Source organism: Somniosus microcephalus, chromosome 8 (assembly GCF_052327205.1).
Source record: "Somniosus microcephalus isolate GS21.2 chromosome 8, FLI_Smic_1.0, whole genome shotgun sequence".
Classification (NCBI taxonomy): domain Eukaryota; kingdom Metazoa; phylum Chordata; class Chondrichthyes; order Squaliformes; family Somniosidae; genus Somniosus; species Somniosus microcephalus.
In genome coordinates, this window is record NC_140994.1 from 236,763,490 (window position 1) to 236,835,578 (window position 72,089).

Sequence of the window (72,089 nt, forward strand, 5' to 3'; positions counted from 1 at the left end):
TGTGGTCCGTTGTCTGAACATATTTGTTCCGGCAACCCATTCCTTGCAAATATGGTTCTTAGAACTGCGATCGTCTTTTCAGAGGTAGTGGTCGACATCTTAATCACTTCTGGCCATTTAGAATGTGCGTCTACTGCTATCAAAAACATGGAATCCATGAATGGACCTGCAAAGTCGATATGCACACGTTGCCATGGGGTTGAAGGCCATTCCCACGGATGCAGCGGTGCAATTGGAGGTGCGTTTTGAACTTTTTGGCACCCTGAGCAGCTTTTAGTCAGATCCTCTATTTGTTTGTCGATACCTGGCCACCACACATAAGCCCTAGCAAGGCTTTTCATCTTGACTCCCCCCAGATGACCTTCATGCAATTCCTTCAGAACTCTCTCCCTTAATTTAGGAGGAATAATCACCCTTGTTCCATGCATCAATGTTCCTTGACAGACGGACAGCTGTTCTCGTCTGGCTGAGAATGCTGGTAACAGTGGGTCGCCATGTGCTGGCCATCCCTTCACTGTCAAATCGTAGACCCGAGACAGTGTCGGGTCGTTTCGGGTCTCTCTCTCAATACCCGCATTGGTGACTGGTAAGCATTCGATGATGGTCGAGTGAAATATCTCAACAGGGTCAACTGCCGGTGCCTCTCCCGCTGTAGGTAGTGGCAGGCGCGACAGCCCATCAGCATTACCGGTTTATATGCCGGTGTGGTCACCACCGGTACTACAATGTACAGGAGCCATCAAAAAGTAGTCCATCACCTTAAGGTATCCTCTTAAGGTTGTACAGGTTACATACACTACAGGTCCTGGTGATGTCATTGGGCCCCGACATGCATATGTCATATGACAGCCCTACAACCCTCCGAGATCTCTGGTCTTTTGTGCATCCCCGATTTTCATCGCTCCACGATTGGCAGCCGTGCCTTCAGCTACCTAAGCTCCCTAAACCTCTCCGCCTCTCCACCTTTCTCTCCTCCGTTAAGTCGCTCCTTAAAACCTACCTGTTTGACCAAGCTTTTGGTCACCTGTCCTAATATCTCGTTATGCGGCTCGGTGTCAAATTTTTTGTCTGTTACGCTCCTGTGAAGTGCCTTTGGGATATTTTACTACGTTGAAGGCGCTATATAAATGCAAGCTGTTATTGTAGAGAAGGACCCTGCCAGCTTTGGGTGGGTGTCCTTGCCGCCTGCTTAGGAGGGCAAGCTAAAATTGTGGATAGCAGGATCCTGGAGGCTCCAGGGCAGGTAAGGTTAACTGCCTGCTCAGCCAGTTTCCGCCAGGCTGGTAAGGTTAAAATCTCCCCCAGTGGGTGAAGTCAGGACGGACTCACACATGAACAATGGCCACTTGGGCTGAGGTACTGGTCAGAGGCCAGTACCTGTTGAACTGTACCCCACCAAGGACTCAATGCCTTCAGACCAGAGATAAAGACCAAACACAATACAGTACATGAGATAGCTGACATAACACAGACTCTGCACAGCTCCCTACACAGTTTATATCATGTCACGTGCTAACAAATTGCAGTGGTTTTAACACGTCAAAGTTGCAAAGGAAGTTGCCAGTGACAAGCTAGCGAGTGGAATTTTCCAGCTCTGGAAAAGTATCTATTCCAATAATGTGCTTCAGTTTTAGACAAACAGACACTGGTGAGTCACTCGCCTGAGGCTGCACAAAGAACACTAGCAATAGCTGCCCTGAATGACACTTCCAAGGGTACAAGCAAGCTGACGTTGTATGGTATATCAGCTGCTAGTGACAGTGCTGAGAGCACAGTGTGAGACTGCTTTACGTTATAAAGGAATAAATCACATGGCTGGTGAAAACACAGTTCAGAATTGCTCCTGCTGTATTGCTGTTAATTAATCTGCTGAAATTCACATTCCTTATCTTGCTCCAGAGGAATTAAAATGATTGCCTTGTGGCGGTGTTAATGAAACAATTGTAGGAGTTCATGTTTGCAGTGGATTTAATTTCATTATAGGTTGACTGAGGTTGTTCTTCAATAGGTGATCACTGCTGGCAACAAAGAAATCCTTGTGCCCTGTCCTAATAAATTTATTAGCTGAAAAATTGTTTCGTTGAAAGAGGTTTAATTACAGAAAAAGACAAACAGAATTGTCTTTGGAAATCTCTGTCCCTGTGGAGATACAAAAATATATCAAAGAGAATACAGAAGAGAAAAAGGGTTTGGGTCTTTTGTTAAAAAAATATAAAACCATTGGTTACGCATCCTGACAATTGTCAGTCAAAACTGTCTTAGCACAAGAAATTAATTATGAACCATTATTATTATACAAATTGCACTGAAGGTGATTTCTTTTGTGTTGTATATACTCCAGGATTCCACAGATAGCTACAGACAGCCATAGAATGGGTGAATTCCATCCAGCAGAACAATAATGGCCTACCTGGGCGGGTCCGGTGCGGGCGGTGTCACGGGGTCGCGACCCCTCTGCTGGCTCCATTCCGCTGTTGAAAATGAACTTACCTTAATGGGGCCTATTAAACCCGCCCAGCGCGTTACCTGGCCCAATGAGATGGAGCGGGTCTGGTGACGTCATTCATGACACATTTTTTAGCCGGGATCTTTAAAGGGACCATGGCCACATTAGATTTGACTTTTAATCTAACATAGTGCCGTCAGTGCACTACAGCATTGGAGTGCTGCAGACACTGATAATGACAGCACAGTGAATGAAAGAAAGAAATACTTACATTTATATAGCACCTTTCACGACCACCGGACGTCTCAATGCGCTTTACAGCCAATGAAGTACTTTTTGAAGTTGTAATGTGGGAAATGCAACAGCCACTTTGAGCACAGCAATCTCCCACAAACAGCAATGTGAAAATGACCAGATAATCTGTTTTTAATGATGTTGGTTGAGGGATAAATATTGGCCAGGACACAGGGATAACTCCCCTGCTCTTCTTTAGAGTCATAGGCCTAGAAATTCAGTTGTTTGCGCCAGCCGCTAGCGCCTTAGGAGGAGGAGATGTGGGGCGCTAGGTGGCTAGCGGCCGGGCGCAGCGCGATCTGCGCCTCTCCCCAACTTCAGTAAAGATTTAGCGGCGGCGCAAAGCCTTTGCGCGCGCTCAGCTGCGCGCGCAGATCCTGACGTCATTTCATCGTGCAACGCCCTTTGTGCGCCCCAAACCGGAAATTCAGTGGCGCCAGCCTATTGCGTGCCTGGCGCCCCTAGTGACTGGTAGAGGGGAACAGTTCCCAGTTGCTGCGGGGCGCGGGGGACGCGAATTAAAGGGCACTCCTCCTGCAGTAGAAATGGCAGTCATTTTGCAACACTCCTTCTTTGTGAGAGACGGATCTTTGCAGAGAGACAAAGGTAGAGAGCTTTCTGGTTTGGCTCAACACTCGCACAGGTACTTGTGGCTTCAGGCCACAGCTTTGCACTTGTCTTTAACTTCAGAGCCATAGCATTGATTGGAAACATATAATGGGGGCTGCAATGGGTGCAAACGTTGGCCTTCTCCATAGTCCTGGGCGTTGTACAGATCAAGCAGCAGTGGTCAGGCCTTGCTTCAGGGCTGCAGTGTGCAGGGCGTGGCAGGCAAACAAATCCACCCTCCCCCTTTAAGAGCTCACCGGCGCCAGAGTGTCAGCCGTCAATCAGCAACTCGCCGCACCTGCGCTGTGCCCGCCCTCGGGGTATCGCCCCGGGCCGCCAGCTTAGCGCCTAATGATAGTCGTGCATCGCCTGTTTTAGCGCAGCAGCAACCTCTTGGGGCGATGCGACTGAATATCGGCGAAGGTGGTGCGAAGTTGCGCCGGGCGCAAACTTTAGCGGCCGCCCGGCTGTAGCGCCCCAAACGTGGCTATACTGAATTTCTAGGCCATAGAGTTATACAGCACAGAAAGAGGCCCTTCGGCCCATCACGTCCGCGCTGACCATCAAGCCCTGTCTAATCTAATCCCATTTTCCAGCATTTGGTCCGTAGCCTTGTACGCTATGGCATTTCAAGTGCTCATCCAAATGCTTCTTGAATGTTGTGAGGGTTCCTGCCTCTACCACCCTTTCAGGCAGTGAGCTCCAGATTCCAACCACTCTCTGGGTGAAAAAGTTTTTCCTCAAATCCCCTCTAAACCTCCTGCCCCTTACCTTGAATCTATGCCCCCTTGTTATTGACCCGTCTACTAAGGGGAAAAGTTCCTTTCTATCCACCCTATCTATGCCCCTCATAATTTTGTACACCTCAGTCAGGTCCCCCCCCAGCCTTCTCTGCTCCAAGGAAAACAACCCCAGCCTGTCCAGTCTTTCTTCATAGCTGAAGCGCTCCAGCCCAGGTAACATCCTGGTAAATCTCCTCTGCACCCTCTCCAAAGCAATCACATCCTTCCTATAGTGTGGCGACCAGAACTGCACACAGTACTCCAGCTGTGGCCTTACCAGCGTTTTGTACAGCTCCATCATAGCCTCCCTGCTCTTATATTCTATGCCTCGGCTAATGAAAGCAAGTATCCCATATGCTTTTTTAACCACCTTAGGGGGGAGGGTTTTACTTTCCTGGATCACTGGGCCTGCTTCTGGGAAAGGTGGGACTTGTACAAGTCGGACAGGTTGCACCTGAACCAGAGCGGGACAAATATCCTTGCGGGGAGGTTTGCTAGCACTGTCGGGGGGGGTTTAAACTAACTTGGCAGGGGGATGGGATACAGAGGGAAGCTGAAATAGGGGGGGATGTGCTGCCAATTATGGAGGAAAAAACAAGTCAGCTTGGTAGACAGGGCAAATATATAAGGGCAAGGCTGGATGGCATCTATTTTAATGCAAGGAGTCTTGCAAATAAGGTGGATGAACTGAAGGTGTTGATAAACACATGGGAGTATGATATTGTTGCTATCACGGAGACATGGTTGAGGGAGGGGCAAGACTGGCAGCTCAATATTCCGGGGTACAGAATCTTCAGGCGAGACAGAGGGGGAGGTATAAGAGGAGGGGGTGTCGCAATATTAATTAAGGAGTCAATTACTGCAGTAAGGAGGGATGATATATTAGCAGGGTCCTCTAATGAGGCCATATGGGTGGAGCTTAAAAACAAAAAGGGGGCAAGCACTTTGCTGGGAGTGTACTATAGGCCTCCAAACAGTCAGGGGGAAATAGAGGAACAGATATGTAGGCAAATCTCAGAGAAATGTGCAAATAATAGGGTAATAATAATGGGGGATTTCAACTTCCCCAATATTAACTGGGATAGTCAAAGTGTGAAAGGCTCAGAGGGTGTAGAATTCTTAAAGTGCATCCAGGAGAGCTTTTTGAGCCAGCATGTAGAAAGTCCTACAAGAGAGGGGGCGGTACTGGACCTAATTCTAGGGAATGTGGCCGGCCAAGTGGAAAAAGTGCTAGTAGGTGAGCACTTTGGTGATAGTGACCATAATATGGTAAGATTTAAGGTGGTCATGGAAAAGGACAGGGATGGGCCGGAAATAAAGGTTCTAAATTGGGGGAAGGCCGATTTTAATAGGATAAGGCAGGATCTGGCCAAAATGGACTGGGATCAGCTACTTGTAGGAAAATCCGCATCGGAGCAATGGGAGGCTTTCAGAAGGGAGATTGAGATCATACAAGGGCAACATGTTCCCATAAATGTCAAGAGTGGTTCCAAAAACCACAGGGAACCGTGGATGTCAGAGGATATACGGGAATGGATTAGGAAAAAAAGGAGGGCTTTTGGTAGATACAAAAGGCTAAAGACGGAGGAAGCCCTAGAGGAGTACAAAAAGTGCAGGGGGATACTTAAAAAAGAAATTAGGAGATCAAGGAGGGGCCATGAAATAACACTGGCGAGCAAAATAAAGGAAAATCCGAAGATGTTTTATAAGTATATTAAGGGTAAAAGGATAACTAGGGAAAAAATAGGGCCCATTAGGGACAAAAGTGGCAATCTGTGTGTGGAGCCGGAAGATGTAGGAAGGGTTCTAAATGAATTTTTTGCATCTGTTTTCACTATGGAGAAGGACGATGTAGACATAGAAATAGGGCGGGGGGACTGTGATATGCTCGAACATATTAACATCGAGAGGGAGGAGGTATTGGTGGTTTTAGCTGGCCTAAAAATGGATAAATCCCCAGGCCCGGATGAAATGTACCCCAGGCTGATGTGTGAGGCAAAGGAGGAGATTGCGGGGGCTCTAACACATATATTCAGGACCTCTCTGGCCACAGGGGATGTGCCAGAGGACTGGAGAACCGCTAATGTAGTACCATTATTCAAGAAGGGTAGTAGGGAAAAACCGGGGAACTACAGGCCAGTGAGCCTAACATCAGTGGTAGGAAAATTACTGGAAAAAATCCTGAGGGACAAAATTTGTCTCCACTTGGAGAGGCAAGGATTAATCAGGGATAGTCAACATGGCTTTGTCAAGGGAAGATCATGTCTGACTAATTTGATTGAATTTTTTGAGGGGGTGACTAGGTGTGTGGATGAGGGTAACGCAGTGGATGTGGTATACATGGATTTCAGTAAGGCCTTCGATAAAGTCCCGCACAGGAGACTGGTCAAGAAGGTAAGAGCCCATGGAATCCAGGGTGCCTTGGCACATTGGATACAAAACTGGCTTAGTGGCAGAAGGCAGAGGGTGATGGTCGAAGGTTGTTTTTGTGACTGGAAACCTGTGGCCAGTGGGGTACCACAGGGATCGGTGCTGGGTCCCTTGCTGTTTGTGGTCTACATTAATGACTTGGATATGAATGTAAAGGGTATGATCAGTAAATTCGCGGATGATACTAAAATTGGTAGGGTGGTAAATAGCGAGGAGGGTAGCCTCAGTCTGCAGAACGATATAGATGGGTTGGTCAGATGGGCGGAACAGTGGCAAATGGAATTTAACCCGGAAAAGTGCGAGGTGATGCACTTTGGGGGGTCTAACAAGGCAAGGGAATACACAATGAAGGGAAAGACCCTAGGCAAGACGGAGGGTCAGAGGGATCTGGGTGTGCAGGTACACAGATCCCTGAAGGCGGCGGAACAGGTGGATAAGGTGGTAAAAAAGGCATATGGGATACTTGCCTTCATTAGCCGAGGCATTGAATATAAGAGCAAGGAGGTTATGATGGAGCTGTATAAAACACTGGTTAGGCCACAGCTGGAATACTGTGTGCAGTTCTGGTCGCCACACTACAGGAAGGATGTGATCGCGTTAGAGAGGGTGCAGAGGAGGTTCACCAGGATGTTACCAGGGCTGGAGCGCTTCAGCTATGAAGAGAGACTGGGCAGATTGGGTTTGTTTTCCTTGGAGCAGAGGAGGCTGAGGGGGGACATGATTGAGGTGTACAAAATTGTGAGGGGCATAGATAGGATGGATGCTGAGGAGCTTTTCCCCTTAGTAGAGGGGTCAATAACTAGGGGGCATAGATTCAAGGTAAAGGGCGGGAGGTTTAGAGGGGATTTGAGAAAGAACTTTTTCACCCAGAGGGTGGTTGGAGTCTGGAACTCACTGCCTGAAAGGGTTGTGGAGGCAGAAACCCTCACAACATTTAAGAAGCATTTGGATGAGCATTTGAAATGCCATAGCATACAAGGCTACGGGCCAAATGCTGGAATATGGGATTAGATTAGACAGGGCTTGATGGCCGGCATGGACACGATGGGCCGAAGGGCCTCTATCCGTGCTGTATTACTCTATGACTCTATGACCTGTTCTGCTGCCTTCAGGGATCTATGTACATGCACACCAAGGTCCCTCTGATCCTCTGTCTTTCCTAGGGTCTTACCATTCATTGTGTATTCCCTTGCCTTGTTAGTCCGTCCAAAATGCATCACCTCACACTTTTCAGGGTTAAATTCCATTTGCCACTGTTCCGCCCATCTGACCAACCCATCTATATCGTCCTGTAGCCTGAGGCTTCCCGCCTCGCTATTTACCACCCAACCAATTTTCGTGTCATCTGCGAACTTGCTGATCATACCTTTTACATTCACATCCAAATCATTAATATAGACCACAAACAGCAAGGGACCCAGCACCGATCCCTGCGGTACCCCACTGGGCACAGGCTTCCAGTCACAAAAACAACCTTCCACCATCACCCTCTGCCTCCTGCCACTAAGCCAGTTTTGGATCCAATGTACCAAGGCACCCTAGATCCCATGGGCTCTTACCTTCCTGACCAGTCTCCTATGCGGGACTTTATCAAAAGCCTTACTGAAATCCATGTAAACCACATCCACTGCACTACCCTCATCCACACACCTAGTCACCCCCTCGAAAAATTCAATCAAATTGGTCAGACATGATCTTCCCTTGACAAAGCCATGCTGGCTATCCCTAATTAATCCCTGCCTCTCCAAGTGGAGACCAATTCTGTCCCTCAGAATTTTTTCCAATAATTTCCCTACCACTGATGTTAGGCTCACTGGCCTGTAATTCCCTGGTTTATCCCTACTACCCTTCTTGAATAATGGTGCTATGTTAGCTGTTCTCCAATCCTCTGGCACATCCCCTGTGGCCAGAGAGGTTCTGAAAATCTGTGTCAGAGACCCTGCAATCTCCTTCTTTGCCTCACATAGTAGCCTGGGATACATCTCGTCCGGGCCTGGGGATTTATCCACTTTTAAGCCTGCTAAAACCGCTAGTACCTCCTCCCTCTCGATGCTAATATGTTCAAATATATCACAGTCCTCCTGCCCGATTTCTATGTCCACATCATCCTTCTCCATAGTGAACACAGATGCAAAAAATTCATTTAAAACCCCACCTACATCTTCTGGCTCTACACACAGTTTGCCACTTTGGTCCCTAATGGGCCCTACTCTTTCCCTAGTTATCCTCTTGCCCTTAATATACTTATAAAACACCTTAGGATTTTCCTTTATTTTGCTCGCCAGTGTTATTTTATGGCCCCTCCTTGCTCTCCTAATTTCTTTTTTAAATATCCCCCTGCACTTTTTATACTCCTCTAGGGCTTCCTCTGTCTTTAGTCCTTTGAATCTGCCAAAAGCCCCCCTTTTTTTCCTAATCCATTCTTGTATATCCCTTGACATCCAAGGTTCCCTGGGCTTGTTGGTCCCACCCTTGACCTTTACGGGAACATGTTGCCATTGTACTCTCTCAATTTCCTTTCTGAAAGACTCCCATTGCTCCGATGTGGATTTTCCTTCAAGTAGCTGATCCCAGTCCACATTGGCCAGATCCTGCCTTATCATATTAAAATCGGCCTTCCCCCAATTTAGAACCTTTATTTCCGGTCCATCCTTTTCCTTTTCCATGACTACCTTAAATCTCACCGAATTATGGTCACTGTCACCAAAGTGCTCACCAATAACATTTCTACCACTTGCCTGGTGACATTCCCTAGAATTAGGTCCAGTACCGCCCCCTCTCTTGTAGGACTTTCTACATGCTGGCTCAAAAAGCTCTCCTGGATGCACTTTAAGAATTCTGCACCCTCTAAGCCTTTCACACTCTGACTATCCCAGTTAATATTGGGGAAGTTGAAATCCCCCACTATTATTACCCTATTATTTGCACACTTCTCTGAGATTTGCCTACATATCTGTTCCTCTATCTCCCGCTGGCTGTTTGGGGGCCTATAGTACACTCCCAGCAAAGTGCTAGCCCCCTTTTTGTTTTTAAGTTCAACCCATATGGCCTCATTAGAGGAACCTGTTAATATATCATCCCTCCTTACAGCAGTAATTGTCTCCTTAATTAATATTGCGACACCCCCTCCTCTTTTACCACCCCCCCTCTGTCTTGCCTGAAGATTCTATACCCCGGAATATTGAGCTGCCAGTCTTGCCCCTCCCTCAACCATGTCTCCACGATAGCAACAATATCATACTCCCATGTGTTCATCAACAACATCAACAAGGATCTTTCTACATCCACCTGAGAGAGCAGATGGGGCCTCGGTTTAATATCTCATCCAAAAGACGGGCACCTCAGACAGTGCAGCACTCCCTCAGCACTGCAATGGAGTGTCAACCTAGCTTTATGTGCTCAAGTCCCTGAAGTGGGACTTGAACCCATAACCTTCTGACTCAGAGGCGAGTGTGCTACCCACTGAGCCACAGCGGCAGAAGGCTGCACCCAGGTTCTCCGATGACTCCCTCCAAATGCTTATGGAGGGAGTCAGAGCATGCAGGGAGGTCCTCTTCCCTTCCGATGGGCGGAAGAGACCTCCCCAGGAGACCAAAACCGCCTGGTTGCAGATTGCACAGGAGGTCACAAACAGGGATGTGGTTAGGAGGACCTGGATGCAGTGCCAGACACATTTCAATGATCTTATGAGATCAGGAAACATTAGTACAAAGCCACACTCAACTTCATCCTGCTGTGCCTCTCATCACGTCCCCATCACTCTGCCTTCCCTACCCTACTCCTGCACATCCTTACTCACACCAACTTACCTTGCACCTCCACCCATCCCTCTCTCTCTAGCAACATTATCAGATCCCCATCTCACTAGCCACCCCTCACACTCACCCTCATCCTAGTGTGATCATACCAACTAACAACAGACAAGGGTGTAGCCAGTTGGGTGTTTTAGCCAATGTTTATGTAAAGTTTCTGTTAATGCTCTGTCAAACATAAACATTTTTATTTTCAACACTTTCTGGTCTTGGACAGATTTGTGTGCACCTTTGGAAGTGGCTTAGTGAGTTGCAGTGAGACATAATGGTACCCTCTGCAATGGTGATGAGTGTGAAAGGAATGGCTCGGTCATTGTAGGGATGCTTTATGGTCCTGCTGTGGGGTGGTGCCAACCTGGCACATCATGTGGCAGCCATATGGGTGTACAGCATAAAGTTAACTAAATCTGGCCTTGATGAGGCCGTCCCTGGCCCCCTGGGCAGCAATGTGCTCGGGTGCTGATGCCCTCTGTCCTGTGCAGCATCAGGTGATTGCGGAGAAGGTTGGTGTTGTTGTTGATGCTGCTGGCGTGCCTGGTGCTGCTGGTGTTGGGGCTCATTGTGGCCCGATTCTGAAAAGACCAAAGTGAGACAGTATAAATGGCACCCATGTTGATGGTATAGATGGCAGGTGAAGTACAGATGACAGAAGCAATCTGTCAATGGTGAGAAAGTTCTTCCAATGAGGTGAGGCTGGATGGAGACTTTGCTGGAAACATTTGCATCCTGCAGAATCTGTGCTGGAAATGGACTGAGCAACAGCTTCTGCCTGGGGAAAGTGATCATCTGTCAGGTGGGAGCTTTTACTGTACATTTGATGCTGTCAAGTAATCAGCTGGAGCAATGGCCACGGAACTCCCGCCTCAGGTTGACAGATGTGGTTCTCGAGCTGTGTGAATCCTGTGGACATGCAGGGAAATTTAAAAAGTAAGTGGAAAAAGTCTCTTAAGTGCCTGTAAACTACCTGATAATCATTTCAAATGGGTTGCCCGCCACTGCCAGTCAGGTCGGCTTCGCGATAACACCCGCCTGGGGGCGAGGCGGGTGGGGGCGGGCTGACAGTGGATTCCCGACCCGCTGTCAAAAATAACAACTTTCCCACCCGACCCTCCACCGATTGCGCCCGTTACCACCCCGGCAAATTCCGGCCAATGTCTGGCTTTAGAAACAAAACAATAAGCTTGTCAGAAGGTTGCAAAGGGCTTTGCTGTCTTACCCACTAACATGGGTGTGACGGAGTGAGTGCAGAGCTTTGGTGTGCGAGAGCACAGAGCTTGAAGACAGAGCTGGGAGAACGCCATCGGAGTGGAAGAATTTGGTGAGAGCAGGAATTCAGTGGAGAGGAGGAAGGCGGTTGAGAGGTCTGACTGAAATAGAGGAGTGGAGCCACAGAACCCAAGGTCTCTAAGTTACCGAGAGCGGACCTGCGGGAGAGCGAGAGGAGCGGCCGCAGATAAAGGTAGGCCCATGAGCCCAGAGGGAGCGCGAGTATCAGGGAGCGAGGTAAATGATGTCGACACAAGGGAAGGAGCTGATTGGTGAGTAGCTGGTGATTGTTTATTTTCTGTTAAGTTAGTTAATAGTTTATTAAGTAGAGGCATGGCAGGGCACCTCAATTCTATGGAATGCACATCTTGTGCCATGTGGTGTAGGATTCGCAAAATTGAACATTGTCATATAAGGGTCTATTGGCAGAAAAGGCCTTAATTTAAAAGACTGTTTTAAAAGAAGCCCAGAAAAAGGGGCACACAAAATGGCCGCCAGACCCCGTGACCAGCTTTTTGGGACATAAGAAGAGACCTTATGAAAATGGTCAAACAGTTGGGCTCTCTCCACGCCGACATCCAGGCCTGCTAACATCTGTGTCCATTACCTCGAGGGAGAAAAGAGTGTGTCGCAGCCCGCTGCGTTTCGCTGACCACGTGGAGACAGGACGCCTGAGAGGACCAAAACGCAGATTTCAAAACCTCTATTTTCTAACTGGGACTGGTGAGCATGTTTCTGGCCCCTCATAATCTAATCTAGCTAGGTTTAGGGGGTGGGCATTTTAGGGGATAATTGACAATGAGTTGTTGTCCCTCGATGTTCCGTGTGTTTCCCTATTTCATGGTGAACCTTGTAAAGTATAATATGCCTGTAGATATATTGGTTAGTACTGTATTATGATTTGTTTTTCCCTCCCATGTACCTTATTTTGGCTTACATTCAATTTTTCCTTTATGCAATAAAATTTCACTTTGTTTCATTAAACTTGGTCTACAGAGTATTCTCTGCATTGTAGTTCCTGCCTCAAAGTCCAGTGTACAGAACCTAAGGGGTGAGTGGGTTGAACCACTCGGTAAATTACTGTGCAAAAGAGAGAGGTCTCACCAGAGAGAGAGACCTAGCAAGAGAAAACCCCTTACAGTGGGAACTCCAGGATGCTTCCCGCGTCCTGGAAAACCACATGTGCAGGAAGTATCGTCAGCTGGAGGAGCTCAAGCTCCAGGTTTCGGAGCTTGAGCAGCAGCTGGCGTCACTGCGGTGCATCCGTGAGGCTGAGAGCCACATGGATAGCACGTTTCAGGAGGTGTTCACCCCGCAGCATAAGAGTGTGCAGGCAGAGAGGGAATGGGTGAGTGTCAGACAGACAAGGAGGACCAGGCAGGTAGTGCTGGAGTCCCCAGAGTGCATCTTGTTCTCTAACCAGTATTCAGGAGGGGGAGGAGGAAGATTGGGAAGGCAATAGTGATAGGGGATTCGATAGATAGGGGAACAGACAGGTGTTTCTGCGGCTGCAGACGTGATTCCAGGATAGTATGTTGCCTCCCTGGTGCCAGGGTCAAGGATGTCACTGAGCAGCTGCAGAACATTCTGAGGGGGGAGGGTGAACACCTAGAGGTCGTGGCCCATATTGGTATCAACAACATAGGTAGAAAGAGGGATGAGTTCCTGCAAGCAGATTTTAGGGCGATAAGAAAGAGATTAAAAAGCAGGACCTCAAAGGTAGTTATCTCCGGATTACTCCTGGTGCCATGAGCTCGTGAGTATAGAAATAGAAGGATAGAGCAGGTGAATGCGTGGCTGGAGAGATGGTGTCGGAGGGAGGGCTTTAGATTCCTGGGACATTGGGACCGGTTCTGGGGGCGGTGGGATCTGTACAAGCTGGACGGGTTGCACCTCAACAGAGCCGTGACCAATATCCTCATGGAGGGGTTTACTAGTGCTGTTGGGAGGGGTTTAAATTAATTTGGCAGGAGGATGAGCACCAGGATGTAGCATTAGAAAGGAGAAACAAGGTGCACAATGGATTGGGAGAGTCAGATAGCACTAAAGTAAGAAATAGTACAGTATTAGGTGAGGTCAGACTAAGAGAGAATACAAGAAGGTCTAAGATAGGTTTACAGTTCATGTGTGTAAATGCATGAAGTGTGGTAAATAAGGTTGGTGAGCTGCAGGCACAAATAGTCACATGGGAATATGATGTTGTGGCGATAATGGAGACCTGGCTCTAAAAAGGGCAGGATTAGGTACTAAATATTCCTGGATATAAGGTGTTCAGGAAAGATAGGGAAGGAAAGAAAGGAGGTGGGGTGGCAGTATTGATTAAGGAGAATGTTACAGTGCTGGAGAGAGAGGCTGTCCTGGACGGGTCAAGGACAGAATTTATTTGGTTAGAGTTGAGAAACAATAGAGGTGCCATTACACTACTCGATGTATTCTATAGGCCACCAACCAGTGGGAAGAATATAGAGGAGCAAATTTGCAGGGAAATTAGAGAGAGGTGTAAGAACTATAGAGTAGTGATAGTGTGGCACTTCAACAATCCTAATATACACTGGGATAGTATTAGTGCAAAGGGCAGAGAAGGGGAAGAATTTCTGAAGTGTGTTCAGGAGAACTTTCTTGATCAGTACGTTTCTGGCTCAATGTGAAAGGAGGCATTGCTGGATCTGGTTCTGAGGAATGAGCTGGGTCAAGTGGAACAAGTGTCAGTAGGGGAACATTTAGGGAACAGTGATCATGGTACCATAAGGTTTAGATTAGCTATGGAAAAGGACAGGGAGCAATCTAGACTCAAATTACTTAATTGGAGGAAGGCCAATTTCAGTGGGTTGAGAATGGATCTGGCCCGGGTAAATTGGAATCAAATAGTGGCAGGCAAAACTGTAATTGAACAATGGGCTGCCTTTAAAGAGGAGATGGATCGGGTACAGTAGAGGTACATTCCCACGAAGGGGAAAGGTAGGGCAAGCAAAGTCAGAGCTCCCTGGATGACGAAAGAAATAGAGAGTAAGATAAAGAAGAAAAAGGGGGCGTATCACAGATGGCAGGTTGAGAATACAAGTGAGAAACAGGCTGAATATAGAAAGTTCAGAGGGGAAGTGAAAAAGAAAATAAGAGGGGCAAAGAGAGAATATGAGAATAGATTGGCAGCTAACATAGAAGGGAATCCAAAAGTCTTCTATAGGCATATAAATAGTAAACAGGTAGTAAGAAGTGTGGGGCCGATTAGGGACCAAAATTGAGACGAAAGCATGGCGGCAGAGGGCAGGGCTAAGGTACTAAATGAGTACTTTGCATATATCTTTACCAAAGAAGAAGATGCTGCCAAAGTCATAGGCACAGAAATTCCGGTCGGAGGCTTCCCACGGGTGCAAGCCCCCGACCTGCACTTAAGAAGCGCGCCTACCGTTATGCTCTGGGCCTGCGCTGAATTCCGTTGCTGTGCCTGCTCCAGCTGCCGTTGTGCAGGGTCCACGTATCCCAGTAGCGCAGTTAGTTCACAGCATCCCTGGGATCACGTGGGCCATGGGGAGCCAATCGGAGCAGGGAATCTCCATTCATAGATTTGACAGGAAGACCTGTCAAATCTATGAATAGAGATTAGCCCCTTAAAACCTAAGTAAAACTTCAAATAATTTTTTTTTTAATCACATTTTTAAAATAACTATAAATTACATAAATTAACTATTTTAAACAAAAATTTAAATTTTTGAAAAAAATAATTAAAGTTTTTAATGGGGCTAAAAATAAACTTACCTTTCTTTAAAGTATTTTAAAATGATGAACCTGTGGAAAAAATGTTTTAATTTTACTTACTTCACCTCTTACCTTTTTAAAAGCAGGCCTTGCGCCCGCTTTTCCACACGCAGCTGCTAGGAACTTACCCGCACTGAAAAAACGGAGAAAAAAGTGGAAGTTCAATGCGTACGCGCTCCCTCTCTGGCGCACGTGGCTGACCTTCCACTTTTTTCTCAGTTTTTTGAAGACAAGGGCCTAGAAATTCAGTATAGCCACTTTTGGGGCACTAAAGTCGGGCGGCCGCTAAAGTTTGCGCCTGGCGCAACGTCGCGCCCCCTTCGCCGATATTCAGTCGCATCGCCCCAAGAGGTTGCTGCTGCGCTAAAACAGGCGATGCACGACTATCTTTAGGCGCTAAGCCGGCAGTGCTGAGTGATACCCCCGAGGCCGGGCGCAGCGCCGGTGCGGCGAGTTCTTGATTGACGGCAGACACTCTGGCGCCGGTCAGCTCTTAAAGGGGGAGGGTGGATTTGTTTGCCTGCCACGCCCTGCACACTGCAGCCCTCAACCTAGGCCTGACCACTTCAGCTTCACCTGCACAACGCCCAGGGCTATGGAGAAGGCCAGGGAGAGAGCGCAGCGCTTCAGCGACGGTGACCTGAGGCTGCTGGTTGGCGGAGTGGAGCGCAGGCGCCATGTTCTGTTCCCAGAAGGTGGCAAGAGGCCGCTGCCCAGCGCCTACCAGAAAGCCTGGAGGGAGGTCTCAAACAGGGTGTCTTCCAACAGCGTGGTTGCCAGGACTCCTGTGCAATGCCGGAAGAAGTTCAACGACCTCACTCGGGTTGTCAGGGTGAGTACCCTTTCCAGTGTCCTCCTCATCCTTGCATGTGCACCTCACTTTATGGGCAAAGGGACCTGAAAGGCCTAATGGCCAGCCCTCATCCAGCAGCTATGGGACTGGCATGAAAATCACTTGCACATTCAGCACTTTACACACTGTACAAGCTATTCCACCATGGGAGGCATTGCAGACAAGATCAGGGCTACACACTGTACAAGCTATTCGACCATGGGAGGCAGTGCAGACAAGATCAGGGCTACACACTGTACAAGCTATTCGACCATGGGAGGCATTGCAGACAAGATCAGGGCTACACACTGTACAAGCTATTCGACCATGGGAGGCAGTGCAGACAAGATCAGGGCTTCACACTGTACTTAGAGGCCGTCCTTTCTCTTGCAGGCCAAGGTGGCGCACAACCGGCGCAACCGAACTGAGACCAGGGGAGGCCGTCCTGACCTCAAAGAGCTCTCCGACCTCGACCAGCGTGTGGAGCGCATTATGGCAGGCCGGCTGATTGGCCCCGTCGCCAGTGGAGATGCCGACCCTGTTCTGGGCACCAATGGTAAGGGCATCACCTTTTGGACCTCTCTCGTTCCACTTGCGCATGAGATCAGCATCCTTTGCCACTGTCCGACCAATGCGGTGAATGGCAGCACTCATGCCTCCCTCGCTGCTGCCCTGCCCTCACTCTGAAGCTACTCTTGTGCCTTCCTGCTTTCAGATGGTGAATCGCCAGGTGAGGAGGCGGGCCCTCAAGCTGCCACTGTCAGCGCTTCGGAATACGAGGAGGAGGAAGAGGAAGCCGGCACATCAGTGCCACCCTCAGCCGCGCCAGCCCATGGCGATGTAGGGGACACGTCTTCCCTGGAGGGGAGCCGGGGGGGAAGGGTCGGAGGAGAGTGAAGCTCCGGGGCCCAGCAGCCTGCAGCAACGCGGGAGGGGTGGGGCAGCTCGGCGGACTTCTCCCCAGAGGGTGAGTGCGGCCTCCAGTCCTGCCACGGTGAGCGCAGAGGAGGTGTGCCTCCTAGAGGAAATGGCCATCCAGGCTGAGCGCAGGCACACTGAGCTCATGGCTGCAGTGGCAAGGATGCCTGACTCCATAGAGTCTCTGTCAAGGAGTGTGCAGCAATTCGGAGCAGCACAGGCCAGGAGTCTGCAACAATTCAGTGCAGCACAGGCCAGGAGTCTGGAACAATTCAGTGCAGCACAGGCCAGGAGTCTGCAGGACTTCGCGGCAGCACAGTCGGCTTCTAGCCAAGTGCTCAGTCGTGCCGTCCATTCACTGGCTGGTGTCATGCGGACACAGACCAGGGCCACACGGGCACTAACTGCTGCCACCCTCGCTGGATCAGCCAGGCATCGCCAGGGCACCCGCCGCGCAGCAGCAGCCCAGCAGTCTGTCCTTCAGCTGTTTGCTGTGCATGCTGCAGTGCTGGCCCGTGCGAGTGCCACTGTATCAGGCGACGAGCGAGCACCTGCGATCTGCCAGGTTGGCACCATTCCTGCAGCCGACACTGCCACTCCGCCATTGCAGCTGCCACGAGCCGCTGGACAGACTGCTGCCGCCCAGCCAGAGTTGGAGCAGTCAGCAGCCGGCCACTCCAAGGCCAGAGCTGGTGCAGGCTGACCCCCAAGGGCATCTGCCGTCACGCCATCTGCCCCTCAGCAGCCTTCCCCCAGCCTTGCTGCAGCCACTGGGCTCCCATTGAGGAGGAGCTGCAGGGCGGGCCGGGGCCAGGCAAGGATGCGAAAGGCATCGCCCTTGCAGGGCAAAAAGTAGAAGGTATGCTCAAATGCCTGTTGTGTTTTTGTAAGGCCGAGACTGGTGTCTTTCTTTCTTTTTGTAAGGCCGAGACTGGTGCAGTTGTGTTTTTGTAAGGCCGAGACTGGTGTCTTTCTTTCTTTTTGTAAGGCCGAGACTGGTAGTTTTGTGTTTTTGGAGGGGGCTTCTCCACATGAGCATGTAATGTGGGAAGGGCAGAGGTTTTCAATAAATTATTGTTGTTAAATTGCAGTGTGCATGGTTTTTTGGTTAAGTCCTGGTTGCCCTGCTCGGCTGAGGGCTTGTGGAGCGGCTACATTCATCTGCTGACATTGGCACAAGCCATTCCCTGAGAGGGGGCCTAGAACCAACATTCAATAAGCCGGCGACGGGCGGCCCTTGCTCTTTGTGCCTCCCTCCTGTGCTGGTCCTCCTCCTCCTCCTCCTCCTCCTCCTCCTGAGGTGGTCCTCCAATCTCTGGTGGCAGTGCCTGAGTCCTGCGGATAGCCAGGTTGTGCAGCATGCAGCAAATGACCACGAAATGGGAGACTCGCTCCGGCGAATACTGTAGGGCTCCATCGGAACGATCCAGACAGCGGAACCGTTGCTTCAGGACGCCGATTGTTTGTTCGATGATGTTCCTGGTCGCTTGATGGCTCTCGTTGTATCCCTCTTCAGCAGGGGTGCTGGGCGCACGGAGCGGGGTCATCAGCCAGGTACACAAAGGATAGCCTTTGTCCCCGATAAGCCATCCTCGTGGGTGAGGCTGTGCCTGGAACATGTCTGCCACAGAAGTCTGTCGCAGGATGAAGGCATTGTGGCTGCTGCCTGGAAAGCGGGCATTGACAGCTAGGATGAGCTGCCTGTGGTCACACACCAGCTGGACGTTCAGCGAATGGTAGCCCTTCCGGTTGCGGTAATCCTCGGCATTCTCCAGAGGTGCCCGCAAAGCCACATGCGTGCAGTCAATGGCGCCCTGCACCATGGGGAAGCCCGCAAATGCTGCAAAGCCCATTGCACACTGTTGCTGCTTGGCAAGGGCCATGGAGAAGGAGATGAACTGACGTCTCCTTTTGAAAAGGGCATTGGTCACCTGGCGGATGCAGCAATGCACGGCGAACTGGGAGATGTTGGCAATGTCCCCAGTAGCAGATTGGAAGGAGCCGGTGGCATAGAAGTTGAGAGCCACCGTCACCTTCACTGCCACCGACAGAGACGTCCTGCACCTCAGCTGTGGCTGCAGATCACCGCCAAGCAGCTGGCAGATCTCTGTGACCACGTCCCTTCTGAATCGCAGCCTCCGAACACACTGCTCCTCAGACATGTTGAGATAGGAGAACTGCTGGCGGTATACCCTGGGTGGGTAAGGCCTCCTTTCCCGACGCCTGTTGCCCCCTCTCCGTCTAGCCAGGGCTGCCACTCTCTCACGGCGTCTGTGAGCCCTTTGGATGTAATTGAGAAAGCCAGCGTTGACACCCATTGCAGCCCCCATAATATGCTGGCAAACAATGAGATGTCAATGAAGGCAAAGACGAGTGGAAAGCTGTGGCCTGAAGCCAGAAGTACCTGTCCGAGTGTTGGGCCAAAGCAGAAAGCTATCTACCTTGGTCTCTCTCCAAAGATCCGTTTCTCAAGAAGGAGTGCTGCGAAATGGCAGCCTTTTATAGTGCAGGAGGAGTGCCCTTTAATTTGCGCCCCCCGCACCCCACATCGGCTGAGCACCGTTCCACTCTAACAGTTGCTAGGGGCGCCAGGCGCACAATGGGGCGTCGCCACTGAAGTTCCGGCTGGGGGCGCACAAAGGGCGTTGCACGAGGAAATGACGTCATGATCTGCGCGCGCAGCTGAGCGCGCGCAAAGGCTTTGCGCCGCCGCTAAATCTCTAGTGAAGTTGGGGCGAGGCACAGATCGCGCTGCGCCCGGGCGCTAGCCGCCTAGCGCCCGACATCTACTCCTCCTAAGGCGCTAACGGCTGGCGCAACCAACTGAATTTCTAGGCCAAGGTGTACAATATTAAGGAGAGATATTTGCATGCCTCATCTTTGGCAGCCTTGCCTTAAGCTGTTAGGCCCTACACACTGGAATTCCCTCCCTAAACCTCTCTTCCTCCCTCATTTGGGGTACGGTAGCATAGTGGTTATGTTACTGGAGTAGTAACCCAGAGGCCTGGGACTAGTGATCTGGAGATGTGAGTGCAAATCCCACCACGGCAGCTAGGGAATTTACATTTAGTTAATTAAATAAATCTGGAATTTAAAAAAAAAGCCAGTAATGGTGAACATGATTGTAATAAAAATCCATCTGGTTCATTAATGTCCTTTAGGGAAGGAAACCTGCTGTCCTTAGCTGGTCTGGCCTACATGTGACTCCAGAACCATAGCAATGTGGTTGACTCTTAACTGCCCTCTGAAATGGCCTAGCAAACCACTCAGTTGTACCAAACCGCTACGAAAACACCACACGGACTTCAACGGTTCAAGGCGACGGCTCACCACCACCTTCTCAAGGGCAATTAGGGATTGGCAATAAATGCTGGCCTTGCCAGCGACGCCCCACATCCCATGAATGAATATAAAAAAGTAATCTTTTAAAACCCTCCTTAAAACCCACAGCTTTGACAAAGTTTTTAGTCACCCTCCTAATATCTGCTTTGGCTCGGCACTGAGTTTTTTCTGATTATGCTTCTGTGAAGCGCCTTGAGATGCTTTTCTGCGTTAAGGGTACTTTTTAAATGCAAGTTATTGTTGTTGTTACTGTAACATGCAGCTGTGTTCACCATAAAAGCCATCTCTTATTGATTTCACATACATTATAAAAACTCTTCACATTGTTGATCCATCATTTTCCCAGTTCCCTTGTTTTGTGATTCCTCACTTCGTTATGCCCATATTGTGGTGCTCTGAATGATTCATTTGTTTGCAATTCTGCTTACATAAGAAGATTGACAGCCCTATTTACACAAGAATATTGGCACAGTACCATTTATAGGAGAATGTTGATACAGTCCTATGTGGCTTGTATTACCATATACTATAAATTATGTTCTATATCGTTTATATTGCAATGCATAGTTTGTATCTTACTATATACTATTGTTGACATCATACAGTAATTTATATTATACTGTGTACTAAGAGTAAATAAAGAGAAACTGTTTCCAATGGCTGAAGGGTCGATAACCAGAGGACACAGATTTAAGGTGATTGGCAAAAGAATCAGAGGCGACATGAGGAAAAACTTTTTCACACGACGAGTGGTTAGGATTTGGAATGCCCTGCCTGATAGGGTGGTGGATACAGATTCAATGGTAGCCTTCAAAAGGGAATTGGGTAAATACTTGCAGGAGAAAAAATTGCAGGAATATGGGGAAAGAGCAGGGGGAGTGGGACTAACTGGATTGCTCTTCGAAAGAGCTGGCGCCAACTCGATGGGCCGAATGGCTTCCGTCTGCGCTGTATTATTCTATGATTCTTGTAGTAACCTGGGAGGTTATGAGTAACCTGATCCACCAGGTGGTGCTGTGGCAATTGCTCTCCTGAGTTAAGTCTGATCTGTACTGTTGTACTCTTTGTTTTGGCTGCCTCATGGCAGAAGCTTTTATGTGCAAGTGTTGATTAAACTATGTTAAGGAGTTAACCTGGGTCTGTCTCCATCTATGGCCACCTCAAGATACCACATATGGCGACGAGAATAAAGGATGGAAAAGTTTTGGTGGATCAGTCATAGTTAGGGAGTATTCGGAAGAGGTGCTCGGGTTGGTTAGCAAACTAGTCGGAAAAGCACGAGGCTAGGCCACGGGAGTCGAAACGGAGTTTGATTTTTTGGCTGAAGTGACCAGACTCCAAGGATGGCAGGAACGGTAGGCTCCGTGGCACCTTTTGACAGCAAGTCGCAGTCTTGGGAGGAGTATATTGAAATACTGAGCCATTTCTTTATGGCAAACGAGGTGGACAGTGCTGAAAAGAAAAGGGCCATTTTACTGAGTTGTGTGGGAGCGCAAACCTATACACGGATGAGGAATCTGCTGAGCCCGGAGCGGCCAGGAGAAAAATCTTTTGACGAGTTGGTGAGTCTACTAAAGAATCATTTTAATCCGAAACCCAGTGAAATAGTACAGAGATGGAAATTCAATTTGAGGATTAGGAGGCCGGAAGAAAGCGTTACTGAGTATGTGGAGGAGCTTCGGAAGCTCGCACAGGACTGTAATTTTGGAAATGCGCTGACAGTCATGTTAAGGGACAGACTAGTATGCGGAGTTAACGATGACAGCATATAGCAAAGGTTGCTGTCAGAAGAAGGATTAACGTTTGAGACGGCACTTAAAAAAGCACAAGCCATGGAGATGGCTAACAAGGACATTAAGGACTTAAACAGTATGAGCAAGGAGAAATGGAGTAAACCAGTGGGAGGAACTGTTTTCAAGATGGAAGCTGGCGTGAAAAGTCCACCAGTCGGGGTTGGGGATTGCGACCAATGTGGCGGGATGAGCCATTATGCAAAGGACTGCAGGTTTGCAAAGGCAAAGTGCCACAATTGTGGAAAAATAGGGCACTTAAAGAAAGTCCGTAAAAGGGCAGTGAGTGAGAGAAGCAGTGCTAAAGGGGCAAAGCATGCAACAGGGGGGAGGGAGAAGTGCACAAAGCGGGCAAATTACATACAAGAGGAGGAAGAGTCTAGTGAGGAGGTTTTCACTGTATACAGTATAGACACTTCAAGGCCCAACGTACCCCCTCTCACTCAGTATTTGATAGTGAACGGAGGTCAAGTAAAGTTTGAGATTGACACCGGATGTAGTGTAACCATAATGTCGCAGACTGAGTACGCCAAGCTATGGGGGGAAGTAAAAGTACCAGAGCTAGGTACATGCCCCATTAGTCTCAAAACCTACACAGGACAGAAGGTGGACATTTTGGGGGGGGCCGAAGTACAAGTGGAACACAAAGGAGTCACCAAAGAGCTTACGGTGGTAGTGGTAGCAGGGTCAGGGCCAAACCTGTTAGGGCGAGGGTGGATCAGTGAGTTGAGTGTGTACTGGCAGGCAATGAATAAAATGGAGGACAGTACAGAGGCAGTGCAAGAAGTGCTGATGAAGCATGAGTTAGTGTTCAAGGACGAACTGGGCACCTTAAGGGGAGCCACAGCCAAGATTCATGTAGCCAGTGATGCCACGCCTCGTTTCTTTAAACCAAGGTCGGTACCTTTTGCAACGAAAGCCAAGGTTGAGGCGGAACTAGATCGCCTGCTAAGGGACAAAGTAATAGAACCAGTGAAATTTTCAGACTGGGCGGCACCAATAGTCCCGGTATTGAAGCCCGACGGTAACGTAAGGGTGTGTGGTGGCTATACGTTAACAGTGAACAGAGTATCATCACTGGAACAGTACCCCATTCTGAGAATGGAGGACATGTTAACATCGCTCACTGGGGGAGAAAAATTCAGCAAACTGGACATGAGTCATGCGTATCAGCAGATATTGCTAGATGAAGAATCAAAAAAGTTTGTCACGGTGAACACGCACAAGGGGCTGTTCACGTATGCCAGGTTACCATTTGGTGTCAGTTCTAGCCCAGCAATATTCCAACGGACTATGGAGGGCATTCTGCAGGGCATTCCAAAGGTGGCCGTGTAGTTAGATGATATTCTGCTAACAGGAAGTGACGATCAGGATCACTTAAAAACACTGAACAAAGTGCTACAGCGGCTGGAAGAGGCGGGGCTATGCCTGAAACGGAGTAAGTGTAGCTTCATGGAGAAGGAAGTTACATTCCTGGGACATCAGGTGGATGCCACAGGCCTCCATCCATTACCAGGGAAAGTGCGGGCAGTGCAGGATGCACCGGCACCCACCTCAGTGACTGAACTGAAAGCCTATCTAGGGCTCCTGAATTATTATAACCGGTTTCTTCCAAACATATCGATGCTGCTGGCACCCCTGCACAAACTGCTGAGAAAGGAGGAGCCATGGCGTTGGGGGCCAGAGCAAGTGAAAGCGTTTCAGCAGTCAAAGGAGCTACTTCAGTCCAGCAGGGTGTTAGTGCATTACGACGAGAAGAAGGAGCTGATAATGTCCTGCGATGCATCACCCTATGGAGTGGGGGCAGTGTTGGCCCACCACATGCCAGATGGAGCGGAAAGGCCTATCGGGTTTGTTTCACGCACGCTCACAGCTGCAGAAAAGAACTATTCACAGCTTGATAAAGAGCGGTTAGCCATTATATTTGGAGTAAAGAAATTCCATAAGTACATATATGGGAGGAAGTTTGTAATCAGTACTGACCACAAGCCTCTTATTAGCTTACTGAATGAGATGAAAGCGGTGCCTCAAATGGCATCACAGAGAATAATGAGATGGGCAGTAATACTAAGAGCCTATGAATATGTGATCACGTACAGAGCCGGCAAGGAAAACGGGAACGCGGATGCTCTCAGCCGCCTGCCCCTCTCAAAATCTCCTCGCAGTACTTCCCCTGAGGAGCACGTCCTGATGCTGGATCAGGAGACCAGTCCCCTGATGACTTCAGCGCAAATCCAGGGCTGGACAGCCAAGGACCCCGTTCTGTCAAGGGTCCGTGAGTATGTGTTGAAAGGCTGGCCAGATCACCGTGAGGGACCGGAGTTCGCGCCGTACAGACAGAGACAGCACGAGCTCAGTGTCCAAGATGGATGTGTGCTATGGGGAGCACACATCATAGTCCCAGAGCGGGGACGCTCTACTTTGATGGAACAGTTGCATCAATCGCACCCAGGAATGACAAGAATGAAAGGACTGGCTAGGAGCTACCTGTGGTGGCCTAACTTGGATGCTGAAATTGAGCCAAAGGTAAAGTCATGCACTATATGTCAGGAACAGAGAAAAGCACCTGCCGAGGCACCACTCCATCCCTGGGAGTGGCCCAGCAAACCCTGGAGGAGAATTCACATAGACTATGCGGGACCTTTTATGGGCAAAATGTTTTTGGTGCTGGTTGATGCTCACTCAAAGTGGATCGACGTTTATCCAGTGAGCTCTGCAATGACTGATGCCACACTGAATTGTCTCAGGAACAGCTTCAGCATGCATGGTATTCCAGAAATGATTGTATCCGACAATGCACAGTGTTTTGTTAGTGAAGGGAGCAAAGAATTCATGGTAAGGAATGGAATCACACATGTCACCTCGGCTCCATATCACCCAGCCTCAAATGGGTTGGCCGAGCGAGCCGTGCAGACTTTTAAAGAGCTCATGAGGAAGAGCTCAGGTGACACCCTGGAGACCAAGCTCAATAGAGCCTTGTTTAGTTATCGTATAACACCCCAAGCTACCACGGGGCTTTCTCCGGCTGAGTTGATGATGGGGAGAAAGTTGCGGTGCACGTTAGAACTGATACACCCAGATCTCAAAAGCAAGGTTGAGACAAAACAAACAAACCAAAAAGCATACCATGACAAACATACTAAAGCTCGCCATTTCGCCATAGGGGACTCTGTGTACACCCGGAACTTCGGTTATGGATCTAAATGGATACCAGGACTAATCCAGGACATTACAGGACCTGTGTCATACTCCGTGTTACTAGGGGATGGTTGAGGGGTTTGTCGGCATGTGGATCAGCTTTTCAGCCGGCAGCAGAGGGAACTGCCTCAGATGGAACAAAGGGCAGTAGAGGAGGCTGTTCCAGGACCCAGCACTGCTTATAAGGTACCAGTGGACACTGGTACTGCCAGGCCACAGCAGGACAGAGTAAAACCAACATCAGAGACTACTCCAATATCAAGTGCGAATGAATCTGAGAATCCACCACAAGTGGAATTAAGACGTTCACAAAGGATTCGCAAGCAACCAGAAAGACTTATACAAACCTGTTAAATTAGTCAGGGGTTAACCATGGTTAGAGCATACTGGTTAATTGAAATGTAGTACCTAGTAAGGGTTATTGTTTAAGAATTGCATATGGCAATCTTAAGGGGAGAGGAGTGTAGTAACCTGGGAGGTTATGAGTAACCTGATCCACCAGGTGGTGCTGTGGCAATTGCTCTCCTGAGTTAAGTCTGATCTGTACTGTTGTACTCTTTGTTTTGGCTGCCTCATGGCAGAAGCTTTTATGTGCAAGTGTTGATTAAACTATGTTAAGGAGTTAACCTGGGTCTGTCTCCATCTATGGCCACCTTAAGATACCACAATTCTACTACAGCTTATACTGTAGAACAATGTATCCAGTATTGCACTGTGAACTTTACAGTTAGTATTGTACTGGACAGCACCTTTTTTATTATATATTGTAGTTTGTATTGTCTGTATATGAAAAATTGGCTTTGCAGTCTGTGGTTCACCATTTATTTTGTACCATATAGTGCATTGTTATGATAGTGCAATGTACCAGGTTTGTATGGCATTGTATAGCTTATATTGTGTGGGATGCAATTTGTACTATTTTCCATAGTAAATGTAATTTGTATTGTATAACGCACAGGTTGTTTCAGACACACTTTATATTGCACTGCATTGCACAGGATACAATAAGAAGGACAGTATGGCACACTGTATAAGGCACAGTTGTTCTTGTACTGAATAATAATTTATAATCCATAGGGCACAGTTACTGTCTATTTCACAAGTCATGCACTGCTTGCATGGTATTGTTTAGGATACAGTTTATATTGCACTGTACTCTGCATAGGTCGCATTATAATTTACAGTGGCATCTGTTGCATTGTACTGTGCACCATTATAAAACAGAAAGCAATGCTGCAGTGTAATTTGTGACTGCATTGCACTGTGCAACGTGGAGTTAAGAAGCACGGGTATGCAATATATTGTAGCACTGTTGTGTTGTTTTATTGCATTGTACAGTGAACAGTTAAGAAGCACATAACAGAAAATATTTTAGCTCCCTGACCAGGTAAAAAGTACCAAAGATAAGATACAAAAGTCGGAATAAGTATGGATCGCTGCAGTGAAATAAAACACTTCCAACATCTCAACTGCATGCAAGAAAGATTTTGTTTTAATTTTTTTTATTAGAAAGAAGAAATATTGAAAGTGTGCTTCTCAAGGGTTAGCGGATAGCAAAAGGGTACACTCGAGGTAGACTTTCTCTAACCTGTACGATCACATCCTCATTATCCAAATTCATTTACACTTTCTTATTAACATTTGGCGTGTCCTTTTTTTTTGCTTTACAGTCCCTTTCAGGTGCAAAGCACATTACATTCCGCATCCCTGCCTTAAACGCAAATCCAAAACAACTTTTGACAGCATACTGAAATTAATTCTCTAACACCCAGCCATCAAACTACACCAATCACTGTCTACCTGTACAAAGAAGAGAGAAGCCATGAACCTCCTGGCTTCTGGAAATTAAAGGGCTAATTTAACATGCGGGCTTTTTGTTTCCATGGGCAACAATCCAGATAATACTGTTATGTTAACACATGCAAAGTTACACTCTAAACTGACAAGAACACTTAAAAAAACACAACAAAACAAAATTTGATTGTGTTTTGACAATTGAAGGAAGATGTACGTCTTTTTTTGTTGACAAGATGTTATTGGAAGCACATGCACTGTGTTACAGTGGTATAGATAATAAATGAGAGTAGCACCAGTAACGTAGTCAGACTCTACATAGCACCACTACCAGAAGGTAGCAATGGGCAGCAATAGGTGAAGAAACACAAGAGTTTATATCAGAAGGTTGCCATCAATATCCTCTATAAGAAAAAAAGAGAAAAAATATATAAAAGTTAGTTTATAGTCCACCAGACTAAATATCTAGCATTTACAAGACAAAATCTAATATTTAAAAGTGGCAGCTTATTGTAACAGTAATAATACTTGCAACTATTGACGGTCTTATCATGTCCAAAGGCCTCACTTGGAGGGGTGGGCAGGGGCTTATTTTCAACTTACCGCCAGAGTGTCAAACCAGCATTGCCGATCGAGCGACCATTGTAGGAATTGCCCAGTATTCCTTTCCATTAATTGCAAAGGAAAATTGGGTGGTTTCTATAACGGGAGTCTGACCCGCAAAACCAGTTTTACGAGCCAGCGGTAAGTTGAAAACGACCCCCATAAACTTTACGTAGTCAACTATTTTTTGAATGCAGTTACTTGTTCTGTAGGCAAATGAGGCAGCCATTATGCATCAGCAACATCCCCCAACAATGAAATAAATAGCCAATCAATCTGGTATTTAATTTTTTGCTGCTACTGCACAAGGAAGGGATTTATTGGCCAGGAAACTGTGAGAACTCATTGTTTTTCTTTGAATAGTGATTTTTTTGCACCTCCACCTGAACCGCTAGAACAGTAGACAGGACCTTGATTTTGGTGTCATATCCAAAGAGCTGCACCTCTAACAATGTAGCCTCTCTCAGTGTTGCACTGGAGTGTTATCCTGGACTATACATTCATACATCCCAGTATGAGGCACAAACTCACACCATCTGACTCAGGGATGAGAATGCTCCTATCTGAGTCAAGCCGACTCCAGTTTGAACAGAGGTCCAAGCAACTCATTTTAAAGTGATGAATCCACGATGGCAGATTTTCAGCTTACCACCCGGGTGTTGTAGTTCAGCTTCCCATTATAGAAGCTGCCCAATTTTAATTTCCATCAAAATTAATAGAAGCGAAAATCAGCCGCTTTTTATAACCAGCATTCAAGTAGCAATGCCAGTTTTATGTCTGGGTAAGTTGAAAATCTATCGCAAATGTCTTCATATAGATATTTAGAAATTTGTTGTTCAGTTCATCACCCCCACATCTTCTGTACTACACGAACACAAATGCAGGAGAAATAGGGAAAGGGAATGCCCATCCATTTTTGGTTGGTCTCAACCACAGCTTCTCACCTGAATATATCCCTGAATCTCCTCTTCCTCCTGATAAACCACTAGCTCCCTCTTGAACCTATTTATATTATCTGCTTCAATGGACAACTTATTTCATACTAATATTACCCTTTATGTGAAATAGTTTTGCCTGAAATCTTTACTTATTCCTGACATTTTTATTTGTAAATGATGTGCCTGAGTTCTGAGCTGTTTGTCAGTGTGAAGAATTCCCCTAGATCACCTTTCTCAATGCCCTAAAGCCAATCATTGCTATTGCAAAGTTAGTTTAAACCTCAACCAGTAACTGGGGGCAGTTTTCGTTCCTGCTGTCTGAGATACTCACCCTCTTTGATACCGAAGCACATGGCCCACTCCTCGAGGGAGATGTATTTGTCGTTGTCTGCGTCGCATTCCTGGAAGAAGCGAGTGGTGCAGTGCTCCATTGGGACGAGGGGAGCACGTAGAGGAGCCAGCTCAGAGTGAGAAAGGTACCTGGATTTAAAACAAAGGCACATTTGCAGGGCTTAGATTCACTTAACAACATAACTTAACATTGTTGCAGCACACAACTGTAAGGGGACCTAATATACTGAATATGTTGGACATCAGTTTCAGATTCTCCACATAGTTTCCCCCCGATTAGATATACAGTTAGACACATAGGAACAGGAGTAGGCCATTTAGCTCCTCAAGCCCGTTCCGCCACTCAATGAGATCATGACTGATTTCAGGCTTGGGCTGATAAGTGGCAGGTAACATTCGTGCCACACAAGTGCCAGGCAATGGCTATCTCCAACAAGCGAGAGTCTAACCACCGCCCCTTGACATTCAATGGCATTACCATCGCCGATTCCTCCACCATCAACATCCTGGGGGTCACCATTGACCAGAAACTTAACTGGACCAACCACATAAATGCTGTGGCAACAAGAGCAGGTCAGAGGCTGGGTATTCTGCAGCGAGTGCCTCACCTGCTGACTCCCTGATGCGCCATCAATTACTCAAAAGACTGAGGTTGAGCGAGTAAGAATCAGGCTTTTATTAACTGAAGAATGAAGGTCTTGTCTCGAGTGGTCGACCCGTCCAGAATACTAAGGGACTGGGAGGTAGTCACTTGTATACCTGGAATAGTGGGAGGAGTCAGCCGAGGCATGTCCAGACCTGTACCTAGTGGAATACACATACAGACACAGACAGGTATAACAGTGGTTTACCACATTCACCCCTTGTTTAAAAATGAGTCCGGCGGGGTGAAGTGTATTTAAAAGTTCGTGCATTGGAGTCTCTCCGGAGGTCTTGTCTGCCGCTGTGATCGACGTGGCGACGGCAGGGGTGGTGGAGCTTCCGGCGTCGCGTCCCGTGTAGGCTGGGGCCCTGGAGTGTAGTCCTCGTGGGTGACGGTCCAAGGCGAGCCGGCTGCTGGGGTTGGATATCGGGTCGTGGGGGGGGGTGGTAATGGGTAGTGTGTTACAGCGGTCCCCGAGGGTGCGAGGTCTCATATGGAGACTGTGTCGTAGTGGGTTACAGCGGTCCCCGAGGGTGCGAGGTCTCGTATGGAGACTGTGTCCTCCCGCCCGTCCGGGTACGCAATGTAAGCGTACTGGGGGTTGGCGTGGAGGAGGTCGACCCTCTCGACCAGGGGGTCCGTTTTATTGGCCCTCACGTGTCTTCTCAGTAGTACCGGCCCTGGGGACGTCAGCCATGGCGGTAATGATGTCCCCGATGTGGACTTCCTTGGGAAGACAAACATTTTCTCATGAGGGGTGGCATTGGTGGCAGTGCAGAGCAGTGACCGAATCGAGTGGAGCGCATCGGGGAGCACCTCCTGCCAGCGGGAGGTCGGAAGGCCCCTAGACTTTAAGGCTAGCAGGGCGGCCTTCCAAACTGTTGCATTCTCTCTTTCCACCTGTCCGTTCCCCCGGGGGTTGTAACTGGTGGTCCTGCTTGTGGCTATACCCCTAGCGAGCAGGTACTGGCGGAGTTCGTCGCTCATAAACGATGAGCCCCGGTCGCTATGGATATAGCTGGGGAAACCGAACAGGGTGAAGAGGCTGTTCAGAGATTTAATGACCGTGGCACTGGTCATGTCCGGGCAGGGGATAGCGAACGGAAACTGGGAGTACTCATCAATGATGTTGAGGAAGTACACATTGCGGTCGGAGGAGGGGAGAGGCCCTTTGAAATCGATGCTCAGGCGTTCGAAAGGACGAGTGGCTTTTATCAGGTGGGCTCTGTCTGGTCTATAAAAGTGCGGTTTGCACTCAGCGCAGACTTGGCAGTTCCTGGTCATGGTCCTGACCTCCTCGATGGAGTAAGGCAGGTTGCGGGCCTTGATGAAGTGGAAGAACCTGGTGACCCCCGGGTGGCAGAGGTCATTGTGGAGGGCCCTCAGCCTATCGATCTGCGCGCTGGCGCAGGTGCCACGCGATAGGGCATCTGGGGGTTCATTGAGCTTCCCAGGCCGGTACAAGATCTCGTAATTGTAGGTGGAAAGTTCGATTCTCCACCTCAAGATCTTGTCATTTTTGATTTTGCCCCTCTGCTTGTTGTTGAACATAAAAGCAACTGAACGCTGGTCAGTGAGCAGGGTAAATCGTTTTCCGGCCAGGTAGTGCCTCCAATGACGCACAGCCTCCACGATAGCCTGGGCCTCCTTCTCGACCGTGGAGTGTCTGGTCTCCGGGCCCTGGAGGGTTCGTGAGAAGAATGCCACAGGTCTCCCCGCCTGATTAAGGGTGGCGGCCAGAGCGAAGTCGGATGCATCGCTTTCCACCTGGAAGGGGATGGATTCGTCCACTGCGTGCATGGTGGCTTTGGCAATGTCTTCCTTGATACGGTGGAAGGCTAAGCGGGCCTCTGGCGTCACGGGAAAAGAGGTGGACTTGATCAGCGGACGGGCTTTGTCTGCATAGTAGGGGACCCACTGAGCGTAGTAGGAAAAAAACCCTAGGCACCTCTTCAGAGCTTTTCGGCAGTGGGGCAGTGGGAGTTCCATAAGGGGACGCATCCGGTCCGGGTCGGAACTGATGACCCCGTGTTCCACAACACAGCCAAGGATGGCGAGGCGGTCTGTGCGGAATATGCACTTCTCCTTGTTATATGTCAGGTTCAGGAGTTGGGCGGTGCGGAGGACTTTCTCGAGGTTTGCGTCATGGTCCTGCAAGTCATGGCCGCAGATGGTCACATTATCTAGGTAAGGGAAAGTGGCCTGCAGCTCGTTTTGATCGACCATCCGGTCCATCTCCCTTTGGAAGACGGAGACCCCGTTGGTAACGCCGAAGGGAACCCTAAGGAAGTGATAGAGGCGGCCGTTTGCCTCAAAAGCAGTATGCTGGCGGTCTTCAGGGCTGATGGGGAGCTGGTGGTACGCTGATTTCAGGTCAATGGTCGAAAAGACGCGGTACTGCGTGATCTGGTTGACCATGTCAGCTATGCGGGGGAGTGGGTAGGCGTCCAGCAGGGTGTAGCGGTTTATTGTTTGGCTGTAGTCGATGACCAGGCGTTGTTTCTCGCCGGTCTTAATGACCACAACCTGGGCTCGCCAGGGGCTGGAGCTGCCCTCAATAATCCCCTCCTTCAGGAGCCGTTCCACTTCGGTTTTGATGAAAACCCTGTCCCCGGCACTGTATCGCCTGCTCTTTGTGGCGATGGGCTTACAGTCGGGGGTGAGGTTAGCAAACAGTGGGGGGGGTGGGACTCTGAGTGTGGAGAGGTTGCATCTGGTGCGCGGCGGGCAATTTGGAGGCTGCTGCCTGCGGACTGTGAGTGGGGGGAGGGGGCCACCGTACGCCATCGTAACGCTTTTGAGGTGGCACTGGAAATCCAACCCCAGTAGAACGGTAGCGCAGAGGTCGGGCAGGACCAGGAGTTTAAAATTATTGAACACAGTCCCGTCTACTACTAGTGTCACCACGCAGTAGCCGCCAATGTCCGCTGACTGGGACTCGGAGGCCATAGAAATCTGCTGGTGCGCAGTAGGACTGGGAGAGAGCAACGCCGCACCGTGTCGGGGTGGATGAAGCTCTCTGTGCTCCCGGAGTCAAAAAGGCAGTTTATTGCATGGCCGTTTACCTTAACGTCCATTTTGGACTGAGCTAGCTGGTGCGGTCTCGTTTGGTCCAGCGTCACAGAGGCCAGCGTAGGGGTCGGTGTGTCGCTGCGGGTATCAGATGGGGGGGGGGTTGGCGGTCTGCTGCGTTCCGGCTGGTGTCCAAGATGGCGGCGTCCATGATTCCCATGTGGCTGGAGTCGTCCAAGATGGCTGCTGCTGCGGTGGTTCGCACATGGCTGGGGAGGCCCAAGATGGCGGCCTGCACGGCCCACACATGGCGCTGTTGGGGGCCCAAGATGGCGGCTCGCACGGCCCACACGCGGCGCTGCTGGCGTTCGGGGTGGCTTTGGCCTTGCAGACGCTGGCGTAGTGTCCCTTTTTCCCGCAGCCCGAGCAGGTCACATTCTTCACCGGGCAGCGCGCTCTGGGGTGTTTGGCCTGGCCACAGAAGTAGCATTTCTGGCCTTGGGATACTGCTGTCTGGCTTTGGGACACTGCTGTGGTAGTTGGGCCATTGTTGGGCTGTGGCTGGGGTGGCACGGTGCTATGGGGCTGTCCTACCGTGTCCCAGGTTGTCGTTCCCCGCGGCGTCCACGGTGCAGAGGAGTAGGCATCCATGCCCCGGAAGGCTGCGTCCAGCGTTAGTGCGATGTCGGAGGCTTTGTCGAGGGTGAGGTCACTCTGCTCCAGCAGTCGCTGTCGGGTGTAGTTGGACCTGTGGCCCGCTACGAAGGCATCCCGGATCAGTTCCTCCGTGTACTTAGTGGGCGTTACTGCCTTACACCCACAGGCCCGGCCAAGCACGGACAGTGCTTGGAGGTATTCCTCAGTCGATTCCCCAGGTTGTTGCTTGCAACTCCCCAGAAGGTGCCTAGCGTATACTTCGTTCACAGGGCGCGTGTACTGGGTCTTGAGGAGCTGGAGGGCGGCTGTGTACGAGGTCGCGTCCCGGATGACTGAGTACACTCGGTGGTTCACCTTGGAGATCAGGACAGACAGTTTGTCCGCATCCGTTTCGACCGCAGTGGAGGCAGTCAGGAATGTCTCGAAGCATGTGAGCCAGTGAGCAAACTTGGTGGAAGCGTCCGCTTCCCGACTGTCCAGGTCCAGGCATGCTGGTGTGAGGATCTTCTCCATTATAAAAAATTTCGTTAATAAAATTGATGCGCCATCAATTACTCAAAAGACTGAGGTTGAGCGAGTAACAATCAGGCTTTTATTAACTAAAGAATGAAGGTCTTGTCTCAAGTGGTCGACCCGTCCAGAATACTAAGGGACTGGGAGGTAGTCACTTGTATACCTGGAATAGTGGGAGGAGTCAGCCGAGGCATGTCCAGACCTGTACCTAGTGGAATACACATACAGACACAGACAGGTATAACAGTGGTTTACCACACTCCCCAAAGACTTTCCACCATCTACAAGGCACAAGTCAGGAGTATGATGGAATACATTCCACTTGCCTGGATGAGTACAGCTCCAACAACACTCAAGAAGCTCGACACTATCCAGGACAAAGCAACCTGCTTGATTAGCACCCCATCCACCACCTTCAGCATTCACCCCCTACACCACTGGCGCACTGTGGCTTCAGTGTGTACCATCTACAAGATGCACTGCAGCAACTTGCCAAGGCTTCTTTGGCAGCACCTCCCAAATGCGTGACCTCTACCACCTGGAAGGACAAGGGCAGCAGCCACATGGGAACACCATCACCAGCAAGTTCCCCTCCAAGTTACACTCCAAAATCCTGGAGCTCCCTCCCTAACAGCATTGTGGGAGTACCTTCACCACAAGGACTGCAGCGGTTCAAGAAGGTGGCTCACCACCACCTTCTCAAAGGCAATTAGGGATGGGCAATAAATGCTGGCCTTTCCAGTAACACCCACATCCCAGAACGAATTTAAAAAAAATCTATGACCCAACTCCTTTGCCCCATATCCCCTAATATCGCTGGTTAACAGAAATCTATCGATCTCAGATTTAAAATTAACAATTGACTGAGCATCAATTGCCATTTGCAAAAGAGAGTTCCAAACTTCTACCACCCTTTGCATGTAGACGTGTTTCCTAACTTCACTCCTGAAAGGAAAAAGCAAAGAAAAGAAAAACTTGAAAAGGAAAAATTTGCAGGGCTATGGGGAAAGAGCAAGGGAGTGGGACTAATTGGAGAACTCTTTCAAAGAGCCGGCACAGGAACAATGGGCTGTATGGCCTCCTTCTGTGCTGTATGATTCTATGATTCTATGTGGTGGTTACCACTCTCAGATGGAGTCATCTAGGGCATATTGAGCAGTCAATGAAATTCTCTAAGATACAGAAGAAATTTAGACAAAGTCAGCACCGCTAATTTGCACCCCCTAATTCCTGGCTACAGGTGAGGCCTGTAAATACAGTTAGAGATGAGCACATGGTGTAGGGATAAAAAAATTAAGAAGTGAGAGAAAATGACTGGAAAGCCCAAACAACACCTGCACTTTATGGTTCAAAACTGGTAAGGTGGGAATCTTCATGTGTTCAATCATCCTCAATATGTGGATAGTTTTTGAAATAACAACAGAAAGTGCAGGAAACACTCAGCAGGTCAGGCAGCATCGAGGAGAGAGAAACAGAGTCAATGTTTCGGGTCGAACCCTTTGGCATAACCCAAAACGTTGACTCTGTTTCTCCTCTCCTCGATGCTGAGTGTTTCCAGCACTTTCTGTTGTTATTTCAGATTTCCCAGCATCCGCAGTATTTTGCTATTGTACTTGGATAGCTTTTGTTGTGTGTACAACTGAGAAACCTCAAAAATAGATATATTTTCCAAGACCCGATTGACAGAAGATTCACAAGACTTGGCGCCAAAGTCCCTGATCTACACACGTCCGGTGTCTCTAGAGAAGCTTACTTGTCAGCTGGGTGTTGATCAAGTTGTCCAAATTGCCAGTGAACAGGGAAGACGAACATGTTGTAGTTCTTCTCAAAGTCATGAGCCAGAAGGTCCAAGGAGTGTTCTCCAACCTGCAGACGCTTTTCATTTTCATACATCTTCCTCACCTGTTAGACAGAAGGACAACAGTCATCAGGCATACTGTAGTGCTTCTTCCAATGTAGCATTGCATTTCCACAGCAGGAAAAGACTAGCCAGGAACAGGATACATACTGTACAAACAAGGGATGTTTCCATTAATTTGCATAATTCTCCAGCTAATGGTTTGTGGTGCTCAGATTTAGGATCTATCTACCAATGAGGAAGCAGTGCTGAAAAGACTATTGCAAAACCCTGAGCCAATAAATTCAAACAGTAGAAATGAGTGGAATAAGAAATATAAGCTCAAATGGAAATAGTTGCCAAGATATCACAGGCTGGATAGCCTGAATTAGATAGCTTAGGGGACTCCAGTTTTGGAAAGATCTTTATCAGAAGAACTGAGCATTTACAAACAATAGCTCCAATGTTTACGGGGAGGGTGTGGGAGCACAGGGTAAACCCATCAAGGCTGGGGATGCGGAGGTCCTGCCGAATTTAACGATAGAACATTATAATTTTTTCCTTCCATTTCCTGCCCAGCAGCCGGACAAATTGTCAGGCTGGTCATCTGCTGGGCAGGGCCACCAGCGGCAGGAGCCCCCTCCCCAGGCAGAGGCCCTTGGGATCGAGGGGCACACTGCAAATCGGGGGTTGGAGGGGGTTCGGCCAATCGTGGCAGGAGCTAGAGAGGGGCCGCAATTGGCAGAAGGGAGGTCACAGTCTTCCTTGAAGGGTCTTACCATCTGGAGCTGGCTGCTCCCACCTCCTTTTCGCTGCCAGATTTCCTGAGCCCTGGGAAGCCCGGCCGGCAACTGTTAAATTTAAATCAGGCTTCCAATTGCACTGTGGGAGCCTGATTTACATACGATAATGAAATGTCGCACCCCTCCAAGATGAGACACCCGAACGGCTCAAAACCCACTGCTGTAAAAAGGGCAACTGGTGCGTATGTGGTGGGTTGGGGACGTAATCCCCGTTTTTGAGGGTTTAGCAGCCCCCCACCCAACCCCCGACCTCCTCCCGTCAGTCGTGGGGGGGAGTTAATAGTGAGGCCAATGTGTTTGAGAAATTAGCATGCATATTAGTTTATAATAGCAATAATAGGTTGTTGAAATATCCATCGCATGATTTCCATACAGCACAGGCTTTCAAACTGGGGTCTCTGGAGCTTAGGGAGTCTGGAAGGAGATGACAATGATTGCTGAAATTATCAGATGTCTGTACTTCACTATAAATGTTCATTTTTCAACAGATTTGTGTATGTATATATGTATGTGTGCGTGCACTGAGAGTGTCAGTATTTTCAGAGTGTCCCCAGGAGTGCATCAATATTTGCAGAGGTACTTCATATAGAAATATTTGAAAACCACTGCCATTCAGAATGCTTTACTTGGCCATGGCCAAATTATGAATATAGAACCAAGGACATACACCATGTTAGAGATATAACGCACAGGTTGAATGCGAGTTTGCACAGGCATGATGGACTGAATGGCCTCCTTCTGTGCTGTAAGATTCTATGATACTTTTTGCAGTCACTGGTGGATTCCTAATCTCTGGCATAACAAAGAAAGAAAGACTTGCATTTATATAGCGCCTTTCACGACCACCGGATGTCCCAAAGCGCTTTACAGCCAATGAAGTACTTTCTGAAGTGTAGTCACTGTTGTAATGTGGGAAATGCGGCAGCCAATTTGCGCACAGCAAGCTCCCACAAACAGCAATGTGATAATGACCAGATAATCTGTTTTTGTTATGTTGATTGAGGGATAAATATTGTCCAGAACACCAGGGATAACTCCCCTGCTCTTCTTCGAAATAGTGACATGGGATCTTTTACGTCCACCTGAGAGAGCAGACGGGGCCTCGGTTTAACGTCCCATCTGAAATACGGCACCTCCGACAGTGCAGCACTCCCTTTGCACTGCACTGGCATGTCAGTGTGGATTTATGTGCTCAAGTCCCTGGAGTGGGACTTGAGCACATAACATCATGGAGGCTTGGCAAACAGAAGCCAGATACTTTCTCAAAGGGACAGAGGTAAACATCAGAAGATGAATGATCCTGGGCTAATCTTATACACCTCCTACTAGTAAATGAAGCGCAAAAGAAGAGGAAATAAATCAAGTAGTTATTTTTTAAACAGTTAGGCTGACTTTTTACCCACTTTAGTTTTAATGAGTTAAAAAAGTTTGAGATTTCTTGCCTTCATCTTCTGCTTCTCAGTCAGGAGGCTGGTTTCCTCATCTTCACGCTCATAAAGGGTCACCAGAACATTCTTCAGCCAGTCACGCATGCGCAGGGGGAACTCAGCCAGCTCACTATCGAGACAGACTTGGATGACTGCAAAGGAATCCCAAAGAGATCATTTAAAGATATTAAAACCCTGTAGAAAGTAATTACTTTATTTCATTCTATCTTGGATTAATTAATTTCCATTCTGTCCAAACCCTGAAGAGCGAACAAATGAAAAATGAGAAGCAGTTCCAGACTGATATACACAGACTAGGATGAGAATAAGACGGTGTACAGACAAATAAGCTAATAGAATGGTACCAGGGATGTGGCACTTCGGTTACATGAAGAGATTAACGAAGCTGGGATTGTTCTCCTTAGAACAGAGAAGGTTAAGGGGAGATTTAATAGAGGTGTTCAAAATTATGAAAGGTTTTGATAGAGTAAATAAGTGAAAACTGACATAAATGTACTCAGTTATGAAGCAGGAAAGAAACAATGGAATGGCATCAGTTACAGAAGAATTTTCTGCAATGAACTCTCTCAGCCCTGAAGCATCTTTCATGTGTTTATAGATATAACAGACATGAATAGTGTAAAGTGAAACAAATGTATGGGCTGAACCAAAGCAATCCCTGAGCCACAGTAACCATGGAATAAGGTAGTTTGTATTTCTGGAGCTGGTGCAGGAACTCTGGTACAGCCTTCATTGGGGGAAAGCATTTTTCTGGTTAAATATTTAATGGGCTTTGCAAAACAGATTAAAGGCTGCTGTTTTAACAATGTCCCTCTTTGTATGCTCCTGTTATAAACCCTTGCCTGTACTCCATTGAGGTTTCCCTTGTTGGAACAGAGTGTGACACGGACTGATAGACTGGCACCGACAAGTGTGGGCCTGTTACAATGCTAAGCGTTCAAAGAAATGAATGCTCCCCTTCCCCCGCAACCCCCCACCCTCTCATTCATTGTCTTGGCCTCATGACAGCTGCTGCCTTGATGGAAAAGCTGACTATGTGGAAGCCTTTGTAATATCTAACAGTAAATCCCCATTCTAGCCTCTATGGTCATAAGATGTTTGTAATGTGCTCAGACTATGAACGCAGGGAATAAATTGCTGTTGTGAGTTACATAATACATTGTATACGACTCTTATTGAGCTTGCCATAAGCATTCAAAGCAGATATCTCTCTTTCTTGTTTTCATCCTTGCCTCTTTCTATTCTCTCCCACTCATTTTACCTGCCTGTTATCTATTGCTCTCTACTCCCATCTCTTTTTTCTGCTACCTAATCCTTTCAATTAATTACTTATTTGAGGGTGTACTCTATGACTCACAGAGAAATATTTAAAATTTAAAAATGTCTCCTCTTCTTTATGTGGTGACTCCTGTCATGCTCATCAGAACATAGGAACAGGAGTAGGCCATTTAGCCCCTCAAGCCTGTTCCGCCATTCAATGAGTTCATGGCTGATCTGTGAGCTAACTCCAAATACTCGCTTTTGCCCCATATCCCTTAATACCTTTGGTTAACAGAAATCTATCAATCCCAGATTTAAAATTAACAATTGAACCAGCATCAACTGTCGTTTGCAGAAGAGAGTTCCAAACTTCAACCACCCTTTGTGTGTAGAAGTGTTTCCTAACTTCGCCCCTGAAAGGCCTGGCTCTAATTTTTTGACTATGTCCCCTAGTCCGAGATTCCCCAACCAGCAGAAATAGTTTCTCTCTATTTACCCTACCAGTTCCCCTTAATATCTTGAAAACATCAATCAAATTGCCCCATAACTTTCTAAATTCCAGGGAATACAATTCTAGTTTGTGTAATCTCTCCTCGTAATTTAACTCTTGGAGCCCAGGTATCATTCCAGTAAACCTACGCTGCACTCCCTCCAAGGCCAATATATCCTTCCTAAGGTGTGGTGCCCAGAACTGCTCACAGCACTCCAGGTGTGGTCTAACCAGGGCTTTGTATAGCTGTAGCATGACTTCTAACCCCTTGTATTCTAGTCCTCTAGATATAAAGGGCAGCATTCCATTAGCCTTTTTGATTATTTTCTGAACCTGTCCGTGACATTTTACTGATCTATGTACATGATCCCCTAAGTTTCTTTGGATCTCCATTGCTTCTAGCATTTCACCATTTAGAAAGTACTTTGTGACGTAATAAAACTCACTACGCACTTGGTTCGAGTATAAAGCAAGGCTTTAATCAACTTGTTTCAGAACATGGAGGTCTAGTTGTACTTCACTAGTTCCTGTCTTACAAAATGTCCCCGAGCAAGCTGGGCCCATGCCCGAGTATTTATACTCCTTGGACGGCGCCACCAGCTGGCCGTCCAGTGTTATTTCATGAGTTGTTTCTTCATGATGATGAGATTTATAACACACTGATCTATCTTTTTTAGGTCCAAAGTTGCCTATATTGAAATCCATTTTCCATAGTTTTGCCCATTCACTTAACATATTAATATTTTTGTAATTTTATGCTTCCATCTACACTGCTTACAATGCCGCCTATCTTTGTGTCATTGGCAAATTTGGATATGTGGCTCTGTATCCCGTTATCTAAGTAGTTAATAAATACAGTTGAGGCCCCAACATAGATCCCCAACATCCTCTGCTACCTTCTGTATGTAGTGACTCAGGTGGTCCTCTGGTATCTCCTGTATGTGGTGACTCAGGTGGTCCTCCTCTACCTTCTGTATGTGGTGATCAGGTGGTCCTTCTCTACCTTCTGTATGTGGTGACTCAGGTGGTCCTCTGGTATCTCCTGTATGTGGTGACTCAGGTGGTCCTCCTCTACTTTCTGTATGTGGTGATCAGGTGGTCCTTCTCTACCTTCTGTATGTGGTGACTCAGGTGGTCCTCTGGTATCCCCTGTATGTGGTGACTCAGGTGGTCCTCCTCTACCTTCTGTATGTGGTGATCAGGTGGTCCTTCTCTACCTTCTGTATGTGGTGACTCAGGTGGTCCTCTGGTATCTCCTGTATGTGGTGATCAGGTGGTCCTTCTCTACCTTCTGTATGTGGTGACTCAATAATCATTTTTTTTCCACCCAGTCTAGGAACATTAGGGCCAGCTTTAGTGACCCCACCGCTAATCCAGTTGTAATTGGTTAACTCAGTACAGACCATAGATTGAACTTGGGACCTTCCTGGTTTGTAAGGCTCAGTATTACCCCAGATGATGATTACCCACAGCTTCTACCCCCAGGCCATAAGACTCATGAACGTATAATTTATTATTATTTATTACTGTTGTTTTATTTATTATTACTGTATTTCTATTAGTATTTTATCATTGTTATGCCATATTTATTCCAATGTTGGGAGGACTTGTAAAAATTAACATTTCATTGTGCAGTACACACGTCTGCTGCATATATGACAAATAAAAATTAAATTGAATTGATGATGCATTTATCAATTGAGATATCAGGGGAGCCTATGTTTAAACGTTCTATTCATACTGACTGTAAATAATCAGGAGACAGCAGCTCTTCATCTAAGCAGCACCCCTTTAACAGCTGCTTCCAGTCTCTTTCTGAAAAAGGCTTTCATGGCTTTTACTCAGCCTCCAGTATGAACAGAAAGAGATCCAATCTAGGGCAGTTCTGTTGATTAACTGTGGGACCGCAACATGAAATAAACAATCCAATAGGGTGAGTGCACTGACAGAGTTCATACAGGCAATATGGTACAATCAATGAACAGCATTAGTAAGAAACCATTTTACTTTCTGCAAGATTTTATCTCCCTCTCCTACATATAATGCTCATTAAAAGAACACATTTCACATACATTTGCATGGTCCAATGTAGTCCAAGTGGAGCTTGTGGCCCTTTTTGGTGCCCTCCAATGCGCACTTAGTGGCAAAGAGCTGGCAGGCACTGTCATAGGTATTGTTGTCAGTGCCACAGACCTGGGGAAGGTAATGGAAGACAGAGATGTTACTATCTAGGAATGTTAAATTAACCTCCTCAGCGTCATCATCACCAAAACACTTGCTCTTTATGCAATATAAATTGGGACAGTCAGAGTGTGAAAGGTTTAGAGGGTGCAGAATTCTTAAAGTGCATCCAGGAGAGCTTTTTGAGCCAACATGTAGAAAGTCCTACAAGAGAGGGGGCGGTACTGGACCTAATTCTGGGGAATGTAGCCGGGCAAGTGGTGGAAGTGTCAGTAGGAGAGCATTTTGGTGACAGTGACCATAATTCGGTGAGATTTAAGGTGGTCATGGAAAAAGACAAAGACGGCCCGGAAATAAGGGTTCTAAATTGGGGGAAGGCCGATTTTAATATGATAAGGCAGGATCTGGCCAAAGTGGACTGGGAGCAGCTGCTTATAGGAAAATCCACATCAAAACAGTGGGAGACTTTCAGAAGGGAAATAGAGAGAGTACAACGCCAACATGTTCCTGTAAAGGTCAAGGGTGGGACCAACAAGCAAAGGGAACCTTGGATGACAAGGGATATACAAAAATGCATTAGAAATAAAAGGGGGGCTTTTGGCAGTTACAAAAGACTAAAGACGGAAGAAGCCCTAGAGGAGTATAAAAGGTGCAGGGGCATATTTAAAAAAGAAATTAGGAGGGCGAGGAGGGGCCATGAAATAACACTGGCGAGCAAAATAAAGGAAAATCCTAAGATGTTTTATAAGTATATTAAGGGCAAGAGGATAACCAGGGAAAGGGTAGGGCCCATTAGGGACCAAAGTGGCAATCTGTGTGTAGAGCCAGAGGATGTAGGCGGGGTTTTAAATGAATTTTTTGCATCTGTGTTCACTATGGAGAAAGACGATGCAGACATAGAAATCGGGCAAGGGGACTGTGACATACTTGAACATATTAGCATCGAGAGGGAGGAGGTGCTAGCGGTTTTAGCAGGCCAAAAAGTGGATAAATCCCCAGGCCCGGACGAGATGTATCCCAGGCTGCTGTGGGAGGCAAAGGAGGAGATTGCAGGGGCTCTGACACAAATTTTCAGAACCTCTCTGGCCACAGGGGATGTACCAGAGGACTGGAGAACAGCTAACGTAGTACCATTATTCAAGAAGGGTAGCAGGGATAAACCAGGGAATTACAGGCCAGTGAGTCTAACATCTGTGGTGGGGAAATTATTGGAAAAAATTCTGAGGGACAAAATTAATCTCCACTTGGAGAGGCAAGGATTAATCGGGGATAGTCAGCATGGCTTTGTCAAGGGTAAATCATGTCTGACAAATCTGATTGAATTTTTCGAGGGGGTGACTACGGGGGTGGATGAGGGAAATGCTGTGGATGTGGTTTACATGGACTTCAGTAAAGCTTTTGACAAAGTCCCACATAGGAGACTGGTCAAGAAGGTAAGAGCCCATGGGATCCAGGGTGCCTTGGCGCGTTGGATCCTAAACTGGCTGAGTGGCAGGAGGCAGAGGGTGATGGTCGAAGGTTGCTTTTGTGACTGGAAGCCTGTGTCCAGTGGGGTACCTCAGGGATCGGTGCTGGGTCCCTTGTTGTTTGTGATTTACATAAATGATTTGGATGAGAATGTAAAAGGTATGATCAGTAAGTTCGCAGATGACACGAAAATTGGTGGGGTGGTAAATTGCGAGGAGGAAAGCCTCAGGCTACAGGACGATATAAACGGGTTGGTCAGATGGGCGGAAAAGTGGCAAATGGAATTTCACCCTGAAAAGTGCGAGGTGATGCATTTTGGACGGACAAATAAGGCAAGGGAATACACAATGAGTGGTAGGACCCTAGGAAGTACAGAGGGTCAGAGGGACCTTGGTGTACATATACATAGATCCCTGAAGGCAGCGGAGCAGGTAGATAAGGTGGTTAAAAAGGCATATGGGATACTTGCCTTCATTAGCCGAGGCATAGAATATAAGAGCAGGGAGGTTATGATGGCGCTGTACAAAACGCTGGTGAGGCCACAGCTGGAGTACTGTGTGCAGTTCTGGTCGCCTCACTATAGGAAGGATGTGATTGCTTTGGAGAGGGTGCAGAGGAGATTCACCAGGATGTTACCTGGGATGGAGCGCCTCAGCTATGAAGAGAGGCTGGACAGGCTGGGGTTGTTTTCCTTGGAGCAGAGAAGGCTGAGGGGGGACCTGATTGAGGTGTACAAAATGATGAGGGGCATAGATAGGGTAGATAAAGAGGAACTTTTCCCCTTAGTGGGGGGGTCAATAACAAGGGGGCATAGATTCAGGGTAAGGGGCAGGAGATTTAGAGGGGATTTGAGGAGGAACTTTTTCACCCAGAGGGTGGTTGGAATGTGGAATTCAATGCCTGAAAGGGTGATAGAGGCAGGAACCCTCACAACATTCAAGAAGCATTTGGATGAGCACTTGAAATGCCATTGCATACAAGGCTATGGACCAAATGCTGGAAAATGGGATTAGACTGGACAGGGATGGATGGGCGGCGCAGACACGATGGGCCGAAGGGCCTCTTTCTGTGCTGTAAAACTCTATGACTCTATGACTCTATGACAATGCTTTTCATGCAGTTTTGGGCAACTATACAGGAAACTTTGTATTATCCGGAGGTTAACTGTCCGGAATGCTCGAGCCACCGGCAAAAATCAGGAGCTGTTTCGTTAGGTTTTTTTTCTTTTCGTTGCTTTTTTCTCAACAGTCAAGCTCTGCAAGGTCTCGCTGAAGCTGTTGCTAAGCTACAGAGACGCTACAGAGATGCTTGCAAGGTACGGCCGACTGTTTAGAAGCTGTTGAGCAACAGGGTTTGTTGCCAGATACAGAGCTCAAAATCTCCGTATGTTTCAACATTAGTGCTGGTTTGTCCGGCAGTTTTGATGGGACGGCAACAGCTCAATCCCTTCGGTGCCGGATAGCACAAAGTTTCCTGTAATTCCTATCCAGTCTAAGCTGACAAAATAAATGTTGCAAATATTGAGTTTTATTGAGCACAATAGTGCTGCTCTTATATAATGCGACCATGTAAATGTCATATAGCAGCATAGCAAGTGACCTGAGTTTAACCTAGCCCACAGAGTGGGAATGGGGCAGGTACGCCAAGGTACCACCCCCCACCCACACACACCCACCATGCCTGATTTTACACTCCATTGACTTCAATGCAGCGTAAAATTGGGCAGGGTAAAGCAGGTATCCAGCCCGAACCTGCCCCATTCACACTGATGGGTTAAATTAAAATTACCTCCCTCCCCCAAGTGGTAGGGTGTAAATGTCAGATAGTACTGTGGTGATGGTGAATTTCTGGTTTTGATTTGCTTCACATGGCCTTTATTATATTCTGAGATGTCATCTGCAGATGACCTGGCCACATCAGGCAGACACACCATTAATGGCCATTTTACTCAAGTGAATCATGCAATTTTATATAATTCCAGTAAGTGGGCACTTGGCATTGGATGTTGACTATAAGACAGTGGAAACAACACTAATCTTACTAAACTATTCTCAAACATCACCACGTGCATACATACCAAATGTTATCAGGTAGACAGATTTAATATTGGAAACAGGTTTGATATTAATCTGAGAACTTTAACATGAAAGCTGACAATTCAAATCCACCCAACTAGAAGTCTTTTATGTAGCTAACAAAATGAGCAGCCATCAGTCTCTTTATTGTTGCTGAAAGGCTGCTAAGGTCCCCCTTTTAGAAATTCTTGTTTGTTACTATGTGGGATATTGGTGTCTTCACAGTCTGCTGTTTGTTACTATATGAATTGTCACCAATGGCCCTTTACAGACCCCACTTTGTTACTGCACTGGGCTTCAATGATCCCCTTTTATAGTCTTCTCTTTGTTTTATAGGTTGTTGTGATTCTCCCTTGTCAATCCTGTTCCACCCCACCTCCATCCTGTTGTGAACGTTTTCAGTGACTGCAATGTTTTTCTATTAGGAACAGTTTGATCCTGACCTTCTCAAATTCAACTGTGCTGGGTGGGCAAGTTGATGGGTTCTGGCAGACGCACATGGGTTCATTGTTCTCATCAGCCTCGCAGACCTTTCCTCGTTTGCAGTGGAAGTCTTCACATGGGTCTAGGAAGGTAAGGTCAAATCTCAAAGTTACATTAAGTAAGCACGTTGATGAATGATCAGGTCTGTGGCCCTCAGACAGATTTCCTTCCCAGTTATTTTCATTTGGGTTTTCTTGAACTTCAGGGAGTGGTTTAAACACACCACAATTGCAGGAAGTTCTCATTAGAACTGAAGAAACTGTTTGAAGCACCTTTGAAAGTGACTACTGGTGTGTTTCTCATATTTACAAATAATCCAGCTACTCTCACATCTTAGATTTGGTGAATAGGTTCAGGCTAGTGAAAGGCAAATTGAGGACTGATGTCAGGAAATTGTTTTTCATGCAAAGAGTGGTCAGCACCTGGAATGGACTTCTGAGTAGGCCAGTGCAGTCAGAAATGTCGGAGTCATTTAAGAGATAGTTGAATGGTACAATGGAGGTCACTTTTATTTTAGATGGATAAACTAAGATCAGCTGAATGGCCTTTCTCATCCGTATTTATCTTGTGATTTTTAATTGGAAAATCACTCCAGAAAATAACTGCACCTCCAAAAAAAAACCTTAACTTGGGCTTTAAAGCCGTGATATCCTTATTTTTATTTATGTTAATGGTGTTATGCTGTAGCTTTATTCCTTACTTCCCTTGTTCATATGTATGCAAATGCATAAGAGATATCAAAGCAAAATGAAGAGTTAAAAAGAAATTGTAAAAACTCTACAGAGTCATGCCCAATTCATGTGTATAGCCATGTGTGGAAAACTATTGTGTAGGAGAGTTGGAAATGGGAAGGTGTTAGCAGTCGCGCACACTGGTGCCCATGTTCTTAGTGTCCATTTCCTGCCCAAGATTCCCAAACTGTTCAAATCTCAAGCTGAAGTCTAACGTGGCTCTGGACCAATTTAGATTTGGATTTCACAATGGTTAACCTACAGAGCCAAGATATGATTCGTTTGAATTTTGGTAAATTAAACGGCAGAAACAAATGGGTCACCCCACAAAAAAGAGGATATCCTAACACCACTTTACTTACTCCCAGTTTCAATGTCCTTCTTGGTATCATCTTCAACATCCTCAAAATCTCCTGTGTCAATCTGGACTGGGTTTGCTCCAATTGGCAACGCCTATTTGAATATAAATTGCTTGTTAATGAATCTGATACTCATCCCGCATTAAAGGGAAGAAAGTATTTTCTAAAAGTCTCATAACCACGGAATACTTAAAAGAGACAAAAACAAATTCAGTACACAGCATCTGCCCTAACGGCCTTGCATGCTGGGTATAGATGTTTAACATATGTTTCACACACAGGTTCCACCTATTAGCTAAGATTTAGATTCAGAGATGAGGAGGTGGGAAAGATGGAAGAGCAGGATTATAGGGGTGGGGGGATGAGGTTAGACAGTCACATCATGTCCAATCCCATGCCATTTTCCCCTCTGGAGTAAAAGAATGACGATTTTGAAGTGTTTAGTCATGATGTTTATGTATTACAAGCCAAATGAACGTTGAATGTTAAATGTCTTAATCAAAATGTACACTCTCGGGAGCCGCAAGCCTACATTTCGTTGTACTGCACTTGTGCACTAACAATGACAATAAAGTTGATTATTATTATTATTATTATCATGGTTTGGGGCAGGCTTGATGAACCAGTTGATCATTTCCTGCCTATCAATTTTGTATGTTCGTATATATATAAGTTTTAAAATAGCCACATGTGGCTTCATATTTGCAAAAATGGATGGTTAATCTTCAAATGTGGATGGTATTATGCTGTAGATTTATATGGAATATTTGTGTACAGACATAAATGTGCATCTGATTTTCCCTTAGACATCTGTAAGTATTCACTTAGACTAAGTTGAATGCTAGACAAAGTGTCAGCTACATTAAGAGTTTCTGTCAAGGGCCTTTGACCCTTAAAAGCACATCAACCAACCAGTATTACCAGCAGCAGTTAACAGAGTATTCATGTTTAGCAATATTCATTGGAATTTCAGTCTGAATACTAGCTGAAATCAGGTGCCAATCCTGCAAGCCTTGAGGTGGCCAAAAAAGTTAATTTAAAAAAAAACACAGGAAAAGCAAACACAACTGTTACAAATGCACACCTCAGGATTCTCTGTTGCATCCTCAGCAACAACCTCTTCGGTTGTTACCTGCAAGTCAATCAAAGGACAGATGTCAGGAACGGTGTCAAAATCTATTGACAACTCATCATGAAAGTCCACTGGCACGAACAGAGTTATCAAGAGATTGGCAAAATGCCATATAGAGATAAACTCCTTCACCCACAGAGCATTACCAGCCCAATAATGGAATGGCCCATTAAGCCTACTCCTTCCAACAGACTGGATAACATTTTATTATCATGGAATCTCCCAAACTTATCCTCCTGAGAGAAATGAATAATGATGGTTAAAACTCCAAAGAAAATATTAAAATTGTTAATTGAATGAAAACTCCAGAATAACATAACTAAGCTATATTTATCAACCCTAACCGGTTGTGTTCAACAGGTGGTATTGCCATTTTTCCAAGAGGATAGAGACCACAGTTTCCTTAAAATCTTCAATCCAGTCCTATTCTCAACCAGATTTGATGTGTAATGGATAGTGTAGCCTATAAGTTTAGAAGCAATGTGTAATTTTGCTGGTGGTAGCAAGGGATTAGTTCAGAATGCTGATAGTAATGGGATCCACTTTCATATTGAGGGATTTTTACGCTCCGACTAAGTTCTGGGAAAGGCATTCTTCCAGAACCCAATAGAGACATCCATAATGCTGATTAGCTACTGAAGGTTTGAAATGAATTAGCTCTCACGTGTAACTGCGATATTAGTATTAACGTCTCACATAATCTCGAGATAAATGAAGCACAGCAAGACGTCATTGTAGGGGATTTTAAGACAGATACATTTGAATAAAATGCAACTCTCCTTAAAAAGGAAGCAACTGACCTTAGAACTCAGAAAATATGGAAATCAGTAAATTGAGATGAGGATATATTTAGGAATGGGAATAACTACTGTCTGTATATTACTTTCCAATCCTGCAACAGCTGTTACAGATCATAATATAATGGGTCAAAGACACAGTCATTTTTTACCCAGTTACTCCTGCAATTCATTATTTGCAGGACTTCTTTTGCTTTTCTCTGGAAAATTACTTCGTATCAAACTCATCATTACATCAAAATTTGTTTTTACCTCTTGTTCTGTTTCCTCAACAACCTCTACTTCAGCCACAAGACCCTCCTGCGAAATATATGGAGGAAAAAGGAAAAGCTGTCAGAGGCTCAACAAAGCAACAAACATCCTTCAGAAGCATCGCTTTCAAAATCTCTGTTTCCAATGCTCGCATTCAAAGTGTAACTCAATGTGCCTTGCCAGGACCACCACTGCATTGCAGTGAATCAGAAAAAAAGCAAATCATTATGGAAACTCTTTTCATTGAAAATGAAAAGGAACGTAATGTACTAAATGTAGCCATCTGAAACTATCTTCTTGCGATTAGCAAATAAATATATTCACAGTAGTATAGCAAAATAAGAGGATGTTGTTCTGAATGCCTGCTTGTGTCACACAAAGAGCTCATTACCACTTTGATTTCTACTGTGTTTACCTTTAGAGAGAAACCAGTTAATGACCCAACTCTGAATAGTAAGTGCAACCTAGTTTGGGCAAGTGGTAGCACATCAAGACATATAAACTTTGTCCAGACTGCACAATCCTTTATCCTATTTGGTGCATGCCAGACCGTAACAGCTCCCAACTTGCCCTATATCACAAGTGAATACAGCAAGTACTTACAGGAGCGGCCAGTGCCTTGCCTGCAAGGCACAGGAGGAGAACGATCCAGGCCCTCATTTTGGTATTTCGAGGTCTGAGGAGGTACAAAAACAAACAGTTTCGATGAGTGAATGAGTGTTAGTTAAGGAATTTTTATCCAACAGTGCAATCTGCAGGCGATCTGTAAAGATTACTCTTTAGGTCAATGAGGTATCTGAATATTTTACCTGTTTAAATATGATTCTAAACTTATAAAAGTGGAGGTTTTCATCTAAATCTCTCCTGGAGGAACAGAATGGGGATTGGATGGTGATGTTGGGATGGGCCAGTGGGACATGGAATAGTTGGTGATCAGGCTGATGATGAAGGGAAGGGGAAATGGGAGGGCTGGGGTTAGAAACTGGGTGGGGGAGAAACTGTGAATAAGAAAGAGGTTTTGTGACCAGAGAATTGTCATGTGGTGGGGGTATCAGGGGGGGATTGAATTTCCTAATTCACTAAACAGGTGCTTGTGCCTTGTGTTTCACTGCTGCTCCACACACAAACCTTGTCAATTCAAATCCCTGTCACTAATCTCTCACTACGTATGATTTGGGTTGTCTTGGCTAATTATTTTTCCAAAGTGCCATTTTCAAAAGAACTCTGTTAAATCTGTATCTCTCCCTCCTATCATTTTGGTTATAACAGGTGCCAACCTTGGCTCAGTATTAGCAATTTTGCCTCTGAGTCAGAAAGTTGTGGATTCAAGTCCCACTCCAGAGACTGGAGGACATAATCTAGGCTGACACATCAGTGCAGTACTGAGGGAGTGCTGCACTGTTGAAGAGATGCTGTCTCTGAAGTGAGACATTAAACTGAGACCCCATCTGTTCTGTCAGGTGGATGTAAAAGATCCCATGGCACTATTTGAAGGAGAACAGGGGAATATTCCCAGTGTCCTGGCCAACATTTATCCTTCAGCTAACATCACTAAAACAGACTATCTGCCCATTTGTCTCATTAATCTTTATGGAGTCATGCTGTGTGCAAATTGGCTGGCGTGTTCCCCTGCAACAGTGACTACCTTCATTGGCTGTGAAGTGCTTTTGGGCATCATGAGGTAATGAAAGGCGTTACATAAATGCAAGCTCTTGCTTTTATGACTTCATTATTTTATTTCTGGAATTTTTTTGATGAGTTAGCCTCATGCCAACCAAGAAAAGCTCAATTCACAAAAGGTCTCTGTTTAGAACGAAATGGCTTTTTTTTTTGGCGAATCCAGGTGTGAAAAATTTAGTCTGTGACTTCAGTAAGATAAAGGAAAGCATATATAACAAATAAAATCACCCATCCCCGAGGAGGCAATCGGTGTAGGGGAGCTTAAGATAAGAGGTTAGTGAAATATTCTTTAGAATTTAAAATTCGACTCAACCAAACAGGCCGATAATGAAGAGAAAAAGGATGTGAAGAGCCCCCAGAGATGGAACTTGGACATATAATAGGTTTAATCGGTTTGCTGGATAAATTGAAAATGCGCCGACACTTTTATGAGCCCAGTATGTTATTTAAAGGCATCGTCTTGTAGGAGGGTCACTGCCGGGTCACAGCTTTTAGCTTGGAGGCAGTGTTTGGATAGTGACTGGATCAAGGCGGGGATATCACTAAGGGGCTCCAGGGCCGTTTTCCATTGTGTTTTGTCTGACTTATTTCGGAAAGGCTTGTTTTACATTCACAAGGGCTTTTTGTGATGCTGGAGGGGAGGGTTGGGCGTTAAGAGATCCAGTAGCATTTGAAAGCAGTCTTAACAGCTAATAGAATTGCACCATGCAAGATTTTCAGTCGTCTTTAAGATTTAAAGCTTGGAAGCCAGGAATTCATCATATCAATGTTTTTTAAATGCTTCTTAAACACCATAAATAGCCAAAATAATCAGACTAAGCCGTGCTTGGTACTTGATTCCTGTGTTTTCTTCCTTGCTTTCACAGTACAGTGCACTAATTTTATGCACGATCGGTGCTGCTATCAAGTGTGCTTCAATACAAAAACTAACACATTTCAGATATGGTTATTTGATATTTAAAAGAATAATTTCAGAAATGTTTAGAAGTGTAATAATTGCAGAACTGGACTCTAGTGAGAAAGAAAGGGAATCAAAGAATGATTACAGCACAGTAGGAGGCCATTCGGCCCATCGAGCCCATGCTGACTTTCTGCAAGAGCACTTTAGCCAATCCCACTCCCCCGCCCTTTCCCCGTAGCCCTGCAATTTTTTTTTCCTTCAGGTACTTGTCCAATTCCCTTTTGAAAGCCACGATTGAATCTGCCTCCACCACCCTTTCAGGCAGTGCATTCCAGATCCTAACCACTTGCTGTGTAAAAAAGTTTTTCCTCATGTTGCTTTTGGTTCTTTTGCCAATTGCCTTAATTCTGTGTCCTCTGGTTCTTGACCCTTCCGCCAATGGGAACAGTTTCTCTCGATCTACTCTGATGGTTTTGAACACCTCTATCAAATCTCCCCTCAACCTCCTCTGCTCTAAGGAGAAGGATGAAATGAATCCGCAGTGGTGAGAATAGAGGCAGGGTGAATATTACATTTTCAGACATAACAGCACCCCCCACCACGATACATGGACTGAAGCAATATCTAAGAGAAAACAATGAGGTCAATATGATTTTATTATTGTATGGTTAACAGGTATGTAGATACATCACGGATCGGGACTGGGTGCAGTTTTTGACTAGAGAGGGCTAGACTCATGCACTTATTCGCTTAAGTGGGTTAGACCAGACATGTTTATTTTCGGTTATGTAACCTCTCCCTCCGTCCAATAGTGTGTTATTTCAACACTTTGTGTGCGAGAATGGGCTGCACTGAGAGGATTACCGCACGCACGGAAACAGGCTCTGGGTCTGTTTATGTTGGAACAGCAAAACGTCAAACTGTGTTTGGAGACGAGAACATCAAGTGGAATCCCTGCCAGCTGTTCATGTGTAGGGTAATACTCGCTGCCACGTCTACAGATTCACCGGCTTCAGGAAATCGTTTAATGCCAAATATTTTCAAAGCAGGTCCATTAAAACCCCGCCCTGACTAACCCTATCTGTACAGTTTATTCTATGTAACTCCAACCATGATAATCAGCAGCTTAATTACAATGAACAAATCTTACTTAATATGAACTTTACAGCTTATACTTATTTAAAGACATTTCTTCCTCTCCTACCAATTTTCTTTTGACAAAAATCACTGAATACTCTCCCTGCCTACAAACTCAATCCAATAAATTCTTTACAAAAGAATAAACATGGTAGCTGCATATTACTGTTTAGCTTGAGCTGGACTATGCTGCCGTATTATAGCGGGCTTCTGTCAGCAGGGAGGTAGAACAGCTGGAAAAAGGCTGTGCAGCATTTTTACCATGACAACATCACTTGCAAGTAATGCAATGGGTTTTCACTGTGTTGTGATGTATTTAGGCAGGAGTTGTGAGATTATATCACAGTATTTTGTAAAAAGGTTTCACCACATTATGCAAATACTACCCCCCCCCCCCCGCATTAGACAGACAACTGTCAGCATCTATTTGATAAAAATGAACAATTAACATCCAAACTGACATAAAAAAAAATGAGGTAGCGTTCTTGCCTCTGAGTCAGTTAGGCTGTGGGTTCAAGCCATCCTCCCAAAATTTACTTGCATAATCTAGGCTGATACGTTAGTGCAGTACATTAGCCAGAGGTGCCACCTTTCAGATGAGATGTTAAGCAAAGGCTTCATCTGCCTTTTCAGGTGGGCATGGCATTATTCAAAGAGCAGAGAATTCTTTCTCCTGGCAACTTTCAACCCTCAACCAACACCACCAAAACAGTTTAGCTTGTTGTTGTTTGTGGGACCTTGCTGGGTGTGAATTGGCTGCTGTGTGTTCCTATAAAACATAAATGATTGTACTTCAAAAGGTCTCTGAAGCACTTTGGGAAATCCTGAGGACATGAAGCATGCGCTATGTAAATGCATGTTCTTTCTTATTTGACACATAATTACAACTCGAAAATATTCCCAGGGAAGAAATCAAAAGAAAAAGCTGCAAATTAGAAACAAAAACAGAATATGCTGGGAAATATAATATAGATCAGTCAGTAAATGGAAAGAGAACAGATAGATTGTTGTTTTGCATGGAGACCCTTGGTAAGGACTCCAGAATGTGAACTCTTAGTGACCTAATATTGGCCATATAACTAAGGCTTGTGTCTATAGCACTTTAGATCCATGAAAATCAGTAATCCACAATGCCTCAGTAATCCATTAACAGTATTTCCATTATGTGCACTATTGACATTTGGTGGTACATTAAAACCCACACCAAATTTCAAAAATCAAAAAGCTTAAGTCTCCATGTTGCCCCAAACTGAGAATTCCTGCCTTTGCTTCAGAAACCGAGCTCCCCAGACCCGGTCCTTTAATGTTTTGGGGTCCAGCATTAACCGCCCTTTGCATTTGCCTTCTCCCAGCTTTAGATCTCCCCTCCCAGCCATAACAGGTACCAATTCTTATTCAACGGTATCACTTACAACCGCATAAGTCTACTTCAGCACGAACGAGGTTCAAAATACACAAAGTAAAATAATAAATCTCACTCCCTCCATTTGTTGAATGATTTGTGTTGTTATTCTAGCTCATTCTGCTGCTGTGTTCTTTGATGTCAAGATGGAAATGCATGGGTAGCTGCAAATGCTTAGATTTGAGCACTGTGTTGGGTGATAAACACATGAGTGAAGATGAATACTATCCAAAATCAAAGGTAACATTCAATAAATCAAGTGAGATTGCAATGCATGCTTGCAGCTGTACTACGCAGTACTGGCCTGTACTTGCTGAATTAAAATAGAATGCACCAACATGTCTAACATTTTATTCAGCATGCAAACTGTAATTTTTACCTGAAATATTAGCTAGTATCTGGATCTAAAGAAGCTGTACTGATGACTTAATTTACTGGTACCAATATTCATTGCTAATGTTGTACAAATGGCAATATGAATTTTTCAATGGGGCACACCGCAAAAAAGTTTCAGGACCACTAAAGAATTTTCACTGGGCTCAAATTGCTTATGATCAATGTCTTATGAATGAATATTAATTTACTGTAAGATTCCATGTGATTTTTAAATTTATGTTGTAGCAACACCTGATGACATCATTGTGTGTGTATGTGTGAGATGTTTGGCACATTAACTGTATAAATTATTGTGGACAATGAGCATTATGCATTGAAAATAATGTCTATCCTACCAATGGTGTTAGTGCACCTAGGAGTTTCTGAGTCCTACTGCCACTTTTGCCTTAATGCATGATCAAATGACTTTGCATAGACATGAAAGTGGCAATAAAACTGCACCCTTATATAACAGGAAACATATCTAATTAGTTGGTATTATTGCTGTTACTGTTCTGTCCATTAATGCTTTAGTTAGATTACTGTTAGCCATTAAAGCAAAGAGCACAATGTTCTACTGGGATTTGTAATGGTCTGTTTATCCTCACTGAAGGCATGTTTTGTATTTTTTAATGTTATATTAATGAGGCGAATGCAGTGTAATTGTATACATCCATCTCACTTGTGAGACTTTGAGCATTATCTCTCTGCGTTAAAAGTAGGTGTAACTATCAGAAGGAAGTAGTGTAATCAGTAGTGAGCCTGAAAATATTCTCTGTGGCAGAACCATGAATATGGAGAGGGAGGGGGTGAGTGCTTCCCCTCAGGCCTTACCAAGTGCCTTCTCTGTGCTGCCTGATCTGTAAAGCACCACTTTTTTGAGGGGTCAGATTACTCCTTTGTGGTTATTTCTTCACTAAAGCACGATACTGGTAAAGAATGAAAACATACTGCATCTAATAAACCCTAAAATACAAAAAGGTTCAACAAAATAGAGGACATTTTATTCAATTGTCTGAGGGTATTGTTATATTAAACATTAAAAAAATTAGTATCCAGTTGCTTGGAACATGATGTGAACCAGCGTCAATGACGAAACCAGGGGGAAAAAACTCTTCAAGATCTCGGACTCTGATGTCTGGGTGTGGGTTTGACACTGTTGTTGGGTGCCCATAAGGAGCTGAGATTTCCCTACTCATGCACAAAGGGGTTGCCGTCACACGCCAGGTCTTTCCTTCTTCTCTGGAGATGGCCGACAGACTCTGGCTGCTAATGTTTTTTTCCCTCTCTCTCCTAACATGGCTTCAGCTTTCTTGGAAGAATTCCAACAACAACAAAAAACCTAGACCCACCTGCACTTTCACAGACCTGATGGTACAAGTGTTTGTTGCTGATTAGGTGTGTGTGTGGGGAGGGGTAATACACAAAATAATTTGACGATAAAATGGCTATTTCCAAATCATCTGTGATTTATCATGACAGGGCACCAAGTATAGAAGCAGAACACTAAGGCAAGTGGACAGACAGCCTCAGATCCCGATGGAAAGTCTGTAAAAGCTCTTGTCCGCATTACGGTAAAGGACACTGAGAGAACGCCTCGTTCTAACATCGTTCTTTATTTAAGCTGGGAGGCTTTGAACAAGGAGCTGTCTGTGAACATCGGCCATGACTAACACACTTGTACTTTCTTTGGAATCGTGCATGACACAAGTACAGGGAGAGGTGCAAACACACACACACACACACACACAATGGTCAGCCTGTCCGGTCTCTTGTATCATTTGGAAATTCTTCCTAAGATTCAAACGAGACCGATGCGCGGAGAGATGTCAGCATCAGATGTGACAGAAATGCTTTTCTTCTGCCCTTGTTTTCTTTGGGAGTCAAGGATGTTGGCATGTCTTTGAGTTCAAAGTCTAAATAAACACCAAATACTGACCTGCGAATGGGTTTCATGTGGTGGAGTCGTACAGGAAATCTTTGCCTCCCCTCCGGTGCTCTCCTCCCCCTCCACCCCTCCCAAAGCCAACATGAACCTGCGCTCGTTTCGGAAGTGGGAACGGACAGAGCAATAGTTCGATTCTCAACAGTGATACCGTGACCGCTTCCTGCAAATAACGGCCTGAATCACAGGGCAACTTAAATAACATCAAATCCAACATCAGCAACCATTTACCCTGTGGAATTCTGAAACAAACTTCTCACTTCTTGTCCTGCAGAGCAAAATCACATAGTCCAGATTAACAGATGCTGCCTGGGTTTAATAGGATCTGTCTCCGAAACATTGCAGGATTCTCCCAAAGGATATGCGATGTTCTTTGTTTCAGTGAAACTCAAGGCGTTCCATATTCAACGGTGGAGCCAAAAAAAGGTAGGAAATGGGAGGAGCTCATTTGAGAGGAATTAAGTCATTTAATGTCACTTTTAATAGTTCTGACCTTTGTATTGTTGGTGGTACATCAGCCTTGGGTAATACTGACTCCTGCCTCCCTCACTTCGACCTCTTTTTTCGCCCGAGCCCTTGAATATTGTTTTCAATATATCGTTTGTTTCTGTTTACTTTGTACAAATATATTCAAAATACAAATCAAATAAATCAGATCGTACCTCCTCGGCTAGTCGGCCTGCTTCGAATTTTGAGATAGTGTTTAAAAGTCAATTTTAATTTAATAAAACAGCGATTTTTCCAGGTAATTCATTTCATGCATTTTCGTACAATAAAATACATAATTTATTGAGTTAGAAAACTTAAAAGCTCCACAATAGTATTGTACCGCTCCGTTTTCCTAACGAGCTCTCTATGTCCATATATAGGGTATCAGTATAGTATGTACATTGGGTGCGCAGGGATATTTGCCAAAAATATATTAATCCGTAATAAATGTTGTACCTAAGACCATAAGAAATAGGAGCAGGAGTAGGCCATTCGGCCCATCGAGCCTGCTCCACCATTCAATAAAATCATGGCTGATCTTCTACCTCATCTCCACTTTCCTGCACTATTCCCATTTCCCTTGATTCCCTTAATATTCAAAAACCTATCGATCTTTGTCTTGAATATACACAACGATTAAGCCTCCACAGCCTTCTGGGGTAGAGAATTCCAAAGATCCACCACCCTCTGAGTGAAGAAATTTCTCCTCATCTCAGTCCTAAATGGCCGACCCCTTATTCTGAGACTGTGACCCCTGGTTCTAGACTCTCCAGCCAGGAGAAACATCCTCCCTGCATCTACGCTGTCAAACCCTGTAAGAATGTGTTGTTATGGTATGCATGCTTCACCCCAATATTAGCTATTTTGTTTGAACTTTAACCTGCTCAGTCAGGGTAATTGCTCCCCGTATCATTTTCCAGCACACTCCCTTCCTCTTGTTACGATCTGGATTGCACTGCTTGAAAGGGTGGTAGAAGCAGATTCAAAAGGAAATTGGATATATACTTAAAAAAAGAAAAACAACAGGGCTATGGGGAAAGAGCAGGGGAGTGGGGCTAATTGGATAGCTCTTTGAAAGGCACGATGGACCGAATGGCCTCCTTCTGTGCTGCACGATTCTCCCTCGGCCCCCAGCTTCCTGACCCCTCTCATCTCCCCCCCTCGCTTCATGTTGTTTTCTCATGTCAATGTGTCGCGCCCCCCACCTCCTCTTGAGTTGAGAAGATAATTACTCTCGGCAGATGGTGAAAAGCGCCACTGGCATCCAGGTGTCTGCACCTGCCGCGATTCCCCAGCTGTGACATATCCCACAACCAACCCACAGGAGCCGCACAGTGTCTCACCCGATCCACACATCCTCCATATAACCGAGGCTGCTAAAATAAGCGTCACAATGCTGGGTTACAAAATAATTACACTCAAGCTGCAAATTGGAGATGGTACCAATGTATTTGAAACCGTCCCTGGAAGCGTTCTCTGTACAAAGTGCAGATAAAAAGCTGCTTTAAAGAGGAATACACTTCGGGGTCTTCCTCCAGGTGAAAAACCTCTATCTTGCAAAATTCCAGATTTGCTTAAAATAATTATTCCACATTGAAAAAGGGGGCAAAATTGCAATTGATGAGACCTTGTTTCCATTTTGTTGAGAAGATAAAAGTGAGGATTTGGAATACATTCAGTGAATTAGACATACATACACACTCATTTACATAAATCTGAATAATGCTCCAGGTTAAACTTTCTTTTTAATTAAAAAGAGATACGCTGAGATTAGATTTTTTTTTAAACACAGATTTGTGTTAAGAGCAAGACTAACCAGCCAGGGGCGATTGCTGGGCTCATTGCTGTTACTGAGGCCTGAACCACTCCCAACACTTCAAAAAGAAGTCTTAATTACAGCCGACAGTTTCCATAAAAAGACAAAAAGGGGAGTGGTCTCTTTGTTGTCGGGGGGAAGGCATTGAGGGTTCAGGTCCTCCTCCTTCCTCGCCCTCTCTTGTTTGTCTATGTGGCAACAGATTACATCGGATTCTTCGTCCGATCTGCCACATACACAACTACATTTCAGTTACTGTACCACAGACCTTTTATCACTTGGACCCAGCCCTAAAACGTACAGTCTCACTCTCTCTGCTCCGGGGTTACCTATATATGTTATAACCGTAACACAATACAAGAAACCCCACTCCCGAGAGTTACGTTCTCTTTCCTAAAACAAAAGAATTCCACTCTCCAGTGGAGCAACCACTTGTTTTCTAACGGAAGTTTGGGGAAAAAAATGAAACATGTAAGCACGAAAAAAGATCCTTAAAATTCGCAGCCTCCAGATCTAGTCCGCCAAGAAAACACTAAACGATAAAGAATCTTACACGCTACCTGCAAACAACAAAGGGAATCCTTTAGAAAAATCCCGTGGTTCAATGGTAGTGATAAAATACCTGTTAACAGTTACAGACACTTAAAAGATCGCTAAAGAACATTGCATTTTAAGTGAGTGGAAGCATATTTCCGAGATGCAGAAGTGACAGTAACAGTTATAGATAAGCACCAACGAAAGAGTAGATTGTCAAGAAAGGATAAGCAATGGATAAAAGGATGCCGTCTCCAAACAGGCAGTTTACTTTTAGTAACTTGTCACGAATCAAAACTATTTGCAGAAATTCTAAAAAGAAATAGCTTTGGAAAACGAACAAAAAATGTACAGTTCATACCTCAGAAGGAAGAAGACTGAGTGGCAGTGAGAGAGCACCAGGCTGACTGAGGCAATGGAAGAGACTGACTTTTAGAGTAAGCTCGCAGGAAATGATATCCCTGGTGGGCTGGCTCTCGCTCTCAGTCGCTCCCTCCCCCTTCAAATTGTTCTGGGTGGAAAATCAAATGCATAGTTTTCTATTGGAATGCACCCTCTGTCGCAGACCAGAACAATCTATCGACACCGTCCTTTGGGCAGATTTATCTCACTAATTTCAAAACCTTGCATGTTAGTATGAAACAACGCGATTGCGTTCAGTTAATGCCACATATGTTTCTGTTTGTGAATTATATCTGCGTGCATTGATTTATCAACAAAGACCCATCCGTTGCTTCAGTAATCGGTTCTTTGTGCCTTAGCTGATTATCTGGCAGTGTCTTAAGAACAAAAACATCTGGATTTGTTTTATACGTGAACAAAAACTGTCAACGTGGCAACTGCATCTCTACGTGGTCCAAATTTGAATTTAAACAAACCAAATGATGAAGGGAGTGCAGATAATTACCACGGCCCTTCTCAGTATACGTGGCTCTCAGCTGCACCCTTCAAAAACATGCTCCAGCATAGCGCAGGCAATGGAATTCACAGATTACCTCCTCAAAAATGTACTGCAGTACCATTTGTTTTATGCAATGAAGATTTAGGAAAATACCCTTTAAAATCAAACTTTGGAAAATGTACCAAATCTGATCATTGTTGATATGGGATTTAAATGAATCAAAATAGAGCTTTGTTCAAAATTTAACCTGGCTCTTTCTAGGATCCTTGCTGTGTGTTTCTTCCTTTGCATTTGCTGAGATAATTTCAGTAATTCTAACTAAATCAAACCCAATAGAGTATACTTTTTTATCTGCATCATGTTACAACTAACAAGAGCAAGTGAGTTCTCCTGCTGTCCTGGCCAATATATATTACTCAACCAACATCAAAAATGAGAATGTCTGGTCATAATTACATTGCTGTTTGTGCAACCTTGTTATGTGTCATTTGCTGCTGCATTTCCTACATTACAACAGTGACTATTCAAAAGTACTTAATTGGCTATAAAGCGCTTTGGGACGTCATGAGGTTGTGAAAGGCACTATGTAAATGCAAGTCTTTTTTTCTTTATATCTCCCCATGCCCATGCACCACGCTCGTTTAGGACCTGTGTGGGAGCCAGTGTTGGTTCATGTCCAGTATCTGATGTCTGCTTATGTTCAGTTTGCACTGCCTGCTTATATCCAGTGCACTGATCCTACTCTCATTCAAAGCCTACTCATTTCCAATGGGATATTCTTATTCATGTCCATTTCCAAGTTCATGCCTTTGCCTACATGCAGTAGCTGCTCATCACTATCCTGTCCATAGGAACAGGAGTAGGCCATTCAGCCCCTTGGATCTGACCAGCCATTCAATTAGATATGTACCTTAACTCCATTACTCGCCTTTGCTCCATATCCCTTGATATGCATACCTAACAAAAATCTGTCAATAGTCTTGAAAATTTCAATTGACCCAGCATCCACACCCAGACTTCCACTGCCCTTTGTGTGGAAAAAGTGCTTCCTGATTTCACTCATAAAAGTACATTCACTGAATCTTCTCTACACATTATTATACCACATGCTTTCCAATACTTTGCTACACCATACCTCTCACTTTCTGTGACATACCAGAATCCTCTGTATGCTCTAAAATATAACACTGCTCTGTGTTGATGTACCACACCATCTGTAGGCTAATATAACACTCCCTTACCATTTCTAAAATTACTTTCTATCCTCAGATCTACCTTGACCCTCTCTATACTCTGACATCCCATGAACTGCTCTCTGGTCCCTGACAAACAACACCTTTCTTTTTAATATACTATGTCCCTCTTTGATTCATTACATCCTTTTCTATACTTTGTTGAAATTTTGCATATCTATGATAAATCACATAATTCCTTTGATATACACTTGTGTAAGCTGCCCTTCTCCACTGTTATCTTAGATTTTGAAACTCATTTGGAGTTTCATGTCTAGTTGTCAAGAATGGCTGCCATAAAGTCTACCACAATGTTACGAAAGAGTCTATCTCAGTATTATAACAACCTGCATTATATATTAAGTATTTCACAGCATTTCCTTAACATTAGAGTGAAGAGAATTGTAGAGATCTGTGTTTCCATATTAAGTTTGTAGTGTTCCTCCGTGTGTCATTCTTCATCACTCTGCTTATGTCTCTGACCACCACTTTGTAGCTTTCTCTGTTGTTCTATGCATTGTTTTCTTTGTCATTCTTTGAATGTTATCTGCATTCTTTTCTATATATCTTTATGTTGTTCTGTGTATAGCATTCTGTGTGTACCTCTGTGAAACTTGAAGTGTAAAAATATATCCAATGTAACAGGACAAATATATCTGGATTACTCAGGAGTAAGGACTGAATTAAAAAATAGAAGTGCCTGGTGAGCAGTAACAGATTAAAAACTGACAAAGAAACAGCTCCCCAACCAGTTAAACCTCACAAGTAAGGGTTTGAGACAAACATTTCAATTAGGTTTATGAGATGTTAGTAATGCTGAAACCAGAAGCTAATCCACAGTAACTAACACTCCAGTGTCAGTATCTCATTGAGTAAACATTTGAACAACAGTTGTCACCATGTTGCTGTGTGAGTGAGCCAGACCTGTGGCACACTCAAGCATTTTCTTTATATTAGTTCATAGAAGACACAGGTTTAAGATAAAACATATCCTACCTTCAATGAACTGGTAAGAGAGATATCCTACATTTTGTGAGCTGATAACACAAGCAGCTGAATGCCTGAGCTCCCTCAATTATAAAGAAAGGCATCACCCAGTGTAATGTTAAGCCATACAGACCAAAAGGTTCAATCCCCAGTCTGTACTGAGCTAGCTTTTTCCACTGGGGCAATGGTTAAGATCCGGCAATTGGCCTCATTGCTCCTTGAATGGGGAAATATCAGCCAAGGTTCCCACTCCAGATTGCTATCTCGTGATATTTCCTGGAAAGTGCATATCCTATTGGCTGAGAAAATAATCAGGTTCGACCATGTTGCCCCTCAAGGTCCCATGAAGGATGGTCACATGGTCATGGTACTGGCAGACTGCTGATGCCTGTGAAACTGTACTCTAGCATGAGTCAGGCCATTTAGGAGAGAGAGGGGGGAAAGGAATTGATTCTTGCCTCATTGTTGGAAGATCTGTGATCAAGTCCTAGGGCTACCTTCACTTTGAGTTCATTCAACTCCGCTGATATTTTAGGGTTGAACCAGATTCCTTTTTTTGGAGGGGGAGGAGAGGAAATAGAAGCATTATTGTCTAGTCCTGTTGGATTCACATCTTCTGATCAACACAGCACATCTCAGACAATGGCCAGGAAAACATTTGCTGCCCAGGATACTCGAACTACTTTACTCTGCTGGTTGGTAGAAGATACTTTTGAGGAGGCATTTGGGAAAACAGGAAACCATAGTCATTGAGGCTGAGCAAGAATTGGACAGAGTAACTTCCTGTGAGCGTATGGTATTTCATACGTCACATAGTCCATACAGCAGAGTGGAACAGAAAGTAAAGCAAATAGATGTACTGTTTGAAATATCTATGGTTCGTCCATGGCAAGGCAAAGGGATTGCTAACATTTCTAAATTTGTTTTTGTAAATTCATTTTATGTTGACTTTTCTTCTCATTTGAAAATACAAAGCCTCTGTTTCATTTCAAATTGCAATGTTTCATGAGAACTGTCTTCACAAATTTGACAACTATTTAAAAATATGCAGCAGACAGTGATTGATGAAAGTTACTGAAGGAAGCAGTCAATTTTAACATATTATGAGTGTCCATTCCTTGGGGATAATATGAGACTCATCACTACCTGTCAGTAATATCCTTTAATTTACTATGAAAATGATAGGGTAGTGTACCCTCTGGGTGTGATAATTGATGGTCACAGTGTAGAGGGATCAATGTAACAAGGTAAGAACTGTAACAACTGACCAAGAATCACTTGTATAGTTACTTCATAATTAAAAGAACCACAGAAGTCAAACTCTAGGTTTTTCTGCTAAGTATTTTCTTCTCTCTTTCATCTCTGTCTGCTACTTCATCCATTTCTTTCTCTTTCATCTTTCTTTGTTCCTTCTCTATCTAAGGGATTTGGTTGGGCTGCACACAAACCGGCACTTTGCCTACTTTGCACAGAAAATACTATACTGCAGTAATCTTTAAACCAATCACAATAGTATGTTTAGTACTCAACCAACTGATCTAATAGACTAGGTTCTTCTGGACAGCGAACATCAAAAACATTTTTAAGATGCCTCCAGCAAATAATTTACTTTAATGCACCTTCCCCAGTAGAGAGGTGAAATCACCCGGCACATCTTCCTTCAGTATGGACTGTAGAATCACTCGCATATATTTTCATTAACAAGAGCTCAGAATCATTAGCACATCTTCCTCCATCTGGAAACATGGAACCACTCCCATATATGTATGGGACTAAGATCCATCCCAGCACATCTCCCACTACCCAGAAACCCAGGACTGCCCCAGCACATTTTTATTCAGTATATCCCATTGACTGGTAGCTCAGAACCACCCCTCAGAAGTTCCTTTATTAGGGAGCTCATGGCTATCCCATACACATTCTTCTCTTGCTAGCACCATGTTAGCATCACTGCACACCTCCTTCAGGTCAAGACCACTTTAGAGCGCCCTCAGTCAGATGGGAGTGCAGGTTCTTTAGTTCCTATCCCCCTTCAAATAGGAGCTCACGACCATCCATAACAGTCGTCTTCAGTCAGGAGTAGGGGACCATTTTGACACCCCCCCTTCACCTTAGAATTAACCAATCCATGTTAGTATTTATTCCCCACATAAGTGGCCTCCTCCAATCAGGAGTGAAGGATCATTTCAGTACATTCTTCTTTGGCTAGGAGGTCAAGACTAACACAGTGCATTCTCTTCCAGTCAGGAATTCAAGAGAACACTAACACATTCTCATTTTCACTGCCTCAATTATATCCACCTCCAACTGGGAATCCAAGACAGCCCAGTATATCCTTCTCAGTTGGATGTAGAACTCATAACTTTCTAGCTGGGATCTAAGTGCTACTAATGCGCAAATCCCCTCTTTCAACTGATAAGTGGAAGCTGCAATTTTTATTTGTTTGACAAACCATAATATAAATGTTACTGACTACAAATGAGTTTGTATCAAAGAATATTTGAATGCTGATTTGTTTTTTACCTATGGTCTATATCATATACATATGTGGTCCATCTGTCAGCCATATGTGTGCTGTATTTATCCAGTAGTATCTTAGAGAGAGAAAACTAGGAGAATAAACCTTCTAGAACAAAACCATGTGTGGAACACAAATAGTTCTGCCAGTTAGTTAGTTTTGGATGTAGCTTAACAATTATTTGTGAGGAGAATTACTTTCTAATGTTACAAAGATTCTTTTTGAAATGTGGTACTCCTAAGAAGCCATGTGCAGAGTACAGCATATCAACAAAACAGCACAGTGACAACTGTGATAAAAGTGTGGGTTAACAGCTTCCAATAGACTTTTCTTCAACTGAATCAGAGGATTTTGATGCTCAAATGTTGAAAGATAGTCGTTACCCGAGTGGACAAATGTTTTTTTTTTGCTTCCTTGTTCGAGCTCTTTAAAAATACAATGCCCAAACTGTAAAGAATACTGCAACCATAAAGGGGTACAAAGCCAGTTTTAGAGAGTCCATTGTCCCATTGTTTTAAAGTAAATCAAGAATCCCAACTAGATTTAACCGAACACAGTGGGAGATTGTTTCCCTTACTAATCTTCTTCAAATTTTTATGAAAAAAATTAGAAATGTAGCCTGATTATTTACAGAACATGGAACACCCGCAACGCTATTTCTTTTTACAGCTTTGTATCACAGATTACAATGTATTTATAATTTCTCACATTTGTTGTCACACTAGACTTTTTTCAGATGAGAGGGTGGAACAGACTATGTCATAAATGTCCCCATCTTTATCCTCAATGCTGTTCTATCATAGGTGGGTACTAGTGATGATAATGAAGGACATGACTGGTCCCGGTGATCTTTCCTCACTGTGAGATGCAGCTACCTCACAAATGGTATGGCCAGTATTCTTCCTGGTATTATTCAATCAGAGAAAGCATGTTTGGTCAAGGTTAAGAACATAAGAACATAAGAAATAGGAGCAGGAGTAGGCCATTCGGCCCTTCGAGCCTACTCCACCATTCAATGAGGTCATGGCTGATCTTCTGCCTCAACTCCATTCACCGGCCCTATCGCCATATCCCTTGATGCCTTTACTAGTCAGAAATCTATTGACATCTGTTTTGAATATACCCATTGGCTGAGCCTCCACAGCCCTCTGGGGTAGAGATTTCCAAATATTCACCGCCCTCTGTGTGCTGAAATTTCTTCTCATCTCAGTCCTGAATGGCCTACTCTTTATCCTTAGGGCAGTGGCCCCTGGTTCTAGACTCCCCAGCCAAAGGAAACATTCTCCCAGCATCCACTCTATCAAGCCCTGTAATAATTTTGTATGCTTCAATGAGATCCCCTCTCATTCTTCTGAATTCAAGAGAATACAGGTCTAGTTTACTCAATCTCTTCTCATACGACAGTCCCACCATCCCAGGAATCAATCTCGTGAACCTTCGTTGCACTCCCTCTATGGCAAGTATATCCTTCCTTAGGTAAGGAGACCAAAATTGTACACAGTACTCCAGGTGTGGTCTCACCAAGGCCCTATATAATTGGAGTAAGACATCTTTACTCCTGTACTCAAATCCTCTTGTACTGAAGGCCAGCATACCATTTGCCTTCCTAATGGCTTGCTGTACCTGCATATTCACTTTCAGTGACTCATGTACAAGGACACCCAGGTCCCTTTGAGCATCTGCATTCCCCAATCTTTCACCATTTAGGAAATACTCTACCTTTCTGTTTTTTCTACCGAAGTGGATAACTTCACATTTATCCACATTATAACCCATCTGCCATGCTCTCGCCCACTCACTAAGCCTGTCGAGATCCCCTTGAAGCTTCTTCACATCCTCTTCACAACTGACACTGCCACCTAGCTTTGTATCATCAGCAAATTTGGAAATGTTACATTTAGTCCCCTCATCCAAATCATTGATATAAATTATGAATAGCTGGGGTCCAAGCACCGATCCTTGTGGTACCCCACTAGTCACAGCCTGCCATCCTGAAAAAGACCCATTTATCCCTACTCTTTGTTTTCTGTTGGTTAACCAATTCTCAATCCATGCTAGTTTATTACCCCCAATTCCATGTGCCCTAATTTTGTTCACCAACCTCTTATGTGGGACCTTATCGAAGGCCTTCTGAAAATCCAGATACACCACATCTACTGGTTCCCCTTTGTCTACTCCACTAGTTACATCCTCAAAGAACTCCAGTAGGTTTGTCAAACAGGATTTCCCTTTCATAAATCCATGTTGACTCTGCCCAATCTTACTATTAGTTTCTAAGTGCCAAGTTATTGCATCCTTTATAATAGATTCCAGCATTTTCCCAACTACTGAAGTGAGGCTAATAGGTCTGTAGTTCCCTGTTTTCTCTCTCCCTCCTTTCTTAAATAGCGGGGTTACATTTGCTATCCTCCAATCTGCAGGAACCGTTCCAGAATCTATAGAATTTTGGAAGATGACAACCAATGCATCCACTATCCCAATGGCCACCTCTTTCAAAACCCTAGTATGTAGGTCATCCGGTCCTTGGGATTTATCGACTTTTAGTCCCATTAATTTTGCTAGTACTGTTTTTTTTTACTAATAATAATGTCTTTAAGTTCCTCATTCGCACCACACCCTTGGTTTTCTCGTATTTCTGGGAGGTTTTTTGTGTCTTCCTCCATGAAGACAGAAACAAAGTATTTATTTTATTTCTCTGCCATTTCCTCATTCCCCATTATAAATTCTCCTGTTTCTAACTGTAAAGGACCTACATTTACCTTCGCCAGTCTTTTCACATACCTATAGAAGCTTTTACAATCCATTTTTATATTTTTCGCTAGTTTTTGCTCATATTCCATTTTCCCTTTCTTTATCAATTTCTTGGTCCCCCTTTGCTGATTTCTAAAAAGATCCCAATCCTCAGGCTGACTGCTTTTTCTGGCAACTTTATAAGCTTCCTCCTTTGACTTAATACTAGCTTTAATTTCTTTTGTTAGCCATGGTTGGATCACTTTTCCTTTTGGGTTTTTATGCCCCAGAGGAATATATGTTTGTTGCAAATTATGCATTATTTCCTTGAATGTTTGCCATTGTATGTCTACCGTCATACCTGTTACTTGCTGGCTTGCAGCCTGTCTTACAGTAAGACCTTGCGGTTTATGCTGAGCCAATGCTCCCAAGACAATCACCTAAGTACATGTTGATTTGATTCCCTAGTAAGGTTGTTGTGTTCACAATTGCCACCTTATTACAAAGCCCAAACCTGTATTTAGATTTGGGTAAACACAGAACTGTCATTAGGTTTCCTGATTTACTTTAAAACAATGGGACAATGGACTCTCTAAAATTTGGCTTTGTACTTCTTTATGATTGCGGTATTCTTTACAGTTCTAGCATTTGCTATGATCCTGGTATTCTGTATGGTCCTGCATTCTCCATGGTCCTAACATCCTCTTTTACGCTGATTAGAACTGTACACGGAATCAGAGTTTGCAGAAATAGTACTCGCAGAGTGAACCTCAGCATATGGTGATTTACTGGAATTTAAACCCTTTGAATAGTACACCTCCATAAGTCTCTAGCAGGTGTGTTGTGGTGTGTCGACTCTGCAGAGTCCAGACAGTAGAAAATAAACATAGTCATTACCTACCTTTTACTGCCCAGTACAATAAATTGGAAGGTGAAGCTCAGCAATTTTCACATATTGGGAGATCTTATAATCATCAGCACATTAACATCACAGGCTCTACACCAGCTCTACCTCAGGCTGATCTTCTCCTGTGTAAGTCAGTAATCTTTTGCAGGTGTAAATGGTGCACCTGCAATGGAGCCTGAGGCTGAGGAGATCTGTGTTGCCCAAAATCAGTGTGGTATAGTTTTTCATTCAGAGCAATACTAAAAGCTTATTGAGTCTTATATGGAGGCCTTTGATAGCCAAATCTCAAAATAACACATCACTGGTACTGGGTTAGCTGAACTAGTAATAACTTGTCACTGGCACTGGGTTAACTAAAGCTAGTAATGATCCTTCAGTGACAAAGGGCTCTGAGACAGCTAAGGCCAATACAGCCTTTTCACAGGCACAGGACCTCAGAATAGCTAAAGCTGTTATACTGCTCATTAGTCCTTCTGGCTTTTGGAGGGCTATATAAATGGAAGTTGTTATTCACTTGCACGGCACTGCAAATTAAATAAGACCTTTTCATTGAAAAAAAATGTTTCACTCTGTTGGCAGACTCTGAGTCAGAAAGTTGTGAGTTCACGTCCCAATCCAGAGACTTGAGTCTAAAATCTAGGCTAACACTGAGGTACTGAGGGAGTGATGCACTGTCAGAGGTGCCGTTTTTCAGATGAGACATTAAACGGAGGCCCTGTCTGCCTACTCTGGTGGATGTTAAAGATCTCATGGCACTATTCGAAGAAGAGCAAGGGAGTTGTCTCTGGTGTCCTAGCCAATATTTATCTCTTAACCAACATCACTAACAAAAAAGATGATCTGGTCATTATCACACTGCTGTTTGTGAGACCTTGCTGTGCATAAATTGGCTGCCGCATTTCCTACATTACAACAGTGACTATGCTTCAAAAGTACTTCATTGGCTAAAAGGTGCTTTGGAACATCTTGAGGTTGTCAAAGTCTTTCTATTTTTCTGCTTTACTGAGATGCTGTCTTTTGGGATAAGACATTAAACTGAGACTTCTTTCAGGAAGATCCATGGCACTCTTTGAAGAAAAGCAGGGAGTTCTCTCGGTGTCCTGGACGATATGCATTCCTCAACCAACACTACTAAAAACAGAGTATTTGGTCATTTGTAGCATTTGCTGTTTGTGGGACCCTGCTATGCATAAATTTGCCTAGATAACAACAATGACTATACTTCAAAAGTAATTAATTGGCTGTGCAGTGGTTTGGGACATCCTACGGACATGAAAGCCACTATATAAATACAACTTATTTTTTTAAAGCCTTGGAAAAGCTACGCCAATACTCCTTTCCCATTCTATGGTGCAGGGTCCCAGGATAGCTTTGCCTAGATGAATCCCTTCACTGACACAGTGGGGGCCTGGCAGAGTTGGGAATGGCAATGCCCTTCACTAGTACAGAATCCCAAATTAATGAAAACTATCTTAACCTGAACTGGCACACCCATGTAGCGTTATTGCCTGTTTTGGCAGGTATGACTTTTAATATTAATGAATTTCTCTTCAACACTGTAAAAATTGTTGGTTGCATCCAGGAAGAGTGTGAAGGTCAGACCTGCATTATAAATGTAGAATTGCACCTGTAATTAATATGTCTGAGTAACAGAAGTTCATAAAGCCCACAGCATGTTGCCACGCTTAGTAAATTACAGAATTTATGACACCAGAGGACGCGGGACGACAGATTAGTTCCAGGTGAATTTAGTGACTGTAGTAGTGATAAAATTGAAATGCGTTCCAGACACAGAAGATTTCATACAATGCCTCCTTTTAACATTCAATTACTACACACACATTTGATAACGCTTTAGTCAAGCCAATGTCGACCCTCTGGAGTATGTTCTAGTCAGGTCAGGGCAGAACATCTGCAGGAGGGGTATTCTTTAAGTTTATACTGAGACCCATTTTACCAAGTGGTACTTTACCCAGGGGCCCCACTTACAAATCTACCGGTCAGCCTCTACTTTTTCCCGTATTAACCATTTTCCTAAACTGTTTCTCCCCACTCTCACCCTATCTCTCAGTGCTAATTTTTTTTTAACAATTGTCAAATGTTCTCCTCACCAATCTAAATGAATAATGAATGGAAAAAAGACCTGGATGGCATAGTTAGTTTGCATACTATTCTTTGGCCTCTAGGACATTGGTTAGAATCCAGTCCAAATTGACAAGATGAATGTCTCCTCTCCCCGCCCCCCCCCCCCCATCCAATGCAATGTGTATGCAGTTTAGACATAGTTCCTAGTGGGCACAATACTGGGAACTATTCAAAACAAATTGGCAGTTGGTGCCCCCATAGTCTGATAGCACCCAGATAAGAAAGTTCATACTCAGAGGATTAACTTCAGCAGCATCTACTCAGCTTAGTTTTGTTCATCTTCTTTTGCCTAATTTCAGGACTCACAATAACTGCAGCTTTCCCCTGATCTCTTTAGTCCTCTTGTGACTCTTCCTGATATTTTCCTCTGTGCATTAGGTTTAAACAATGAACCTGTAAACACATGTACAAAGACTTTATTTATGGATTAATTAAAATGAATGCACTGAAGAAAATATTGGGCTTTGTTTCCCAGGGGTTCGCCTTATTCCTGCGCTCCAGTTTCTTCAGAGAAGAAACAGTTAGTATTAATTCCTTCAAATGTAAATTAGATAGATTTCTTTCAGAAGAAATACAGTATGTAAGGAATGTGGCATGTGGTAAGTGTAGCATGTTTGAGAGGACTTTGGACCTATGGTTCCCAATGTTTTCTACCACTGGGGTTTTCCTCGTGTCATGTCTGGGTCTGTTGTAGACTAATTGATAGAGGTTGATTGCTATGATTAGTCAACAACTCCAATATTATTGTATCATGCTGCACTGTCATAGAATCACAGAAGGAGGCCATTCGGCCCATCGTGCCGATGTCGGAGGTTTCATCTTTCGGATAAGATGATAAACTGAGGCCCCAGCTGCTCTCTCAGGTGGACGTAAAAGAGCCCAAGACACTATTCCGAAGAAGAGCAGGGGAATTATCCCCGGTGTCCTGGCCAATTTTTATCCCCCAATCAACATTACTAAAACAGATTATCTGGTCATTGCTGTTTGTGGGAGCTTGCTGTTTGTGGGAGCTTGCTGTACGCAAATTGGCTGCCGTATTTCCTACATTACAACAGTGACTTAACTTCAAAAGTACTTCATTGGTTGTAA

The 72,089-nt window shown here is 45.1% G+C and overlaps 1 protein-coding gene across 3 annotated transcripts; it reads right to left on the bottom strand.

Moving 5' to 3' along the window:
- Positions 1-26,945: 26,945 nt before the first annotated feature.
- sparc (secreted protein, acidic, cysteine-rich (osteonectin)) lies at positions 26,946-60,049 on the bottom strand. Of its 3 annotated transcripts, none has more exons than XM_085995811.1 (11): positions 59,942-60,049; positions 49,905-49,977; positions 49,302-49,349; positions 48,205-48,252; positions 47,124-47,214; positions 45,991-46,112; positions 41,897-42,017; positions 38,069-38,205; positions 35,740-35,888; positions 29,142-29,290; positions 26,946-27,673 (listed from the first exon to the last, which is right to left on the bottom strand). In XM_085995811.1, the coding sequence occupies exons 2-11, from the start codon at positions 49,959-49,961 to the stop codon at positions 27,645-27,647; spliced, it is 951 nt and encodes a 316-aa protein (XP_085851937.1). In that variant the 5' UTR covers positions 49,962-49,977; positions 59,942-60,049; the 3' UTR covers positions 26,946-27,644. The 3 variants fall into 3 exon arrangements, with proteins under 3 accessions (XP_085851937.1, XP_085851936.1, XP_085851938.1); XM_085995810.1 differs by lacking the exon at positions 59,942-60,049 and adding an exon at positions 56,736-56,767; XM_085995812.1 differs by lacking the exons at positions 48,205-48,252; positions 59,942-60,049 and adding an exon at positions 56,736-56,767.
- Positions 60,050-72,089: the final 12,040 nt, after the last annotated feature.

Coding starts and splice junctions, on each gene's coding strand:
- sparc (XM_085995810.1), bottom strand. Junction 46,113..47,123: donor GAAGGACATTGAAACTGGGA/GTAAGTAAAGTG, acceptor TTACCTTCCTAG/ACCCATGTGAAGACTTCCAC. Junction 27,674..29,141: donor GTGCTTCGGTATCAAAGAGG/GTGAGTATCTCA, acceptor TTTTTCTTATAG/AGGATATTGATGGCAACCTT.